The sequence below is a fragment of the Ahaetulla prasina genome, chromosome 3, assembly GCF_028640845.1.
Source record: "Ahaetulla prasina isolate Xishuangbanna chromosome 3, ASM2864084v1, whole genome shotgun sequence".
Lineage (NCBI taxonomy): Eukaryota > Metazoa > Chordata > Lepidosauria > Squamata > Colubridae > Ahaetulla > Ahaetulla prasina.
In genome coordinates, this window is record NC_080541.1 from 148,990,518 (window position 1) to 149,043,749 (window position 53,232).

Here is a 53,232-nt window from a genome sequence, read left to right on the forward strand (position 1 = left end):
AATTGGTTTGGGACTCGGATTGTTGGTGAACTATGAAACAGTTTTCTGACTGTGCCATCACGGCTCTTATGGCAGCAGGGGAAAAAAATCAATAGTTTTTTTTTTAACCTCTAGGACAGGGGTGTCCAAACTTGGCCCTTTGAAGAATGGTGGACTTCAACTCCCAGAATTCCCCAGCCAGCATGAGCTATAAACATGAGCAAGTTGCTTGCTGGGGAATTCTGGGAGTTGAAGTCCACCACTCTTCAAGGGGCCAAGTTTGGACATCCCTGCTCTAGGACTACATAAATATTTCAGATGCAACAGTAAAAATGGCCATTATCAGAGTCATCTGTGAGAATCAGGCAAAAAAATGAAGATGGCCATTATAGCCCTGAAACCAAAACCCAACTGGGATGTACACTCAAATGGTGAGGGACTTTGATTATTTAGTTGTGATTGCCTTTTTTTTTTTTACTCCCTTCAATATCACTGACATGGTTGTGGAGGAAGTGAATTCATAAAAATGCAGGTTGGTGTACTGGGGAAAGCGTCAAGCTGGAAACCAGGAGAAAATTCTCTCCCCATCTTAGGCATAAAGCTAGCTTGGTTGGGCCAGGCACTTTTTCTAGGAGCCTAAAAAGGAGCTAAAACAGTTACCAGGAATCAAAAACTGACTTGAAATCATAAAAGAAATTAATGAATATACAGTTTTTAGACATGAGTTGTGGTGGCACAGTGGTTAGAATGTAGTATTGCAGGCTAATTCTGTCGACTGCCAGGAGTTCGATCCTGACAGGTTGACTCAGCCTTCCATCCTTCCGAGGTCAGTAAAATGAGGACCCAGATTTTGGGGGGCAATATACTGACTCTGTAAACCACTTAAACAGAGGTGGTATTCAGCTGGTTCGCATCGGTTCAGACGTACTGGTTGTTAACTTTTTGCCCAGTTTGGAGAACCGGCTAATCCCACCTCTGGCTGGCCCCATCCGCCCTGCCCTGGCCCTCCCAGGAGTCCCCCCGCATACACCATTATGGCTTCCAGGTTGGTGCAGGAAGCTTTCCAGGCCTAAAACCGCTGCTCTAGGGTGAGTTGGGAATGGGATTTTGCATGATCATTACTGTGGGGTGAGTTGGGAATAGGCATTTTGCATTACGATTGCTCATAAGTAAGTAGGAACCAGTAAAAGAGGAATGGAAAAATCCCTATCTGTAGATCAGTCTTGGCAAGTTTAAGATGAGCCAACTTCATGCTGCCTGGGGAATACTGGGAATTGAAGTCCATGTACCTTAAAGTTGCCAAAGTTGAGAAGCATGGGTCTACACTAGAGTTTAGGATTTTCCATTCCTGTTTTATTTAGAGTTTGATGCAATTAAATAAATCAGTTGTGATGTCGTCAACAAATAGTGATTAAAGCAATATGAACCATTACTAGACTTTTTGTGAGAAACTGAAATTAAAAGTTGATCAGTGCTTTGATGATTAAATAAGGGATTAGGGAAATAATGTAGACCAATGTTAATCTTAGAGTAAGAGTTTGATATATTTTTTTACTTATTTTTTTTTTAATTTGCATTTATATCCCGCCCTTGTTAAGTGAATTTTGCCCCATTTTACGATCTCTCTTGCCACCGTTAAGTGAATCACTGCAGGTGTTAAATTAGTAACACGGTTCTTAAGTGAATCTGGCTTTCCCATTGACTTTTTAAAAAAAATTTATTTGCATTTATATCCTGCCCTTCTCCGAAGACTCAGGGTGGCTTACACTATGTCAAGCAATAGTCTTCATCCATTTGTATATTATATACAAAGTCAACTTATTGCCCCCAACAATCTGGGTCCTCATTATATCTGTACCAAAGAAAGTTGGAAGTCATTCTTTTTCAGTTTTCCTTCTTTTCCTCTTTCTTTCTTACACTTTCACTCTTTTTCTTTCCTGAGCCTTTTCTTTTTTTCAGATCTGTTTTTTATTTGTTTATCCCTTAGCTTTGTATTTTTTGATGTACGAAGGATCAAATACTCAGCCATTATAATTCTACATTCCTTATTTACAGAAATCATATCAAAATTTAGAATGAAATCCACTGGGAGCCATCTCATATAATGCAGGCTCTGAATCCCTCTAACCAAAAAGTGTTTATCGATAGAAGAGTAGCTCAGGTTGAACTGTGGGTTCCTTGGTGCTCTCTGAGCTTGATGGTTTTCTTGCAGATGTTTCATTACCAAACTAGGTAACATCATCAGTACCAGAAGGGAATGGAGTTTGCTCTTATTTTCATATACTAGTGGCTTATCCTGTCAGTGTTGATCAGTTGCTTCACCTAAAATGTTTTAATTGGTGCCGGGTCTCTACAGCCTCAGGCAGAGAAGGGCTATTCTGCACTCCTCCTTCAAAAGTTCTTTAAAATACAGAGTTTCCCAGCATTCCTTTAGGAACCTCCAACATGCAAACTGTGGTTACTCATCCTAAAATGAACCCTCTTTACCTGGAGCTTCAAAATCTTCTGTTTGCTGGGGAGATGTGTAACTAGTCTACATTTAGTGTACATCTGACTTTGAGGATATTTCTTCATAACCAAACAAAAGTGTATTTTCTGTGCAGATCACACCTCTGGATCTGGATGTCACAAAGCAAAGCCCACATTTTGTAATTATTATTATTATTATTATTATTATTTAAATTTATATACCGCCCTATCTCCCAAAGGACTCAGGGCGGTTCACAGGCATATAAAACATCGATACACAAAATTAAAATAATCTTTAAAAAACTTATTCCAATGCCCTATCATTAAAAATAGAAATATAAATATTAAAATCAATTTAAAACCCCTATAAAATTTAAAATCTAAGCCAGTCCTGCACAGATGAATAAATGTGTCTTGAGCTCGCGACGGAAGGTACGAAGGTCCGGAAGTTGACGGAGTCCTGGGGGGAGCTCGTTCCAGAGGGCGGGAGCCCCCACAGAGAAGGCCCTTCCCCTGGGCGTCGCCAGACGACACTGCCTAGCTGACGGCACCCTGAGGAGTCCCTCCCTGTGAGAGCGCACGGGTCGGTGAGAGGTATCTGGTCGCAGTAGGCGGTCCCAGATAACCCGGCCCTATGCCATGGAGCGCTTTAAAGGTGGTCACCAAAACCTTGAAGCGCACCCGAAGGCCACAGGTAGCCAGTGCAGCCTGCGCAGGATGGGTGTTATCACGGGAGCCACGAGGGCTCCATCTATCACCCGCGCAGCCGCATTCTGACTAACTGTAGCCTCCGGATGCCCTTCAAGGGAGCCCCATGTAGAGGCGTTGCAGTAATCCAGGCGAGACGTCACGAGGGCGTGAGTGACCGTGCATAGGGCCTCCCGGTCCAGAAAGGCGCAACTGGCGCACCAGGCGAACCTGGTAGAACGCTCTCCTGGAGACGGCCGTCAAATGATCTTCTAGAGACAGCCGCTCATCCAGGAGGACGCCTGTTGCGCACCCTCTCCATCGGGCCAATGACTCGCCACCGATGGTCAGCCGCGGATTTAGCTGACTGTACCGGGATGCCGGCATCCACAGCCACTCTGTCTTGGAGGGATTGAGCTTGAGCCTGTTTCTCCCCATCCAGGCCCGTACGGCCTCCAGACACCGGGACAGCACTTCGATAGCTTCGTTGGGGTGGGCCGGTGTAGAAAAGAACAGCTGGGTGTCATCCGATACAGCTGGTACTTCACACGAAACCACTGATGATCTCACCCAGCGGCTTCATGTAGATAAAGAACAGAAGGCGAGAGAATCGACCCCGCGGCACCCCACAAGTGAGGCGCCCGGGCCGACCTCTGCCCCTGTCAACACCGACTGCGACCGGTCGGAGAGATAGGAGGAGAACCACCGATAAACGGTGCCTCCCACTCCCAATCCTCCAATCAGCGCAGCAGGATACCATGGTCGATGGTATCGAAAGCCGCTGAGAGGTCTAATAGGACCAGGGCAGAGGAACAACCCCTATCCCTGGCCCTCCAGAGATCATCCACCAACGCGACCAAAGCCGTCTCCGTGCTGTAACCGGGTCGGAAACCGGACTGGAACGGGTCTAGATAGACAGTTTCATCCAGGTGCAAGGGAAACTGATATGCCACGAAGCGAAGGTTGGAGACCGGACGATAATTACCTAAAACAGCCGGGTCCAGGGAAGGCTTCTTGAGGAGGGGCCTCACCACCGCCTCTTTCAAGGCGGCCGGAAAGACTCCCTCCACCAAAGAAGCGCTCGTAATCGCCTGGAGCCAGCCTCGTGTCACCTCCTGCGTGGCCAGCACCAACCAGGAGGGGCACGGGTCCAGTAAACATGTGGTGGCATTCAGCCTCCCCAACAACCTGTCCATGTCCTCGGGAGCGACAGGGTCAAACTCATCCCATACAATGTCACCAAGACCGCCTCAGCCGTCTCACCCGTATCACCGCAATCTTGGTCCAAACCATCCCGAAGCTGAGCGATTTTATCGTATAGATAACCGTTAAACTCTCAGCACGTCCCTGCATCGGGTCATCCCGCTCCCCTGATGTAGGAGGGAGCGGGTCACCCAAACAGGGCGGCTGGGCGGTTATCTGCCGATGCAATGAGGGAGGAGGCGTAAGTACGCCTCGCTTCCCTCATTGCCACTAGGTAACCCCTAGTATAGGACTTCACTAGTGTCCGATCAGCTTCTGTACGGCTAGACCTCCAGGCACTCTCTCGGCGTCCTCTCTGGCGCTTCATCCTCTCAGCTCCTCGGAGAACCAAGGGGCTGGTTGGGACCCGCGCTGGGTCAGAGGTCGCAAAGGCACGACCGGTCTAAGGCCCCGCCGCGCCCGTTCCCAGGCCGCAACAAGTTCCTCAGCCGAGCCGTGTGCCAGACCCTCAGGAAATGGCCCAAGCTCCGTCCGGAACCCCTCCGGGTCCATCAGGCGCCTGGGACGGAACCAACGTGTCGGCTCCGTCTCCCTGCGGTGGTGAATGGCGGTCAGAAAGTCCAGGCGAAGGAGGGAGTGATCTGTCCCTGACAAAGGTTCAATGACTATTTCCTTTAAGTCCAGATCTCTCAACCACTGACCAGAGACAAAATCAAGTCCAGAGTGCCACCCCAACGTGAGTAGGGCCATCAACTACTTGGGTCAGGCCCAAGGCCGCCATGGAAGCCATGAACCCCCGAGCTACCGTCGATGACGAGCCGGACGATGGCAAGTTAAAGTCCCCCACGACTAAAAGTCTGGGGGTCTCAACTGCCACCCCAGCAAGCACCTCCAGGAGCTCGGGCAGGGCAGCTGTCACGTAGCAAGGAGCCAGGTACGACCAGCAAGCCCATCTGACATCTATGACCCCATCTCACAAAGAGGGATTCGCACCCGCAATCTGAGGTACAGTGGTCTCCTCGGCTCTAGACTCTCTCTAATCACAACCGCCACCCCACCACCCCTACCTGGCCCTCGGCTGATGAAATGCTCGGAAACCCGTGGGCACATCTGAACAAGGGCACGCCTTCTGGGCCCAACCAGGTCTCCATGCGCCCATAAGGTCCGCGCACCCCTGAATAAGATCGTGAATTAGGGGGGCCTTATTGGCCACGGACCGTGCATTGCATAACATCAGCCGAAGGCCAGGGCCCTGAGGATCCTGACCATCCGGGGAACGGGAGAAGTTTGAGGGCTCGGGGCGCGCGATCGCCTGTAAGCGATCCCAGTGCCCCATTTTGGCTGGCAGAGTGCGGCAGGAGGCTGAGTGCTGTCACACCCCCTGGCCATGACCACCCAGCCACACCCAGACAGCTGGTCATTAGGGCAGAGAATCGATTGTTAAATTATTTAAACCCCATCGCACAGGCTGTAAAGTACCGCGAAGTGGTATTTAAGCCTAAGTGCTATTGCTATAACTTTTTCCTAAGATTTTGCTTTGCTTTACTAAGATTTGTCCCTGTGACTACGCATCCACCTTACTGCAAAATGTTCTCTGTTGTTCCTTTGCTTTTGTCCACAAAAGAGGTCCTTTTTGCCTTTTTGCCTCACTATTCATGGTAATAAAGCTTTTCCAGTTCAAAAGTGGGGTCGCAATAGTTGGGTAGGTACAGATCCTGGATAAGTTTGGAAAATCTACCACTCTCCCACATTCTGGGACTCATAACTGGGGCAGCAAGCAGGAAATGCTAGGTGATCTGGACAGATTCAACAAAGGCAATAAAAAAGAAACAACTGCTGTGTAACAAACAAGGAGCATCTTAAGAAAAAACAGAGCTGGATGGAGCTACGAAGTAAGCTGAAGAAGAAGAAATGTTACACAGAGGAGCAATGGAAAAAAATGCTCTTTATATAGAAGTAGCAATATAATAGATGTAATTGTTCTTGATCATGAACTACCCTCCACTTGATCCCAGTGACAATCACAGTACAACTATTAGTGAGAAAGTGGTCTCAAAGCAGTTATAAGGCCGTTATTGTAATATCTGGAGCACTTTCAGACAATCCTGCATCTTCAAATTAGTATAACATATATAGGTTTTTGCTCAATTGCTCAACAAAATTACTCTTTTCCGTTAGATGGAACAAAGATCTTGCTGTTCAGGTCAACTTTTCTAGCAAACGAAAGGTTACATGGGAACAATTGCTTTTTATGGAAAATAAGGCAGGAAGACAAGCCTCTGGACACAGCTGTGCGTAAAATATTTTAATACCTGCAGCCATTGCATCTATCAAGAGTCTCCTTACTTTTTGCCTGAGAAGGAGATAAAAATAAAGAATTGGAAGGGAGTAACTAGGCTCACTTCTATTATACCATTAGGAAAAACAGCTATAGACTGATAAAAGGGCACATAACTGTGAAAAGAATATTGTATAAGCTGAATAACAAATCATGTCTCCAATACTCAGAAAACTATTCATGATAGAGATTTAGTTATGTATGTATCAGTGGCGGGTTGCTATCGGTTCTACCCAGATCGGCGAACCGGTAGCGGCGGCAGCAAGAGGTTCCGCCCACCCACACCAGATGCTTCTGCGAATGCGCAGAATCATCGCATGAGCATGCAAGTGCACGCATGAGCGAAAAGGTAGCGACGAGTTGTGCAACCCACTATTGGTATGTATGTATGTAGCCAACCCATGAGGGATTGGAAGCATGGACATATAAATTATCTATGAATTCTGCCTAACCTTTTACTGTTATTAGCAACAAATTAGCACTTGACCTGGAATTGTCACTGTAAGCGATTGGTCAGTTGTTTTATTATAATACCCTGTGAATTGGATGTGTAAATTGGCCCTGTTTAGAAGGTCAGGCAAATGAAACATAAATCTCTGTGTATAATAGCATGATCTTCTATTACCTCTTTGATTTACTCCCTTCAGTTGAAATATACAACTAGGATTTTTAAAACATTTGAGAAGTAGATAATTGAGCATCGCTTTAAGTCTGTAAGCAGCTTTTGCATGCCACACAATTTTTTAAAAATCATCTTAAACAGCATTTTATATTACTATAGGGCAGTTTCTATTATTTGGGCCTTACAATGTGAAAGATATATTTCTGAGAATTCTATTAGCCAGCTGAACTCATAAATTAGGTTGTCTCCCAGATTGACAGCTATTTTTATTGGGCGTTGCTTAATCGGTAGTTGAAAAAAATTATTTTGCCTTTAAATGATTAGTTTGCCGTGTCTTTAAAAAAAATATATTGTCAGCTTCCCAAAATCAAGAAAGATATCTTGTGATTTTTCCAAACATATTTTACTTTTCCTTACCTATAGACCAGGGGTGCCAAACTCGCAATGACATGTCATCACGTGACGTATCGCAACTTTTCTCCCCTTCGCTAAACTGGGGGTAGGCGTGGTCAGTGCGTGAGGCATCTGGCCTGTGGGCCACAAGTTCGACACCCTTGCTATAGACAGAATCTTGCCAAACTAAAGGAAACTATCACACCCATAAGCATATTGGGAATTGTTAAGGAGGAGCAAGCTTCACTCTCTTTTCTTCAAACAAGTCTGAACTGAATTGTCTCGTTTCTTTGGAATGCACTCCCTCCTTCTGCGAATCAGGATTAAATTCCATCATAATTATAAATCTAAAATCAAGAAGACAAAGAAAACAAGGATCCCACACTTTTCATTGTAGCAACTATAGCTTCTCAAGCAAGCTGGAGAATATACAGAGGGTTTCACTGTGACTTCATATATTCCTGACCTACAAATGATAACTACAAAAAAAAATATGTGGAGTCATTTATCACTTGAAAAGTCATTTTCCATTATTTACAATCGTTTAGACTGACTGATTTGGCATATTATGGAATCAGAGCTTTCTGGGGCTCAGGCAAAAACTTGATGCTCTCACTTGGCAAATGGTGAAATTAGAAACCTTGTTCACTGATTCACATGACAAGAATTACTCAATTTGAAAATTCAGATTAACAATGTCCACCAATAGTGAAATACTGTTGAAAAGAAATACAAATGTATAAGGTAAAGTGACCTATTTACAGAGCCTATTTAATGGAAATATGAAATATATCTAAACATCTCTTATAATGGTATATTGTAAAACTATTCTACCTAAATCTAATATCTACACATGGAAATCTTATGAGTTTATACATTGGAGTGTAATTTGGTGTATATTTAGTATTTTTAAATCCTTCACAGTAAGAACGTGCTTTTCTTTGTTCAACTCCATATTGCATATTTGTATGACTTCTCAGTATTTTAATCCTTAGTTAAAAGGATAGATCCTTTTGCAATACAAATGCTATTGTAATATCAGATTTTACTCCAGCAGAATTATTAAGTCTAAAAAAAAGCAGTCTTGTTTTTCTCACAAAAGGTTTAAATACATGATTTTTAAAAGTTTTGCATTGTACAAAACAAATGAGAGATGAGTTTGAACATTTTTTTTAATACACAGGCATTTTGCCCACTTAATGTTTGTTTGGGAAGTTTTAAGGAATAATTTGTTCATCGGAAAAGAAAAATAAACAAATCCAGGCAGGACAAAGTGGGGGGAAAAGTTAGAGAATGTTTAAATGGATATGGCAGGCAGCTTAATAAATAATTTTATGTCTGCTAAATTGGTACAGCATTCCAGTTAAGTACTTCATAGAGAATATCCAATGAATTAAATAAAGCAAAGATATTGTCAGAACCTAGATAGACCTGGCAAATTATTGGACTCTTGACTGAAACAAAACAAAATGATCTTTGTATTATTAATGGTGCTTAGAGAAATAATATATAATAATATGGGTTTTTTTTTCAAAGTCAATATTTATTTTTTTAAAATATTTATACTTGGCTTTACAATACTGAGTAATATCACTGAGGAAGGAATCAATAATGTAAAAAAATAATATAGTTCTTCTCAAGATTACAGATGACCGAGCTGTTTATTTTTATCTTTACCTCTTCAGAAAATACTAAATACTGTTAATACTATTAAAAACAATTTTAAAAATTCCTGGTCCTTGTAACTTGGGTAATATAAAACTTACCTTGATTTATTTATATTGTTGAGGAATTATAATGTTGCTTTTTTGGATAACTGTTTCCGATTGTAATTTTGAAAGTTGGTAAAGATTTTGATTCTCACAACTATCACCTGCCATGTAAGTTCATAAAAGTATATCAGGCTTAGATAATATTAAATTACTAATTGATCTTTTAGTTAACCATTCAAAAAACCCCGAAATCATAGCGTTCATCATCCAAATAATGTTTGTTACTGATTAAAGGAGTTTTAAGTTTCTTGGAGAGAGGGAGAGAAAATTAGTGAGACAGAGAAAGATACTGGTAGTCATCAGGCATATCTTTGACCTTTACATATTTTGACCTACATTTATTTACAGAATCCAAATGATCAATTCCGAATTAGAAAGCTATTATGTGACCCCTCTTATATCATTATTCTAAATAACTCTTTTTGTAATCATAATTCTATTACATTTCCAGCATTAAAAATGGCAAAGCATTTTGAAAATGCTCGGATGGGAGTACAATTCTGAACCTTTTTGACATGGTGAATTTATACTGTGAGACAATCTCAGTTTAAAAAGTGCAAATAAATAATTATTGTTAATACTATTTCTATTTAGATCATGTTATTGCCAATCAAGTTTTCAAACTATTTCGGCTACTGCAAGAAAACTTTGCATTGGCAGTGTAAAAATGCAGAATCACCACATACACAATTACAGCAACTTTTGATTTCACAATTTGGTCTAGAAGATGAATTAACTGCATCTACAACTCTTAAATTATGAGTTACTGTCATACTATTCGTGTTGAAATGTGTCCTGAATGTCTTCCAATTTGTAGTATTTTTTAAATTGGCAAAGTGAGTCTTTTCTTCCTTTCTTTCTACATGCTAAAGCAATAAAAATATAAAAAGTAAAGAGCTATATGACCCAATTTGGTTTGGAAAAATTGGTATCACTCAGGGATACATCTTCTAAAAAAGATACCCTAGATTTATTAACCAGCACATAATTTAATCTTGTATTTCCTGTTGAAAGGTCTGTGTTGCTCTAATATGATTTATCTGCAATAATAGTGACGGACTACAAAGTGACCTTTCACGTAAGTTTCTTTTGATAGCAACTTTACTTCCCTTTTCAATTTTTGGAGGAGTCTTGATGGTCCACTTAGGATTGCCTTCACTCTTGTGCATCTCTTTTCCACTACTTGTTCAGTGAGAATGTTTTACATGAGCTTCACATATATGCAGCTGCCATCACTCCAGATCTTTCTGTAATAAGTAGGAACGTGACCTGCCCATTCTTGAGTCAGGACAACACTAGGTCAGCCTAACATTTTGTTATCTCCACAGCCAATTCTTCTCTGCGTCTATTGCATCAGTTCTCAATCACTGCCAGGAGGGTGGTGCCCTGATTTGGGAGAAGGCCACTCTTTTCGTGTGGTCAGTTTTTTTCCTGTCCTTTTCATGATGTCGCTAGCCAGTGAGGAAGGCATCCATCCATCATGGTCCAGGACAATGTTTGGACTCAGCCAATGTTCTTTAGGTTGGTTTGTGTATACTTCCTCCATTTGGTCCTCTTCCAAATTAAAACTGTGCTAAATACACATACGGCAAGATTACAGTCCCAGGGAGGAAGGTGACAGTCTCCATCACGATTGCAAGTGGGTCCTGCAGAGCAGCAGAAATGAAACTGACAAGATGCTGGCAAGCATTTTGGCTTTAAGGGGAAGAAAATTAAAACTGACAAACAAGCAACAATGACTCATGATCAGAGGGGAAGGGATGGACAAAGGCTGCCAAACTTTCCCCAAACATGTATTGGATTAAGCCACAACAGGCTAGCTGATCTCACCTACCAGATGGAAGATGTTGGAATAAGAGTAAAATGCTACTTTTATGTGTCCTTCTCATGGGCTGGAGATGAGATAAAGGCTATCTCATGGAGAAAGTGAACATTATTCTCAGAGTGTGATTGTGCTTTCTTCAAGGGCAAATGGGGGCAGAGCCTGCATCTACTTTGCTTCCTTGTTCCAACGTTAGACCTATTATAAAAATGTATTTTAGCTACTGACATGTAATCAGTCAATGCTTTCAACAGAAAAAGTGACATGAGAGAAGAAATACAGCGATAAATGCTTTAAAGCTTCACATTTAAGAGAACCAATTTTATTCAGTTTTCCCTCCCTAATCTTAATTCTCTTGTTCCAGATTGGCTTAGTTTCATTAAAAGACAATTCTTCCACACTATTCAGTTATCAAATCAAATCTTTGTAACATTATTTTATCTGGTGGAACTACCATTCTATAACACTTTTGCTGCATTTGAACTGAATTTAGCTCTGTATTAGAAATGCAGAAAGGTAGGTTCCAAAGAAAATAATGGTTGCATTTGCTTAAGAATGGTCCATTGGTAATTTTCAAATAACAGCTATGAGAGTGATCGCATATTAACCATCCAAACTCCATTCTTACATTAGGCTCTTTTTCCCCTAAAATCTCAATTAAGGAAACTCTTAATGATGGATTTATTATTTCATGAAAATAACAAAGGACCTAATTGTATGACAGATATAAATTTTAAAAGCTCCAGTAAAGCGATATATTTATGAAGCACTCAAGATTGCCCAACTTGCAATCTTAATCAAAAAGCAAGTGGACAATTTTGATTTGACTCTGAAGTCATGTATGGTTGTCTGTCTGCATGGTAGAAATAATAAAATGGAGTGAAGATGACTACAGATGACTCAAATTAGATTCCACCACAACATGGCAATGGTTTCAAATTGTCAAGATTGATGGGCTAAAGAAGCAATCATCTGTTGGAATTGACAGGAACTATAATTTAACAGGTCTGGAAGATATCAAGTTAGGAAAGCTGTTCTCCATCTTTCAGAAGATAAGATACCAGTGGCAACATGTTACAACTTAATTACAACTTAAAATCTTTGAATTATCTTTCCATTCTATTTCAGTCAGATCCCATTATTTACTCTCATAATACAGAATTCTTGTTATAAAAATTGCAGTTATACTTAATTAGGATGGAGGAAAAGGGAGAATCTGATAGGATTGATAACATCCTGACCATCAGTAATGAATTCCAGATTGTGTTTCTATGTATTAAGGTAAGACGTAGCATAATTACCATCATGTTGAACCAATTCTAATACTGCTGAATAATAGGAAGAAAAACTGATTCAGACTAAATGGACATACCGTATATACTCGAGTATAAGCCGAGTTTTTCAGCACGTTTTTTGTGCTGAAAAACGTCCCCTCGGCTTATACTCGGGTCTATACGGCTTATACTCGAGGTTTTTTTTTAAGCCTCGGCTTATATTCGAGTATATCGGCTTATACTCGAGTTTTTTCTTTCTTTTTCACATTTTACCGGACGGCGCTGGGAAGCCCTGCGGTGCAGTGAGAGGCGGGCGGGGGCCAGCCTTCTCAGCTGAGGGAGGGAGGGTTTCCCCAACCGGTAGGTGCCTCATTTCCCACCCTCGGCTTATACTTGAGTCCCCAGTTTACCCCAGTTTTTGGGGTAAAATTGGGGACCTCGGCTTATACTCGGATCGGCTTATATTCGAGTATATACGGTAATTTGCTGTAATGTTTAAATAGTTGATTATATGCAGATATATGTAATAACATAGTGACTTCTTCATTCATTTGCCGATATGGGTAGCATTTGGAAAAGTTACCACTTCTGAACAAGCATGTTTTTTTAAGTATATTTAGTTAATATGACTTTGCACAAAAATAATTCTAAACTGAAGTCCAGTAGTCAATTTTCCTAAGCTTATTTCATGAATGTTACGCATCACTGTTAAAAATCATACATTTAAAATATTAATTTTTTTTAAAAAAAAACCTACTTAAAGGCACTTGCTATTTGAATTAAAAAAAAACATTGCTTGCAATATGCGATAGTTTTAGGAATAACAAAGGCTTTAAATACATCAAGAGGATTTTTTAAAAACAAGCATGGGCTCCTTTGACTACTTGTTTTGAAGGAACCCTTACAGAGATTCTGAGATTTCTCCGAAGAAAGTGGCCAAGATCCTGCAGCCGTTTTAAAGTATTTCTCTGATGAAAGTAGATCTTATGAGCAATTCATGTAAGGTATACTAATATATACTGTATGCACAATGAATCATAAGATACAAGCCTCTTCTGGCCCTCACCCTGCAAATGCAGGTAGTCCTCGACTTATGACCACAATTGAGCCCAAAATTTCTGTTGTTAAGTGACACACTTGTTAAGTGAGTTTTGCCCCATTTTACGACCTCTCTTGCCACCGTTAAGTGAATCACTGCAGGTGTTAAATTAGTAACACGGTTCTTAAGTGAATCTGGCTTTCCCATTGACTTTTTTTAAAAAATTTATTTGCATTTATATCCTGCCCTTCTCGGAAGACTCAGGGCGGCTTACATTATGTCAAGCAATAGTCTTCATCCATTTGTATATTATATACAGAGTCAACTTATTGCCCCCAACAATCTGGGTCTTCATTTTACCTACCTTATAAAGGATGGAAGGCTGAGTCAACCTTGGGCCTGGTGGGACTTGAACCTGCAGTAATTGCAAGCAGCTGCTGTTAATAACAGATTGCATTAGTCTGTTGAGCCACCAGAGGCTTGTCAGAAGGTCGCAAAAGGTGATCACATGACCCTGGGACACTGCAGATATCATAAATATGAGTCAGTTGCCAAGCATCTAAATTTTGATCCCTTGACCATGGAGATGCTGCAACGGTCATAAGTAGGGAAAACAGCCACTTTTTTCAGTGCCATGGTAACTTTGAATGGTCACTTAAATGAACTGTTGTAAGTCAAGGACTACCTTGACACATATCCCAGCATAAATGCCCAACGTTTACAATCTCTAATCAGTAATATATAATATTGTAAGCATGAAACAAATTAAAATTACAGATATGCATAGATATACGTGTGACCTTTCATCTTATTATTCTGGATAGGAATAGTGCATATAACTCTAACATCCTTTCAGCAGATGTTATATCTTGTGTAATTACAGAAATAGCACCCTCCACGTGTAGGTGATAAACCGTCACTTGTAATATGTCCTTGCAGTGAAAGTAGACCTTCACCAGATTATAAGGTTAGGCTGTATCAGTTCTCCTCTTCAGTGTAAGACAAGACTTCAGTTCTAGAGTAGATCTCTACAGAAAGTCACTAGTTGTACTGACAACTTAAAATAGTTTGTTTATTAGCCACATCAGCACTTTGGTTTATAGAATAGATTTAAGACTCTGAAAAGAACATTTCTCCTCTTCATGTCCTGGAAAATCTCAGCAATGTAGAGAATGGACCGCTTGTAAGACTCTTTTAGCTTGGGATGTTTTACTTCAACCCTTGACTTGTTTATGCTTTTAAGCAAAGAATGAAGATGAGAGGCAAATCAAGAGTGTGAGATGCAGTTGGCAGGGTCTGAACTTCGGTCTGCATTTCCTATCTTAGCATAAGGATTTGCCTTAACAATAATGTAGTTTTCCATTAAGTGGAAATTTATCGTTTAATAGCATCAAGACCTGGGATTCCCAGCTTCATACAAAAACACTAGGAAATACTGCATAGCCTAGCCTATTAGTTGTAGTTCTAAGAGAATTGCATTTATAAGAGTGTCTAGCAAACATTGTTTCTCAAGGTTCATGATAGTTAAGCCACTATAAAACAGAACAGCTTGTAATATAGACAGGTCCTCTGAATGGAGGAAAAAAACTCTTCAAGACTGTTGCCTGAAAGATTAAGAAAGTTTCTGCTTGTGGAGGTTGTTTGTTTTACAATGATGAGATCATGTCTGAACCGAGCAATGTAACCCTAAAGAACCCCAAAGAAGGCTTGAATAATTCAGTGGTTCCGATTCCAATATAAACGTGTGCAGAATTGAGCCGTGCCAAACAAACATACATGATCAACAAAGTTGGAATGTATCAGCAATTCGTATTATTATTTTTTAAAGACAATTGATGGAACTGACAATCAAGTGGTACCGATTAAGGGGGGTCAGATAAATTAGAAAATAAATCAGCAACATGTCTTCAGTACCAATTGAAGGGGGGCAACAATGGAAGGGCCTTGTGTCCTCCTGCTCTGGTGGGGATTATACTGAATATCATTCTAGTTCAGGGGTCTCCAACCTTGGTCCCTTTAAAACTTGTGGACTTCAACTCCCACAGTCCCTCAGCCAGCAAAGCTGGCTCAGAAACTCTGGGAGTTGAAGTCCACAAGTCTTAAAGGGACCAAGGTTGGAGACCCCTGCTCTAGTTAAAGAACGTGAGTGTTGACAGTCTGACTCGGGAGGCCTCCCCCTTTTAAGGAAAAGAGCACATGAGATTGCAACACATATGTGGAAGCTGTTTTTAACTAAATAAATAGTTTTATGAAGATTTCATTTTTTTGTCATAGACCGGATGCTTAGTTCGGTTAATCTACCAGGAAAGACAAACCTAGACACTCGGCAAACACTAAATGTACTGTTTTCAAGTCAGATTCCTTGTGAAGGTGCTTGTTAAATAGTGGGAGCAGGAACCTTGTCGTGGACTCCTTTGGATTCAGGAAAGAGGCTAGAATCAAGTCCACTCCATAATTAGTTTAGCTATAGAAGCGCTTAATATCCATTTGTTCAATAATCATTTGAAGTTACGACAGCTCTGAACAAAGCAATTTGTGACCGGTTCTCAAAGTTTCAACTGTTGCAGCTCCCTCAAGTGAACAAAATTTGGGCCCACCTCATTTTATAACCTTATCTGCTGCCACCAGCTGTTCTATCACCCAGCCCTGCCCACAATTATACATGCTGCACCATGCCCTACTCTTATATTGGCAGAGAGCTTCTTTTATGCCAGTTCAGCCAGGGCTTCTACACATGCCACAGGACCTTCATTCACGTCCTGCACATGGCTTCTATTTGTATAACAGCCAGGGCCTAAATCTGTGCCCCACTCTGGACCTCCATTCCTGCCCACCTGGGGTCTCTATTTGTGCCCTGCCCAGTGTCTAGCTGGGTTTTTTCATGTGTCAGGCTTCTTTTACAACTTTTGGACATGATGGAAAAGAAGATAAGGGTATATAAATCTCAGCCTATTATTCTTTCCCATTACAATAAACTAAAGACTAACTATGATGCTTGACTGCAGACACAAGCAATTAGTTGTGAACACCTTGCATACCTCTAATATTAATCCACCTAGCATTTTAATGATTTGATGACAGATGTTCAAGTGCAAATTGCATCTGTAATGACCAAATTCAGGGAAGACTTCTTCCACATGTAGACATCTTTCTGGATTATTCTCTACAGTGCAGAGCTATGTTTACATTTTCTTTGTAACATACTGAAAATAAATCCTTCTGAACTGAATTATTTCTCTCCAACCAAGCATGAGTAGTTTTGTAAGACTAGAAATTCCTTATTTCACAACTTGCATGACTTTGTTTACTATAATAATTGATTTGCATGCTACATTTTCATGGAAAACCAAGTCCAAAATATTTCACAACCACACATTTGTCACTTCATGGGAATCTAGGATGCTGTACTTTCTTAAGAATGAGAGAAGCAGAGGAAGTAATTAATAGAATTTTTAAGCCTCCCACTCAGTTAAATTCCTATAATTCTTTGTGGGAAACCAGGATAAAGAAAAAAAAAACCCTATTAAAACAACATAAATTTGATCTTTCCCTCTCTTTGTAATTATAATTTTGATGTAGATGCACTCTTAGATAATTATGAAGTATTTGTGCTGGAAAGATTCATGATAGAAAGTATTTTGTGCAAAATCGTATCTGGTTGCAATTTGCAAAGACTTACTAATGTAGATTTAGGAATCGGTGTTTAACATACAAGAGAGATGAAAGAAAGATTCATAGTGTCAGAACATAATCTCCAAACTCATGTTCTGATTATAACTAAGAATACTAAAGTTGGAGTCAAGAGACTCAAAAGAAATTTAAATAAAACTGAATCCTAGCTAAAGTGCGATTTTAATTCAGCCTTCTAAAGAACAAGTTCTATTGCCAGCAATAGCAGCATAGGTTTAATAAGCACAGAACAGATATCAGCGAAGAAGTATCTTTTATCAATGAACTGTTACTTTGCTGTTTTGCTACAAAGAAGTCCCAAGGACAGGGCAATCTGACTTGCAGAAGCCACATTTGCCTGAAACTAGGAAATAAACAAGATAAAGAATACTTTTTTCAGTTTTAAAGCATTTAGGTGATTTTTGAAAAGCAGAATGGAAAGAATCCCAGTTGCTACAGCAACCATAAATTATTCTACTTAAATATGTTACCTAAATTATTTATTTTTAAAGATGATTATCTTCGTTTGAGCTAGGGCATTTTTTAAGGCAGATGTCAGCAATTTGATCTCAACAAAGCAGAGTAAAAAGTAGAGACTTACAAGATAAGGCCAAAATTAAAAAAAATAAAATTGTAAACATGGAAGTGGGTGGGGTAGAAAAAGAAAGCTTATATAAATATAAACATTTACATGTAATACATATATTCCAAAATGATCCATATATAAAATGTCAAAATACATCAAAATAAGATAAAGACTTGAAGGCATATTAGTTATGTACAAGGCATTTGGCAGAAAGTTTGTACTGAGAATATTATTCAGCCTTCATCTGTTCTCTAACATCCAAAGGCAGAGTTTCAAATAAGGTATCTTCAACCACAAGTCCATTCTTTTTAAGAGCTCTGCAGTCACCAAGTTCATGGGGAAGAAACTCCAAGTGATTTCCTTTAATGTCCAAGTAGGATAGCAGCACTAGATTTCCAATTTTAGGTGAAAGAATAGACAAGTTGTTTTTCCCAATCTTCAGTGTCTTGATTTTTTTGCAAAAGTACAGCTCATCTGGCACACTCTCTACTTTGTTGCAAGAAATGGAAAAATACTGTAAACTTTGTAGAACCCCAATTTCAGGAGGGATGAATCGTATGTCATTGTTAGATAAATCTAAATACCTAATTTTGTTGCATAGGAAAAGATGGGATGGGAGAACCTCTATCTTGTTGTGACTAAAAGAAAGCCGTTCTAGACTGGTGAGCTTCTTTATGTGCTCAGGGATATAGGTTATACTGTTGTGCCATAACTTTAGGATTGTAAGTTTTCTAAGGTGTTGAAAGCTAACAATTTCCTCTATAGATTTCAGATTGTTTTCCTTCAAATCCAGCTCCTGGAGAGCGTTAAGGCTGAAAACAGCATGAGGAATGCGCTCCAGATCACAGTGCACCAACTCTAATTCTGTCAAGTTGACCATTTTTTTCAGGTTGTTGAGCATTACTAGTTTAGTGCCGTCATTATGAATGCACATTTTTTGAAGGTGACTTGAAACATCAACTACAGACTGTGGGACTTTGGACAGGTTGCTTTTAATATGCAGAACTTTAAGGTTCTTCAGCTCTCGAAAAGACTCCAAAGTTATATTTTTAGAAATGTCGTGGCATAAAGAACCAATTAAGCTCAATTCTTCTAAATTTCTGAGCCCGTACATCCAAGGTGGAAGTTCTCTGAAGTCATCGAACTTGACATTCAAGACTTTCAGGTTTTCTTTTAGAAATGCCAAGGCTGCACTATGGATCTTTGCAGAACATTGGTATAGGGAGAGTTCTTGGAGATTGTCGAGTTGCACAATGGTAGCTGGTATCATGACATTATTAATAATTTCAAGTTTCAGGGATTGAAGCTCTGTAATTTCGAAGACTGTATCAGGAAGTCCAGATAGCATAAACAGCTGCAGTTCCAAACGGTTATGGGCATTCGTTTGCAATCTTTGCCTGAGTTTATCGGCAGTCCACTCATTATTTAAATTCAGCTGCTTCAGTTTGTTTTCACTGACCTCTGAAAGAAATACAGCAAATCTTTTCGAGTAAAGAGGATCATACTGGTCTATCATGTGGAGCATAAAAGCAAAGTCATTCCTGACATCTGGGATATCATCAATTCCAGTCTCTTGCCGGACGTACTCAAACGAATATTCTTTCAGAGAGCGGTAAAACAGCCAGTACAAAGTGTAAAGGCATGTCAGTCCATAAATACTTACAAAGCATAAGTAGCAGAATGAGAGCTTAGAAAAAAGATGTGCCATTGTATGATTGCAAGAAAAGTGCTTATACCCTGTCATGTCTTGAATGTCAACATTGCAATCTACTGTAAACTGAACTTTTGAAACAAGCGCACTGTTATATGCAATAATAATAAGAAACTTGATCACTTTCAGCACTGTTTGGCGAACATACATAGCATAGAGTAGGTCACTTTCCTCAACATGGAGACGGAATTTCTTCACCTTTTCAAATAACGCTTTAGCTTGTTCTCCTTCTTTTTTATCCAAAGCTCCCGGAGTTCCTTTATCCACAATGAATTTTTCAGGTATGGATTTTAAGGACTGCGTCCTGACCAAATTGCCTTCTGTGCTAGGCTGGACCGTGTTTGACCGGCTGGTGTTGTTCTTCCTGTTGTCTTTCCCCTCAGAGTCTTCTCCAGAAACCTCTGACAAAGCCCTTGTAGTCCAAGGAGAGTCAAAACATTTCCCCAGAATAGAAATGAAATGTTCAATTTTTGAGCTGGACCCTGGGAACTTGAACCAAAAGTTGCTACATAGCATGAAGATCAATGTGTGTATAAGGACAAGGTATGGAAAGTACTTTGCATACCAATGCAAGGCACGCTCGTAGCACATTTGATTTATAAAGCTGTACTGCTGGAGGTCTAAGTCAGTCTTTAAGCCCTTCATTTCAACAGTGGCAGGAGGTGTTGATGGCTTGGGTGGAAGGAACTGAGCTGCACTGGAGTCCATATTTGACATATTAAGGTGAGATATATTCGGAGAAGGCTGGACTCTTTTGGGAAGGCATATGATCTTATCCTGCATCACCTGAAATGCACACAAACAAAAATTGTACTTTGAAAATACATTTTGAGGAAAGTTTCTCTTTTAGCGAAGGAAGAAAAGGTCAGACACCTACAGACTTTGAAACATCTCTACCTATAAAATTTCTAGATTTGGAATATGAATCATGCTACTTCCATAATCACCAGAAGTTCTCCAGACCAGGGGTCTCCAATCTTGCCAACTTTAAGACTTGTGGATTTCAACTCCCAGAGTTCTGGGAGTTGAAGTCCACAAATCTTAAAGTTGTCAAGGTGGAGACCCCTGCTCAAGACCTCCGTTGTGTGCAAAAATGATAACTAACTGTAGTGCTATTATATTCTTCTGGCCACCAGCATTTCAACCTGACCATCTGTTTCAAAGGCTATTTATCCTTTTCACTTGGTGTTGATTGTTGAATTAAATAATCATAACAAAGAAAACCACAGTATTATAGATTTTATTGCGTGTATATAATTGTTAGCCTGTTCCATTCACAGCAGGTAATAGATGTTTTCCCTCTCTTGCAATATATATTGCTATCCAAAGTCTGCAAGTCTCTATTTCACCAGACTGTGGGAAAGGAGACAAAAATATGGTGGTTTAAATATTTAAACATATAGAAATATAGATGCACCTTTTAGTAAATTTGGCAGATAATCACAGCCTGAGGTTTCAGACTGGAAGCCTGATTTCAGATTTCAAGCCATAGGCAAAAAGTTAATACTTTTCTCTAAACCAGGTTTTTCTGCCATGAATAATGTTTTGGAACATATTTCCAACTGTATTTCATAAAACTAGAATCAGTTTGGGAGGGATGACTAATACCAAAGATCAGGGCTTTTCAAATATTTTATATTCCACTATATTCATGCAGAATAAAAAAATTCCAAACCATGAGCCTCTGTATTTGGGTGGCATGAGTCGCTCAAAGGCCCCCTTCATAAAATCTAGCATTTTAAAAGGCACCCATGTTTACTTCCAACGGAAAAATTGGCCACAGATGATTAAATCTTTACAATGAACAGCAGCTTTGCTCCTTTCTCTTCTGGAGCTGTATCACTTCCCATCTGGGCATTCCAGCAGCCCGGGAGAAAAAAACGGCATGCAAACTATGTCTTGTAGTTGCTTAGCAACAAGGAAGCATATCTCTTTACCATCAAAATGGCCAGATGGGTGTTCCAGATTGTTGTTATGGGCATCTCTTCAACCGCCAACAGGGGCATGCATTTGTATATTCATGAAACCCTACATTTATTCGAAGGAGAGCATGAAGCTAACCCTGGCAGCTTAAGGGCCAGGCCTCCTTAACTTCAACAACAGGAATTTTTGGAATCACCAGACCAACATATTAAAAGCAGCTGTAATTACATTTTGCTCTATTGCTCTATACCCTCCCAAGCCTCATAATAGATAGGACAAATGAGGTAATCTTGCACAGGGAAAGGACAATGAGCTATTCTCCATCAACCTTTAGGAAATATACAAATCAAAAGGTCCATGCAGTGGACAGTGGACAGTGCAGCTTAAATATTACCAATTCCAGTGTTAACAAAAGTTTTGTTTTAGACCAGTTCTACCTCTGCAATCCAAAACACATATTTACCAAAAGAAGGATGGTTGTGAATTCAAGCTGACTTCCCACCTCAAAAATAAAGATGAAAAATCCATCTGCTTCCAATATTATATTCTCAATTTAAGATGGCCCTCATATTTTAAGGGGAAAATATTAGGGTGGGGAAATTTTTAGTTTTCTTTTTAGGTAAACAGAGAACTACAATGCCCAATTACAGAATATTTGAATACATACAAGTGTTTTCAAATTCTTTGTTGTGTCTCCATATAGAGCAACCACAATACTCTGCAGAAAATAATTCTTTATATTAAACAGTTAATCCCATGATTATTAATAAGGACACTGCAAATGATGCATTGGTCTGAATTTCTGATATGATCTGAATAATCACAAATTTGTGCAAGCAGAGCAGCTCTGTTTGCAGAAGAGGAAATGAGCAGTATAAATTCTAAAATTTGCTTTCTTACTTGCTATTTTCCTGAGTTTTACTCATTAGCACACTATACCTCAGTGGTCCTCAATCAACCTTTCTAGCTCCACCAACTGGTGGCATGGAAGGAGAGGGGATGGTTTCGCATATGAATGACACTTCACTAATACAGCTTCAAACGCACACTTGCCCACTGTTTGCATGGCCCGGTTCCTAATGGTGGGCTCTCACATGGCCCGGGTTTGGAGACCCCTGCTCTAGCTTTTTTACTTCAAGAGATTGACAAGCCATAATGGGTGGATTCACCCAAATTACAAAGTCAAAACAAAGCAAACACCATTAAGTATCATCAAGTACCATATTACACTATGCGATATGGTGCAATGCTGTTGATGATGTATTTTCTCCGATATCTGTTAATATTGTACCTCCAATTTGTATCTTGCCATGATAGCCATGTTTAAAGATTGCAGGAGGTAAAACAGTGCATTCTCAAATAAAGGAGCATGACAGAATGCTGTCAGGCACAAGCAACCAGGGCCACTCCTGAACAATCTCAAACAGAAACTTTACTTTGTCAAGTCCCCTATGTTACAAAAATCTTGCCAGACTAATTGCATTCCCTCGGTCAGATAAGGCTTCAGGGATTTTGTGCTGCTTTCTGCAACACAAGGCCTCCAAGCTTGCCCTTCTCTTAGCACGTCCTTCCAGTCTAGATACAGATTCCACAAGGACAGAAGAAGACATCTGGATCTCTCATTTAGGTCCAAGTTATTGGCCCCGGGACCTTACATTCAAAGTTTTTATTTAATAGTATTTCTACTCTGGCTATAATATTATGCCAAACCGGATTATCAAATTCCACCTATTCTCTATATGTTTGCGGTTTCCACTATCTCCTGCTCCCATGAATAATTTTTTTCGCATCTCGGAAACAATTTACATGGACTCTTCTGATCATGGTAATACATACACTGATTGGAAAAAGCCAGAAGTAGGAAGTTTAGTTAGCACTAGGCCTCTGGCCAAGAATACAGGCCTTTAGAGTCAAGAATTTAAGTCTTGCATATAACTGCTACTGACTGCCAATTCAAGAAAGACAGAATACAGTATGTGTGGAAGGAAAGAGAGAATAAGAACAACTTAATGCCATATATAGCATTTGAATGCTATTTGTATCACAGAAATTAAAAAATTGTTATGTTCCAGATTTTCAACTTTGTTTTTAATCCACCGAATTGAATTCCTGTAAGAGAGAAAGTGGAAACATTCTGAAATATATGGAGAATTATCTTTCAATATAAGGCAAAGTCCACAACAGTCAGTGCAAAAAAAGGCAAATTTATTATCTAGATCAGAGGCCCCCAACCTTTGGGCACCAAGAATCTGTGGAGAGAGTTTTTTCCATGGACCGGAGGGACCACTCCCTGCATCCCGTAGATGGGGCTTCATTTTTTTGTGTAGTGTGGTTTCTGCCATGCCGCAGACCGGTGCCAGTCCACGAACTGGGGATTGGGAACCCCTGATCTAGATGACTTTGTCTTTGCAGAACGTTACCTTCAAAACAGAGGTGAAATCCAGCAGGTTCTGACAGGTTCTGGAGAACCGGTAGCGGAAATTTTGAGTAGTTCGGAGAACTGGCAAATACCACCTCTGGCTGGCCCCAGTGTGGGGTGAGAATGGAGATTTTGCAGCATCCTTCCCTTGGAGTGGGGAGGGAATGGGGATTTTGCAGCATCCTTCCCTTGGAGTGGGGTGGGAATGGAGGTTTTGCAGTATCCTTCCCCTGCCATGCCCACCAAGCCAAACCATGCCCATCAAGCCATGCCCACAGAATCGGTAGTTTAAAAAAATTGGATTTCATTACTTCTTCAAAAGACTATATTTTGCCTCTCATACTCAGATATAGATACACTCAAAAGTATCATAAAATGGAGAAAAGTATTTTAAAACTGGAAGGATATTTGGCAACAATGCACTCAGAACTGTTAAGATTGTCTGCTACTATAAAAACGGGTTTAAAACAGGAGACAGAAGGGAATACAACCAAGAATCAGGCTGCTTTGGATATTAATTTTAAAATGACAGGCCACAAGAAAGATATTGGTAAAGATGTTAAACAGGACTTAATGTACAAATGAAAGTGGCTGATGTTTTAATAGTTAAAAAAGACACACAAATCATAGATCAGAAGAGTAATTTGCATGTGTGGATTTCAGCTCAGAAAAGTGACTTGGACAACTTTTTATTGTGGACCTACAAAAGAGATGTGTTATATTTATAAAGGAGTTTGTGAGAAAAGATAAAGAGAGAATGAAAAGAAATCAGCTACTTAAAAGGAATCAAGATTTTTAAAAGGAGGACCATAAAGTTGACTTTTTCAATCAAGGAAAATATATATATATATATATATATATATATATACACACACATACATATACATATACATATACATACATACATATATATATACATATATATATACATATACATATACATAACCTCAGAAAACCTCAGAAAACAAATATACATATACATATACATATACATATATATATATATATATATATATACCGTATATATATATGGTGTGTGTGTATGTGAAGATTTTTTGTTGTTATATTTTTAGAGACAGTGATAAGCTATAGTGTTAAAATTGAAGGACAGTGTTAAACTTGCGAATTAGTTTCTGAGAGGAAATACAGGAAAAATTATAAATTAATTTGTGGAAAAGTATTTGAAGGGATTAAAGATCAAGATTTTCAATATGTTGTTGTTTCTGGTGCCTTAACGGATTTTTTCTTAAGTCTGAATGACAAGGCTTTAAGGATCTGTTTATAGAAATTAGATATGATATGGAAAGAGACTTTTGTTGTTGCATTTTTAGAGAAAATTATAAATTACTGGGTTAATTAAAGAAAAGGAGCTCCTTTAAGAAAGGAAACAAGTTGGTTTACTTGTTTAAGATTGTGTGTTTACTTGTTTAAGATTTGTGTATCTATTAGTCACTGAATGGATTTTTGCTCATTGATTAATGAGTATTATTTGCTGATAGATAAAAGATGAGATGGGATGAAGAGATTTTTGGCTGAAATGTTAGAGAAATTAAAATGCTAAACGCTTGTGCAATTATCTTCATATCTCCTCCAATCTAAAGTGATTTATAAGAATAATAGTGGGATGTGTTTTTTCTTTGTAAACTCCTACATAACTATATTATTTTGTAAATCTTTAATACAAACTTTTCCTTCTTTCCTTCAAATTATTTTTTTCTCATTCTTTAAATTTAAAAGAAAAGGTTATGTTCCCCTCCCCTTCCCAAATTAGCACATACCAAGAGCATGAAACTTATTAGTTTTGATCTAAATGTTTACACCATTTAGAGGCCTTGTGTTAGCACAAGAGATCCAACTCCACCTTCTTATGAATTCCATTGGCCCTTATCTAGCGCCAGTTAGTGCTGACTGTTAGTTGACTAGATTCTTGTGCATAGGCTTCAATAAATTGGTTATGTTGCAATCTACACAATGGTCCTGGTTCTTTGTGCCTGATTTGGATAGGATCAAGTTTATATAGATCTATAATTTAAAATGGATGTTAACTTGGAAGTGTAGCTGTCAAGTGTAGAGTAGGACAACCAGACCTTATATCAATATGATAGCTAAATAAAAAGGTATTTGTCAAAGCAAAGAATCAGAACCATTCCTAAAGTTGCAGCATATTTATACAAACCTATGCACAAGAATCTAGTCAAGATGGTCAGCACTAAATTGATCCTAGGTAAGAATTAAAAGATTCTAAACTAATAACATGTTTAACTCCACGCACCAGCTCTGCTTGCTCTTCTCCTACATCATATTACTTAAATGGCCAGATGTGATTCTGGAGCCCACTACTCCAAAAGCTGAGTAATACTACTGCAAATTGGTCTGCTATGTTACTTGAGCAGATGAACAAATAATTCTAGTATCCATGATCTTAAATCTTTTTTTTTAAACCAGCTTTTAGAATCTGAGACACATCACAGTCCTGCTTCCATGGTATTATTCATTTTTAACTTGGGAATCTGTTTATTTACCTGTAATGTGCAACCAAACACACCAACCATCAACATGGCAACAGAAAGATAGTCTGTAAATACATCCCACCATGGCTTCAAAACACGGAAGGCTGGCTGCTGTTCAGAGAATTGGCGGAATTCAGTGACAGGAATCATTGTTCTGAAAAAAAACAAAAGGGGAATGTGTAAAATGATTACTTTTTTAAATATGAAAAATATATTACTGTTTTATTCAGTGCAACCCTAACATACATACATACATACATACATACATACATACATACATACATACAGTCAGTCAGTCAGTCAGTCAGTCAGTCAGTCAGTCAGTCAGTCAGTCAGTCAGTCAGTCAGCTTTCTGGCTGGGAAATTCTGAGAGTTGAAGTCCTCCAGGCTTAAAATCACCAAGGTTGGAGACCCTTGGTCTAGACACCATTTTCTAAAACTTGGCATCTTCCAGAAGTGTGATTTTCAATTCTCCTAATTTTTAGCAATGGTGATATTGGGGGATTCTGTGCCTGGAACACTATACATAAAGAGAGATGCCAGGCTACAAAACAACAATCTAGAAGTGGTGATGAAATTTGAAGAACTATGGAAGTATTAATGTTTAACAAATTTCCTACTGATCACATCTCCTAGGGAATGATTGATTGCTCAAAGCCTCTTAAGGAAGAAATTCATCAGACATTGCTTCAAACCTGGATGTTCTTTCAATGACAAGCTAAACAAATCAGTAACCAGAACATTTGTATTCCAATCTGTCTGACTAGGCTTCTACCATCAACCTCTTTTACTCCTTACTTAACTTTTACAAATTCAGAATTCTGTTTTCACTCCACTGATCTGCCTGAAGTACCTCATTTAAGTGCCAGCCCAACTGAGAAGAGTTCTATTAGTTATTTTGGTTGCAAGCCAAAAGTAGAAGTCATAAATGCTACATAGATAAGGATCAACAACAGGGCAGCAAATTTGTTTGCTAGTTGTTTCCTGCCAATTCAAAAATGAGTGAATAGCAATTTAACTCAGCAATAGGAAAGCCCCAGACTCTTCTTGCCCAACAGCTATAAGGGAAGAAGACAAATCAAGAACATACAGGATAGCCAATTAAGTTAGAAAGGAAGGAAGGGAGTTTCTTGGAAATATGACTGATGACTTAGCAGGAGCAAAGGGAAGGGAGCCAAGAGAATAAAAGCTTGGGACCCATTCTCTCTCTTTAACCATCAAACCACAATCTGAATAAACTACAACTGTCTGTGATCAGACAGAGTACTAAGTCTTAAATTACGTTTTTCAAACTTTGCATTCAAAATGCCAAGCCAATCAGATAAACCACATTGTAGGTTAGACCCCATGGGTGGACATTCAAGAGAAAGGCATTCATATACTCAGAAAGAATTATTCATTTCTTAGTCTCCAATCCCACTCCCCAAAAGTAAATCTTAGACTCCACCCAAGAAATGCACAAATTATAGTGGTTTATGCTCATCAAGAAACAAACAAGCCTACCATTTCTTCTAGCTCCGCTTTCCTATATTGCATCCTGAGCTGTTACTTTAAAATCTACCAGCCTAAAAACTTTGGTACAGATAAAATTAGATTATATATAAACCGATGTTTTGCCCACTTGTAAATCTTATCATGTCTTCTGACAGAATAAGCTATATAGAAAAGCAGCAGGGTCTTTTATAGTAGAAATGTTGCTTCTGTCCCAATTAATCTGAATCTTCATACAGTAATTTTTTCCCAAGATGACATTACAGTCAACTCTCCAACTGAGTGAACAGAAGCACAAACATGGTTAATGTTTGGTAATTAAAGGCCTGGAGATAGGCTTAAGTCAGGACATAGTACTCAAATGGGGATGAGTAATGAGGAACTCATACACACACACATCTATTTTGATTCTAAAATAGTTTTATCTTTGAATTCTGTTTTTGCCCCAATTGGTCTTTGTCACATAAATAAAGGAAAGCTATGAGGTTGGTAGTACAGATAGCATTCTTTGCATAATGAAAGTATATGCTGAATTTCAAAAGATTGAGAGGGCCTACGCACTAGGATATATTGTAAATTAATTCATTTACCTACTGCACATTGGCAACTCAGGAATCACTCTGGATGAGGGTTTGAGATTGAAATAGGTTGAGATGTAGTTAAAAAGTTGATCAGGATGAACACAGAATAAGAGAAAGCAGTTATATAAAAAAAAAAAAATTCTAGCAATGGCACTAAATTCAAGTTAAAGCCAATGCATCCTCAGTTTGCTTCAAGCTAACCTGCATTATTAATAATTCCTATATATGTATTTTCTTTTTCTGACCACAGTATTGCTATAGAATTCTTTCAGATGAGTCCAACCATCAGGCTCAGTAGTAAATCTCAGGTCTCCAGACATTTAATCCTTAATTCGGCTTTCAGCTAGACTTGGCAGAAGACTCCCAGACACAATTTAGCTAGACTAGTCTCTTACTGAAGACAAAAACACAACTACAACCAGTATATATACCACAGTGCAAAGAAGTCAGAGGCCTAGCTATCTATTCACCAGATTTAAACTCTATGATTCTTTTTCCCACCTTTGTAAAGTGACAGGGTGTTTGATGGCTTGAGAACATGCATGAAATATTAGAACCAATCTGAAGCCCATAAACCACTGGTTTCTGTCTCTGCAGCCTCAGCTCTTACATATAGTCATTATACTACATTATACCATTTTGGCTAGAACTGGCTGAAAAATGGATTTAAATTTCTGTGGGGTTGCCCACAGTACCACTGCTATACATGTGAGATACACTGGGATCTTGGTTGATCAAAAATTTACTAAACTATAGTTTGCTACGCTTGCCTTTACTCTGAAACTCCCATTCTCATTGCATCTGATCTTGCGTGACTGTTGAAATTGGCACAATCCCCCTTTTCTCTTTCTCCTGAGATAAACAATTTTCCATCATCTCAAAGTCCTGAAATACTGCATCAAGATTTGGAAAGAACTTAGAAGCAGGTTATTTTGCAGTCACACCCAATAATCCATGCAGCTATTGTACAAATACAGGTAATCCTTGACTTACAACAGTTCATTTACTGACTGTTCAAAGTTATAATGGCACTGAATTTTTTAATACTTTTTCACACTTATGATCATCACGTGATCAAAATTCAGGTGTCTGTCAACTGACTTATATTTTCGAAGACTGCAGTGACCCAGGTCACGTGATCACCTTCTGACAAGTCAATGGGGAAGCCAGATTCACTTAATAACTGTATTACTAACTTAAAAACTGCAGCAATTCACTTAAAGACTGCAAGAAAGGTTGTAAAAGGGGCAACACTCACTTAACAAATATCTCACTTAGCAACATAAATTTTGGGCTCAACTGTAGTCATAAGTTGAGGACTACCTGTTGAAGACCTGGGAAGTACTGTGGAAATTTTGTGCGATGGATCCCATTATGCCATTTTTTCAGGAAAATGTAAAGTTTGTACCACACACACAAAAAATCATAGCATGGGGACATAATGCGAACTGCTAGCTACTTCATGAGCACTCTGTCAAATTTATGTACCCAGAGCGTAGTACACCATTTGTACATCAAGATTTATACAGGCAAGCTTCCCTAAAGGATCTGCAAAGCCATCACTTCTGGCTTAATGCCTGAATTGATTTCAGAAAATCATTTGGGGATAGTTGCTAATTCGATGAAGTGGAAATTTTTGAATCCACACCAAAATTATGATTCCACATAATATCAGTGGGCATAATTAAAGCCATAAATGGAGCACTTTGTTCTTTGGGATTTTGACTCTAGGCAGCAGGTTGAGATTACATGACAAAATGTTCCTTCCTAACAAAGAAACAGAATGTGAAGGAAAAGCCAAGAGATTTTTATTATCTACTTTTTCTGCCTATTGTGTGTGAATCATGATAGGTCTGCATAGAAGCAATCTGAAATAGTGTGGTCTGGTAATAGAAACACCACATTACTCATTGTTTTGAAGGACTGGTTGATTATTCTGTACATTTGAAAGCTAAATGGAGTCAATTACTTTAAAGAGAAATGTAACAACATCGTTAAACTTCAACAGAGCTGAAGAAGCTTCTTGGATGAGAAGTGAAACATCTTAAAAAAAAACCCCAGAAAGTCCAGTTGCCTTTTGAAAAAGCACTTTTGAGACAACTATGACCTGGATGACTGAGAAACTCCTTAGACACTTAGAGATACACTTTGGGATGTACATTGTTAAAGTATTTATTCTATTTAGTTTAAACTACATATAAAAGATAGGTAGGGCATACTTCAGCAAGAATAAATGCACCTGGAATTTCTGGACTTCCCATTTATATAAAAAATGTATCAGAAAGTATTTGTGGTGGTTTGCTGCCCAAACACATTTTTATTGCCTATCCCAACTCTGCCTTCCCTAACCAAGTAATCTCTAATCATTTCAGTATTACAATTAGTCTTACTTTTGAACAGATACATTAATAATCACATTGTTGGCTAACACAAAGGTCATTTCCACACTAGGGATTTAGAGCATCTCCCACAATTGTTCAACTATTGTGCCAAAACAACAGCAGTGAAGCCAGGCTTTATATCATTTCAATAATGTTTGGGTGGTGCTATGAAAACATTATAAATCACTAGTATGAAAATTAGCTACATTTCTTAGAAACGTATAGAATCAGTTACTAAAAGGCACATAGCTAGATTACAGCTTGAAGCAAACATCTATGTTGCTTCTTGTGATGTAAGTTTTATTTTCCACTCAGATCACCTTTGCTCCTCTCCAGATTTATTTTTAAGACAAGGAAGAACCATTTAATGTAATAAGCAAGAAAAGCGATGTTCTGTAGAAAAATGTTCATTAAATACAAATACAAATATTTCTTTGTCTCAGCACATGATTTATTTTTCAGAAGTTGCATGTCAAATCAAATGCTTGCATTTCTTTCAAGATGCCCTACAAATGCTATATAATGCTAAGGTGTTAGGAAATAATGAACCAGCCAACATAATTATTGTTACATCACAGTACTCCCCTAGTTTTTATTAATACAAAACAAGCTCACTTTACTGTAATGTGCATATTGATTTATAATTCAGTGTCATCTGAAAAAGTCACTAGAAAAACAGCACTCAGGATGCCTTCCTGTATTAGTCTTAAAAATCATTTATCTTAATTATGGAATCCAGAGTCTTGTTTTAAAATTTATGGATTTGATAAAACATGCAGGACACTAAAGAATTATGATGTTTCAAGTGAATTTAAAATGGTAACACCAATAGCTAATGAGATGACATATAAATCAAGGATGAGCATTGTAAACTTGTAAATTGTATTATTTACTAACTCTAAATAATTACTAGTTATTTATTTGTTAACTATTTTGGCTGGAAAAAGTAAAACCATTATTTCTTGTTCGCAATTACTGTTTACTTACTTCTTGTTTTCAATTGCAATTTCCTCTTGTTGTTAACTATCAATCTAACACAATTTAATTTCTGGATCATCTTGATTTAGCAAAATGGTCATTCTTTTTTTCTCTCTTTAGAAATTCTGGCTCATTCTAAAGTAGAGCCAAATAATATTATCTACTATTATGATTGAAGGAGCTCTGTGGGATGATGAATATAAGAAACAGTGTTAGATTTTGCAAGTACTTTCTGTTCAGAGCAGGAAGACAAACGCTGGCAAGGCCATCTTGTTTTACAGATTTGTGTGTTTTTGGCCAACTTGTCATATATTTGATGTGCAACCCATTTTTGTTGATCATAACTGGAACATTCCAGAGTTTAAAAACATCAACATTAAATGATAAAACTATAAATGCTTAAAATACAAGAAATTGTTGTTGGAAAAACTAGAAAGCTTTAAAAAAAATTGTTTAAAGATCAGCTTAATACCTCAAATTATTCACTTTCAAGCCAACAGGCCAAATTTCCCCTCTCAGAACACCAAAAAGAAACATTTCTAATCTCAGTAGCATCTGAATATCGCAAAGGCTCATGGCACATCACATTTGGCCCACAGAGCAGAGCATTCCCCAAGGATTCTAGAATATTCCAGTGACATCACATGTTATTTTCACATTAAATGTTTGAACAATTTTTCAAACAGACCACACCATCAGGGCAATTCACTAATCTGGGTATTTCCTTTTAAACATGAAGTATTACCTTATACAATACAAACATCAGAGAAACCTTGCACCATAAAAAATTAGTATGAAAGCCAGAAAAATTTAAGTACTTGACCATATTTGTTTCATTCTCTGCATTAGCCAATGGCATATTCAGGATGCCAGAAGTTATAAAGAATCATTTTAAATGATCAAGACTCATGGAGAAACATATTAAAAAGAAAACAGAACTAGATTAGAATTAAGGAATCAGACAGGGCATCATCCTTTCTCAAAATAATCTACCTCTCAAAGCTATTATGAAGATTACTAGGAGGCAATGGGTGTAACATACCATGCATATATTTACTGCCCCTCTGCAATTTCATATAGGTAATTCTAAGTAGTCCAAAGAGATTTAAAAAATATTTTAATACAAATGAAAATAAACATAGTAGGGAAATAGAAGAGAAAGACAGAGAAAAGTATAAGAGAAAGGGGGGAAAACTATTGATTTCCAACTTTTTTTAGCTCAGTAGAATACAAAGTAAAATTATAGTCTCTACTTTTTACTTTTGCATATTTAGTAAATATTAGCCATTTCCATGGCAACAAAATAATCTAAACAGCAAATCCCAAAATCAAGATTTCATTTTTTTCTGTCTCGAGTACACATATTGCCTAGCTACCTATCACATTGTCACTGCCACAAGATAAAAACTAGGTCCAAAGTGTGACACTTCCCCTAAGTAATTTGTCAGGACACAGGTAACTTTGCGTCAGTTGCATGCTAGCCATGAACTCCTCTGTGGAGGAGACACTACTCTGTGTCCTGCATCCAGGGTCACTAAATAAAATTTCTATCGACCAAGAATAATATACAGATTTCTCCAAATGAAGTCCTTAAAATTATATCATAATGCCTGCACATGATAACAAATACCCGAATTAGTTGCAAGCAATGAACTGAATTGGAAATTAAACAGATTATACATCTAGCTGATTTGTCCAGACACTATCCTCTAAAGTTGCATTTTAACTGGCATATTTCAAAATCAAAAGGTCTTATCAAGACCTTTCCTTGTAAGAAATGTTAGTTTAAGATCACAGGAAGCTAAGGAAGGGTGTGATTAATTTTCTGAAATATGGGTTTTTATATAAAGGATACATTCTACCTTATGTCTGCCCTTTTACAAATTGCCTGTAGGATTTTTCAGCAGCCCTTCACAGATGGATTCATAAAATATTTCTTCAGGCATCCAATGCATCTTAGGCATTTATTTTTTAAAAAAGAAATTTGGACTCCAGAGTGTGATCCTATTTGTGCTCAGAAGTAAGTCCAACTGAGTTAGAATGAACTCATGCATAGAAAATGCATAAAGTTGTAGCAAGAGTGAGCATCGTGTTTGTTATTATTTCAACTTTACAATAACAAATTTAGGAAGTAACTGAGCTGAAAGATGGTAATAGGCTAAAGTTGTTTGGTAAATTCCATAGTTAAGTAGGAATTGAACCTTGGTCTCCTCATTTAATATCTTAACTTCTGCACCCAATTTGCTGCTCTTCAAATAAGTTTAGTTTACAACATTTGCAATTACTTACAAGCACTGAAAATTCTAGGATTGTAGTTGCAACAACACTGCACATACCAGGCTGGGACAAGAAACAATGTATGGAAATTAAATCAAGGAGAGAAGCAACCTGGAATTAAGGAGAAACTACTTAACAGTGACAACCATTAACCAGTGGAACAGCTTGGCTTCAGGAGTTGTGAGTGCTTCATCCCTGGATGTTTTTAAGAAAAGACCGGACAGTCACTTGTCTGAAATGGTAGGGTCTCCTGCTTGAGCAGGGGGTTGGACTAGAAGACCTCCAAGGTCTCTTCTGACTAGAAGACCTCCATGGTCCCTTCTATTCTGATTGATTGTGGGGACGCTTCTAAATAGAAAAACTCAAATCATAGGGCTTTTAATTTAGCATTTCTAAGGCACCTTTCTCCAAATGTATTAAGAGGACAACTTTCCCAGTAAGCATGATATATTTTAGGGTAGGCTGTCCAAAAAAGCCATCCAACATAGCAACCATGCATAGAACTGCTATTTTTTTCTACAAACACATCATCCTTCAATAAAAGCAATTGCTACAATTTTCTCATTCATCTCTTGCCTCCAACTGACACGAGTGTCTGTCCTGTTTCATTTGTGGACCAGCATTGGAAATCATTTCTGATTCCTCATGTTTTAACTCTGCAGTACTCTACCTTTTAAGAGTTAAGATAGAGAAACTGAATGAAAGGGGAGATCAAACATATGTTGGTTAGATTTTGACATATCTTGTTCTTTAAAACTTGTTACCGTGGTTGTAAACAATAGTTTATGGCTTACCATGTTATTTGAATCCAGACAATTGTAGCTTGTTAGCCAAACCATGGTAAATATAATCCACAGTTTAGTGTGATGCACAAAGCCCATGTAATTACTATTTGAAATACAAAGCTCTAAAATATTATGAAGTATGGAGAAACAAACAATATTGTTATGAATTTAGTGCTAAGTACCTTCAACCAACTATTTTTCTACAATTCAGTATGTAACATCTCATAACGTTGTAGATAATTAAAACACATACGGGGAATATTTCAAACCGTGCCCAAAGTTATGTTTTATTCTCTATTGTAAACAATACAATAGGTTTATAGGCTGTTTTTGTTTTAATATTTTAAAACATTAAAACAGAGTGAAAACAAATACAGGGATCAGAATTTTTTAAAAATACAAAACAAATTATGAAGACTGCTATAATTTAAAGTAGTTTTCTAGCAAGTTGATAGAAAAAGTTAATGGACATAAACATCATCTTGTTCTGGACACTCTGCCAAGACCAACTGTGTCATAAGGGCCACAGCTGTCAGAAAAAGATTAATCCACATCTGCTACGCAGAATAACGTATTGTGAGTATCAGTGCTATTGGTTAGCAAAATACCCTTATTGATTGCACTCCTAAAATGCATTTCGCTGAATATGGATCTTAATACAATAGCTTACATTTGATATGGTGGGATTTACTTCCTAGCCCATATAGATAGGAGCGTATTTTTTAAAAAATTGCTTTAAAAGAAACAGAAAATGAAAGAAGAAAGATAGCTATAATGCAAATATTAAAACTACACGTAAAAGGTGCTTAAAAATGAAAAAAGAAGCAAATAATATATATTTACAGCAATTGACAGTTAATAATTATATACTTACCCAATGTAAATATTATCCAAGTACATAGATGTTAATTTCCAATACATTTATAAAGCTATCTTTCTTTTTTTAGCCTACCGTACTTTGTATAAATGAATTCCAAATTTCATTATGCTTGTCCATACAAAATCTGTATCTATAGCCAAATCGCTCATAGATTGCAATCATAATCAGATCTTCAATTCATTCAGTGATTGGAGTTGTAAATAGGCAGGGGTGAAATTCAGCAGGTTCTGGAGAACCGGTAGCAGAAATTTTGAGTAGTTCGGAGAACTGGCAAATACCACCTCTGGCTGGCCCCAGAGTGGAGTGGGAATGGAGATTTTGCAATATCCTTCCCCTGGAGTGGGGAGGGAATGGAGGTTTTGCAATATCCTTCCCCTGGAGTGGGGTGTGAATGGAGATTTTGCAGTATCCTTCCCTTGCTACGCCCACCAAGCCACACCCACACCACACCCACAGAACTGGTAGTAAAAAAATTTGAATTCCACCACTGTAAATAGGGTTGCATTGTTACAAGGTTATAAGGTTTTTTTCATCATGAAAGAGTGCATCACTTCAAGAATTTGAAGCTCTAACCCAGAGAAGGTTCCCTCTGTCCTGAGAGAATGCCTCACTGAACTGGGGATGGAAGCCATGTTTGATAGTTACTCATTGGTTTTCTCTGTTAAATGCCTTTTGTAACTTCTGCTTTCAACTTAAACAACTTAAACAAGCATCTCATATAACATAATTCAACGAACAGGAATAGAATGTGGCATACAGTCAAGACTGCTCTAACTAGATAGAGGATGAAAACAATACCAATTTAAGCTATTCTTTTCCAAGAAGATTGTCAAAATTAATTGCTTATGCTGAATGTAAACATAGTCTTAAAATATTTGTGGAAAAACAGAATTGAAATAAGAAGGTACAATGCTAGATACTGTCTCTGATAAAATATTTAACTGTGTAAAATATTCCAAGTAACATTGACTCATAATGTATAAATAAAATGTATGCATATGTATGCACATATGCCAAACCTAATTTACTTAAATATTATTGAGTTCAGCCCTAATTTATTAATTCTTTACATATTTCAAAACATCATGTTACTGAAGATACTTGGCTAAGGGATAGAAATGGAACCTCACTCTGCAAATCTCTCATGTGTATTTTACTCAGAAGCAACTCACACTGTTCTTTGTATTCCCAGATATATGTACAGATAGTCCTCAACTTACAACCACATTTGTACCCAAAATTTCTGTTGCTAAATGAGGGATTTGTTGAGTTTTGCCCCATGGGTCTTATGACCTTTGTTGCCACAGTTGTTAAGTGAATCACTGCACTTGTTAAATTGATAAACAGTTGTTAAATGAATCTGGCTTTCCCATTGACTTTGATTCTCAGAAGATTGCAAAAGGTGATCACATGACCCTGGGGATGCTGCAACGGTCGTTAAGTGTGAAAAATGGTCTTAAGTCACTTTTTCAGTGCTGTTGTAACTTTGAATGGTCACTAAACAAACTGTTGTAAGTCGAGCACTACCTCAACTTACAAGAGAATTATATTTCTACTCCTCTGGCTTTTTTGTGGAAAGTATTCCAAGTAAAAAAAATTTGATCAAGAATAAGAACCCCACAACACAGAGAGAAGATTGTAATCTCCAAATCCTAATATTGGAACAGAACTGCTTCCCGTAACAATTTATCTTTATCATGTACTATTTTGTCTAAAATTAAGCTGCTGAAATTCTTGACTTAAAAGGATTCACTTTTATCATTATATGCAGACTTAACACACTAACAAACTCACAAAAGAAGTGGCAATCAATGCCCTTCCAGAATATTATATTACCAGAAGTCATAACCAAAAGCTAAAGATAAGCTACGGAAAGAAGCCTTTTGATGTATCATCGTGCAGATTTCCAGTGAGAGGAAATTTGATTCCCTGTCTGTTCAGCAAAAACCCAAAATAGTAACTCATACTTGTAGTTCAAGTGGAATACTTTGAACTACAGGTAGTCCTTGACTTGCGACTGGTTGCTTAGGTCCAATGGACCCCCAAAAGGTACTCACAACCTTTATTTGAAGTTCTGATGGCCATCCCCCCATGCAGTCACATGACTGCATTTTGGGCAGTCAGGAACCAGCCTGCATTTATAAACATTTGCAGCATCCCGTGGTCACATGACCATGATTTATGATGATGATGATGATTTTTTTGGCCAGGAACTAGTTTTACTTCTGATTTCCAGCAAGAAACATCCATTGCAGTCAATGGGTTCACTTAACAACCGTGGTGTTTGCTTTACAACTGCCACAAAAAAATGTCATAAAATCGGGTCAGTCAGAGTGCCTTGTCTTACGACTGTCATGACATATGATGAAACTTCTGGACTCCATTGCAATTTTAAGTCAATAACTATCTGCATTTAGGCTGATTCAAATGGTCCAAAGTATCTCCATGCACAGTTCCAACCTAGCTGGCAGAATATACTTCTGTAATGAATGGCAGAGGTTATGTATGACTTTCTTACTCATTCAACTATATGTGTATCCTGGGAAGTAAAAATGTGCCAGGATCTCACACATATCCTTTATTCTTACCCCCTCTTACTTGAGCAATGCAAGTTAGCCAAAACAATTATGGGTTGCTTCCAAATCAGAAATGGAAATATTTTTGAAGTGGATCTTAATTTCTGTCCTGAACCAAACAACTGCATATATATGTCTGCATACATATATCACCGAGTTCTCAGTCTCTTAGAATAGGGGTTCCCAACCCCTGGGCCGTGGACCGGTACCAGTCCATGGCTTGTTAGGAACTGGTCCACGAAAGCAGTCAAGCTTTATCAGCACATGTGCAGAATCTAGGTTGCATGTGAAATCATTTTCCTCCTCCTCCCCGCATCCCCGGTCTGTGAAGAAGACAATTTTTCTTCCAAAATCAGTCTCTGGTGCCAGAAAGGTTGGGGGCCACTGTCTTAAGCAGCCTCAATGGGGGGAAAATGTACACATTTGCCTCTACATTTATGAGATGGGGGTGAAACTAACTATCATCTTTATAGCTTTGGATATCACTGTTGGTAAAACCTCATTACTTTTCACAGTTCCTTTAAAACAATTATCCTGGTAATAAACATATAGAAAGCCACAGTTACGGACTCTAATTGGAACTGTTGTATGATTGTAAAGGGAAAGTCTTGTGACTTTCAACTACAATGTCACACTCAACTACAATGTCAGTTCTGCAGTGGTTATTAAAGCGAATCACCCACGGACATTAAGTGCAATGTCATGTGACTGCAACTTGTGACTTCTTGCTTTTTTGGAAGCCAGTTGTGCAGGCCTCAAATGCCGATCACGTGCGTATAGGATGCTGTGACCAATGTAAAATGGGTCTTTACAAACTTCTCTTTGCTGAATGCAAAATTCAGGTAATGAGACATTCCCTCCAAATTTGGATCTCACTAAAATTCAACAAATATTTATTAACGGAGCTATCAGCTATCAGCAAAAGCTACACTACACACTTTCACACCAGTTTCCCCCCCCCCACCCAGGCATAAATAGGAGAAATTCATAGATGTCAGGCTTTTATCCAAGCCATGGTAATACATTTTTCCTCTAAGAATTAAAAATGCCACCTTGAAATTTTCACAGAAAGGCAAATGATGAAACAAGGAGAAAATAATAAGGACTAGAGTCTACAAAGTTTAAGGATCTGCTTCTTTTTATAGGTGTGTTTAAACCCTAGATTTCTTCCTTGCAACTTTGTTGAAAGATACATAGCTACTCTTGGGAATGGGTGGGGGGAGGCTTTGAACATCACCAAATTATTTATAAAGCAGGCATCTCTGTTCCAAGTCATCCTATTTCCTGCTTTGCCAGCTTCCTCCTTGACAATAAGATATTCTTTTTGTGTTTCTGTGAAGGAAGATCAAAAGGGGTAACAATGAAAACACAGGAGGAAACTGTCTATCTGGACCCGGTTACAGCACTGAGACGGCTTTGGTCGCGTTGGTGGATGATCTCTGGAGGGCCAGGGATAGGGGTTATTCCTCTGCCCTGGTCCTATTAGACCTCTCAGCGGCTTTTGATACCATCGACCATGGTATCCTGCTGCGCCGGTTGGAGGGATTGGGAGTGGGAGGCACCGTTTATCGGTGGTTCTCCTCCTATCTCTCCGACCAGTCGTAGACGGTGTTGACGGGGGGGCAGAGGTCGACCCCGCGGCGCCTCACTTGTGGGGTGCCGCAGGGGTCGATTCTCTCGCCCCTTCTGTTCAACATCTATATGAAGCCGCTGGGTGAGATCATCAGTGGCTTCGGTGTGAGGTACCAGCTGTACGCTGATGACACCCAGCTGTACTTTTCCACACCGGGCCACCCCAATGAAGCTATCAAAGTGCTGTCCCGGTGTTTGGAAGCCGTACGGGTCTGGATGGGGAGAAACAGGCTCAAGCTCAATCCCTCCAAGACGGAGTGGCTGTGGATGCCGGCATCCCGGTACAGTCAGCTGAGTCCACGGCTGACTGTCGGGAGCGAGTCATTGGCCCCGATGGAGAGGGTGCGCAATTTGGGCGTTCTCCTGGATGCACGGCTGTCTTTTGAAGACCATTTGACGGCCGTCTCCAGGAGAGCTTTCCACCAGGTTCGCCTGGTGCGCCAGTTGCGCCCCTTTCTAGACCGGGATGCCTTGTGCACAGTCACTCACGCCCTTGTGACGTCTCGTCTGGACTACTGCAATGCTCTCTACATGGGGCTCCCCTTGAAGGGCATCCGGAGGCTACAGTTAGTCCAGAATGCAGCTGCGCGGGTGATAGAGGGAGCCCCTCGTGGCTCCCGAGTGACACCTATCCTGCGCAGGCTGCACTGGCTACCTGTGGCCTTCCGGGTGCGCTTCAAGGTGTTGGTGAACGTCTTTAAAGCGCTCCATGGCATAGGGCTGGGTTACTTACGGGACCGCCTGCTGCTACCGAATACCTCTCACCGACCCGTGCGCTCTCACAGAGAGGGACTCCTCAGGGTGCCGTCGGCGCGACAGTGTCGTCTGGCGACACCCAGGGGAAGGGCCTTCTCTGTGGGAGCTCCGCCCTCTGGAACGAACTCCCCAGGACTTCGTCAACTTCCGGACCTCCGAACCTTTCGCCGCGAGCTTAAAACTTACTTATTTATCTGCGCTGGACTGGGTTAGTTTTTTAAGTTATGGGTTTTTAATGGGTTTTATCTCCAAATTTTAATTGTGGCCAATTTAATAAGTTTTTTAAATTGTATTTTAATTGTATTTATAGTGTATTGTGTGTTTTTACTTGGCTGTGAACCGCCCTGAGTCCTTCGGGAGAAGGGCGGTATACAAATTTAAATAATAAATAAATAAAAATAAATAAATGTTGTAAAACAGATACAAAACCTTGCCACAAAACCTTGCCAAACCCCACAGAGATGAGCGAGATTAAGAATTCAAGAATGCACAGAATTTTGCACAGCTGGTCAATTTACAACCAATCGCTTAGTGGGTGGAAATGTCTGTGCATCTTATAGAGTGGATGTTGCCGAAATCCTGCCCACCCACTGGCCCTCATCCTTTGGCCGTTTTTGGCATCCGTGCATCCCATTTTCAGCTTGTTCCAGTGGCCTGGGATTGCCGCCGCTGATGTTTGCTGCTGGTGGCAGCAACTGGCGGTGATCCCTGCCACCTGGAGTGCACAGAGCCTGAAAACAGGGCGCACGGGGGCCAAAAATGGGACACATGGGGGCTGAAAATGGGAGGCACAGAGGCGGCAGCAATCCCTGCACCCTGGAATAGCTGATTGGCAGTATTCTGGGAGGCTGATCCAACCGCCAATCAGCTGCTCTTGATAAATCAGGCTGCAAAAACATGCTGAAGCTGTCCAGGCAGTTTGTGGTTTGCTGCAAGGACGCTAGCCAGATGAAAACCGATGGATGCTGGGAGAAAGAGGCAATTTTTTTTCCTTGTTTTTCTCCCCAAAAGCTAGGTGCATCATATAGTCCGGAGCATCTTATAGTGCAAATAATACAGTAATTGCAGTAGACACTTTTTGAATCTTTTCAGCAACATCTTCCCAGATTTCTCTTCACCCTGGGTGAGTTGCATTTTATGAGAGAAGTTGTCAACTGACAACTGGGTGGCTATGCCTTCCCTTCCTTTCTCAGCTTCCCCACAATCTCTCCTACACCTATACAAAAGAACCCTATTTCAAAACAGCGTACTATGCAACTGATTCAGCTGCTGGCATTTCTGCCTGAAGTTGAAAAAGATCTATCTGAAACCAAGGGCTTCAAGGGCAATTAACACTAACTGAAATGTGAGCCAGTTTGGTCTAGTGGTTAAGGCACCAGGCTGGAAACCAAGAGACTGAATTCTTGGTTTCCTGCCTTAGGCATGAAAGCCGGCTGGGTGATTTTGGGCCAATCATTCTCTCTTAGCCCAACCCACCTCATGTGATAGTTGTGGGGAAATCAGAAGGGGGAAAGAGTGCTCACTGCCTTGAGTTATTTATTAAAATAATAATAAAGGCAGGATAAAAATAAATAAAATAAAATAAATAAAAGTTAGTTTTCATATAAGACAATTACTTTGCTCCACCTTGGGTAGAAAAATAATTGTACACGAGCTACAATAATCTGAGCAGAAAAGCAGGAAGAAACATCAGTGTGTTCCAACTGATTAAAAACAACAGGAAAAAAAAGGAAATGATTCACAAACCACAGGTGCTTAAAAAAGCTATGCTTCCAATTCTAAATAGGCCCACAAACTAGTTTTTAAAACCAAATATAGCTTCATCTTCCAGCTCTGGATGTGTCAATACCAATGAATGTGTTACTTCTGTTTATTGTAAAAGACTGATAGTAAATAAGATGAATGACCGATGTTCGTCTATAAGGAGACTACTGCAAGTTTCCCGGGAGCTGAAGCATGGGCAGCCTAATCAATGTCACTGAATGTCAGCTTCTTTCCATAAGCCTCCTTACGTTGCATGAGACACTCTGATGCATTTGTTATCAGGGTGAAAAGAGGAATCAGCCCAGAATCTCTATGTAGCCACAAGCAAACTAAAGTTACCCTGTAACTTTGTTGCTGGCAATCCTTATGATTTATATTGATATATTGACCATCATTTGTGTTGTAAATGTTGTACCTTGATGAAGGTATCTTTTCTTTTATGTACACTGAGACCATATGCACCAAAGACAAATTCCTTGTGTGTCCAATCACACTTGGCCAATAAAAAATTCTATTCTATTCTATTCTATTCTATTCTATTCTATTCTATTCTATTCTATTCTATTCTATTCTATTCTATTCTATTCTGTGCCGGTAACTCTTATCTAACTCTAACCAGGTGCCAACTGTTAAATAAGATTTTGGTCCAAAGGCTTTTAGCAATAAATCAGCTTCACTGGACCTTCACTTGTGAACCTGGTCTTTCCAATCTAACACTGACTTTAATTGCAAACGGATGCTGCCACTATGGAGGTATGAAATCAAAACAAGCCCTTGATGCACAATAAAATAGCAGTAAGAAAACTGAATGGAGTTCTATGATATATACTGTGATGAGACCAAACATCTCTCTTGGTGCCTACTAAGTCTCTGCTCCTCCTATGCTGAGAAAAAAATGAGAATTAAAAAAAACAACAGAATAGTTTTTAATAATTTTTCACAGGGCTCAGAAGCAACATAGGAAATCATTATGATAGGTAGATACAGTCCACTGCTATATTTAGAAGCTTGCCCAGATGGGTTGAAAAAATAAAAGAATGGAAAAGGAAAAAGGGAAGAGGGCAGGGGAGGGGAGGGGAGGGGAGGGGAGGGGAGGAGAGGAGAGGAGAGGAGAGGAGAGGAGAGGAGAGAAAAAAGATTAAAAGGGAGCTGCGGGATTGTTGGAAAGACAGATAGGATGGTTAGAGTGTGTTCTGTGCTAACAAATACAAAAGAAGTTTTTATGGTGGCAATATAGGAAGATAAGAGGAAACGCCAGTATAGGAAGATGAGATATAGCCACCCAACATCAAAAGCCAGAGTTTCCATGCAGGCAAATCTAACACCAAGGCATCAGGCTTGAGTGGAGTCTTGTACTAGTTCATAAAACAGTTACAGAATCAAAAGGAGCAGACAATCAGGAAGTCAAGTCCAAGGCTGGAAAATTATTTACCTACAGAGGTCAAAAAAGCCCTCTTATAGCATGTGTCCATTTCCCTGTATCTTGCCTCTTTCTTCATTAAGCCAATGAGATTTCTTGGCTCACTGAACAACTACACCCTCTCCTCATTTAGTGTCCACAATCTGTTCTAACAATATGGTCATTAAGCAAAATGGTCACTATATGAAGACATGTCTGAGAAGGAGAGATACTGCAAAGATCACTGGTTGCTGCTGTCTCATTCATACAGAGCAAAGCTAGCTGGGGAATTCTGGGAGTTGAAGTCCTCCAGGCTTAACGTTGCCAAGGTTGGAGACCCCTGGTTTAGACAAGCTATCTCTTCCTGAGCTGCTTTTCTCCCACAGCTTTCCTAAAAAGTGTTAATTGCACGCTAACCAACAGGTCCCTGACCTTAATTAGTTGAGTAGAACCCTCTCCTGGCTGGTGCTGCGGCCTGAATCAGTTTTATACTGAAGACTTTTGTTGTCAGGCCCACAAAATCTGGCCCTAAATGAATGCATTGGTCATAATGGATTTTTCCCCCTTATTACCATATTTGTGAATAGTTGCTGCTAAATTAGGAGTGGCTGCACTGACCTGACCTTTCTACATGTGTGAGAATCTTTCTGGGTTCAGGGTCTACTGCAGGTGACTCGGTAGACTGCTGTGCTTCTGCAAGAGGTGGGGCTGGTTACTTGACTGTTTCAGAATTGTAGGCTCATCCTTCAAAAGACTCTTCTTCCTGAACTTCATCGGGGAGTCTACTGGCTCGTGAGCTGCAAGGTGAAAATCCAGCAGTCCCTCTTCCTCCAATTTCAAATCTTACAATCAGGCAGGTCCATACAGAATAAGGGGGAAAAAACCTGATAATTGTGATGGGCTGTGTTCATCCAGGGAGTTATTTGGTGGTCATACCAGCTCCTTGGATGAATATCATCACAGCTACCAGTTTTTTCTCTGTAACAATTTGAAAAAAAAAAAATCGAAATGTCCTCACTATTAGGCTTTTCTATTGTGTCCCAGTGAGTTATAAAAATTGCAACCTGCCAATAAGCCTATCAAAAACGTATGTCCTAAATTGAAAATTCAAAATCTTCTGTTTTACAACATGAAGTAAGCTTGCCTTCCAAAAGGAATAAAACATTAGCGGGTATATGGGAGCTTTTACCCGTATGCTCCTTAATGGTATGCTCCTCAGTTTCCTTAATGGAATTACAAACCATAAAGAAAAGCTGGTAGCCAACACCCATCTCATATCAACAGGAATAAAAACAAAACTCCATTACATAGCTCAAGAAAACTATTTTTAAGTGAAAGGAAAACAATCAGACTTGGTTACTTCAAGGCTTTTCAATCACTTAATCACATCCATCTATTCATTAGGGAACATTTCTCACAAATTAGGAAACCGCATAAATAAAGTGATGACTTATCTCTTAGATACAGTTATCTTAGTCTGCAAACAAGAGTTAAAAGACTGCAATGGACTGTTGGAATGAAATGTTCCAAAAGCACAATCCTTTGCATGCCTATTCAAAATAGATAATTAATGAGTCTTATTACCAGATAGCTGTAAGATTATAATTTTAAATGAAGAAGGCAGGACAGTTGCACAGTAAATTTTCCACCACTCCTGAAGTCCCACTTTATCATAATTTCCACTACATCCTTGGGAGAAGCAAGAAGCATAATATAAGGCCTTTGTGATGATACTGGACTTCAGTTCCCATACACCCCAAACAATAGCTGAGGATGAGGAAAAATAGAATCCAAAGGTTTTTCCATTGGCTAGTTAATATTTCCCTATTTCTGTCTTGCTAGAGTCGCTGGAAATGTGAGAGCTATTTAACATTGCCCTAACAATTCCATTTCCCCCCTTTTCCCATCCCCAGAAATGACAATAACTATTTAATATGAGTTGGTGGCACTATTCTATTTTCAACGTTAACAGCACTATATCTGTGTGTGTGTATGTATATATATGGTGGAATATATCAAGAGGAATGCCTTACAGCCTAACTCATCGCTCTCTTAGATCCTGTGTTACCCATCCGACATTGGAGTACCTCTCCCATCATCCCCAGCCCTCACGGCCACCCAGAGGTGTATAGTAAGGAAGCGAGATTAGGAAGGCGTCATGCTGAGCCGAGTACAAACCATCCCGCCCGAAACCAAAGCTACGCACTGCAACTTTTCCACTCCTTCCTATCCCCTTCTACCTACAGAGCGGTTGCCTGCCCGGAAACTGCTACTTTTTCGGCTTCGGCTTCTGCCTCCGTCGTTTCTGCTTGAAAAGACGCGTCCTCGGCAGCGGCGGGAAACGTCCCGCGCCGCCCCCAGCCTCAGCAAAAGAGGTGGCCGCCACCCTCGTCCTTCTCCCCCCCCACCCCTCCGCCGCCGTTTCCTTCCCTCGCTGAAAGCGGAGTCTAGGGGAAAAAAAGTTAACTACGACGAGGGACGGGTCGTTGTTGAAAGTTTTCCTCCAGGGAGCCACCGAGTCCGCCCAAACGGAGCAACAACGCGCAAGCGGAGAGGATGCATTTCTCCTGGGAGAACTAACGGGCCGCTCGTTCGTGGCGCGTCAGGCGGGGGGAGACGAGAGGCAGGGCTCGAGGCGATGAAGGGGGACGGCATCCCGACTCCCAAGGACAGCCAAGGCTGTGGGGGGCGAGGTTGGGCAAAGGCCAAAGAGGAGCCAGGTTTCCTCCGGCCAGCTGACCGGTTCCCCCCCCCGCCGCCGCCGCCTTGAGAGAGAGAGGAAACGCAAGCAGCCCAAAAGCCAAAAATAGACAAATAAATGTCCTTTACTCGTTGAAGAAAAGGGGGAAAAAATAACTCAGGATGGGATGCATAAAGAAGCCCGAACCCCCCGGCGTTGAGATGTTTTCCCAGCGCGAGACACTGATTAATAACTCCCCCCTCCGCCCCAATTTATTTTCAAGGGGAGCCTCCTCTCCCGCCGCCCCCTAAGGTCTCGCATGGAGAAGCCATCCGGAGTTGCCGCGTTCCGGCTCCTGGGCCGCCAAAGTGGCTGTGGACACGGGGCGCTCCATCTCCCACCCACCCACCCGCCCACCACGATCAATGGACTCACCTAGCTGAAAAGAGCGCCGCGCGCGCGCTCTGGAGTGGGGAGTGGGGGAGAATTCACGGGCAGCGGCGGTGATCGAAGCCGAGGCGGGCTTCGGCTCCCTCCATAGCAGCCCAATGCGGCGTCCGGCTGATGCTCAGCGGAGAGCTCTGTGCGGAGAGCGGTGACTCGAGGCCGCGGTCCCCGCTCCCTCGTTTCTCTCCGCCTCCTCTGCCGGCCGCCGCCTCCGGGCCACTCCCTGCTTCGACGCTGAGGCGCACGTGGCTACTGGAGGCTGCTACTGCGCAGGGAGGGCGGCGGGAGGTTTCCGCCCTTTGCCCCGGCCCGACATGAACCGGTGGAGGGCAGATGGGTCGCCCCTTTTTCGTTGCGACAAGGGGAGGCTGTAGTTTGCGGGAATGCCCGCTCACTGCGCGGTTCTGGCCGCGCTTGTCTTCACTAGGAAGAACTTATGCCCAAATATGCATAGGCAAGGTTGCAGCCGAGTTGTGCGAACCTATATTGGGGGTCTATTCAGAAATGAACTTCAACGACTTTGTTGTTACTTAATCATCCAACATCATTCCAGGATAAAGGCCTCTTCCGCATGTTTCCAACCAATACTGTCCTGAGCTTTCCTTTTCCAATTGAGCCAGCAATGATCCATCTTGTTTAAGTCTCTTGTGTGGATGCTTTTTAATCAAGCAGGCTGCCACAAAAAAAAAAAAAAAAAGGATTCAAACTATTCTCCAAAACACCCGAGGGCAGGACAAGAAGCAATGGATGGAAACTAATCAAGGAGAGAAGCAACTTAGAACTAAGGAGAAATTTCCTGACAGTCAGAACAATTAAATCAGTGGAACAGCTTGCCTCCAGAAGTTGCAAATGCTCCAACACTGGAAGTTTTAAAGAAGAGATTAGATAACCATTTGTCTAAAATGGTGTAGGGTTTCTTGCCTAAGCAGGGAGTTGGACTAGAAGACCTCCAAGGTCCCTTCCAACTCTGTAATTCTCTTCTATTCTATTGGAATGGAGAGACTTCCCCAGTTTTGAAGTGGGATCCATTCTATGGCTGCCTTGGTCCACCTGCCTTCTGTTCTTCTTGCTATGTGACCAGCCCGTTTCCATTTCAATTCACTGATACTTATTGCTAAATAAGTACAAGATACAAAAATACAGCCTGCCTTTATGGATTGCTTATTTCCTAGAATTCACCTCCCTTATATTTTTGCAGTCATAAAAGTGGCTCTAGTTCAGAAGGTTTATCTCTACAGGGCTAATTGATTATGTATGTATGAGTGTGTGTATGTATGTATGGTATGTAAGTATGTATATAGAATAGATGTATATAGATGTTCCTCAACTATAGCTCCTATTTTTTCTTATTGATCATGTTGGTTGAGTCTGCTCAGGGTTTTAGTAACATCAGGCCACAGATTCTCCAGTCTTGAAGCTTGAAGCTGATTTTAGCCTTTGTCAATAAGTGATGAAAAGCTGTTATTTCTGATGGATTACAGTAAGATACCAGCATGCAGCAACTAGGAAAGGACCTGCTATGGGGAATACGTTTCTCTTTCCTCCTGATGTCTCTGAAGGAAATGGATAATTGGGATCCAGTTGTTATAGCTCTGCAGGAATGTTGGGAAACACTCTGCTGTCAACCATGGAGGCTGAAATCATTCTATGAACTAAGCCAGAATGTAACAAATGCCAGACACTGGAAAGCATTCTCTGTATTTATATATATGTGAATGAAAAATGGCTGATTTTATGTATTGTGCTAATACGGCTTATTGTAGTTTAATGTATTGCATACGCCCAACTGCTGTGATTTATAAATTATGGTATAGCATCATTTTTGAACTTGACCATTGTTTAAACCAACAAAGCATGGTTAAAATAAATCATGCTTTAATGTAGTGTAATATATATGGTACTATGTGTTTAATAAAACAGTGCTTACTCTGGTGATTTTTTTTTTACTTTGCAGAGATAAGTATGCTTACTCTGACAATCTTATTCTAAAACTTGCTGTTAATTTGGGATGGGGCTGCATCATTTTTAATTTTAGAGAAAACATTTCCCAGTGTTATTTTTCTTGAAACTACTGTTTGTGGTTATGGAGAGGGAAGCGTAGAATCCAGGTTAACATATTCCAAATTAGGAATCGGCTGTTTCATTAAAACATGTTTCAACATGTGCTGTGATTAAAATGTTTAAACATGTGCTATGAGTAAGATTGCATGTAGCTTTCTTCTGACATTTGTAGTGTAAGAGAAAATAACTTTATGCCATAAATGATGTATGGACTGAGACAGTGATGGCTAACCTTTTTGCTGTTGTATGCCAAAAGTGAGAGCACGGGGGGGGTTGCGGGCGCAGGTGCCCACACCCAAAATTCAATGCACCCTGCCCCTGCATGCGACCTCCCCACGCTCCCCTGCTTTTGGAACACGATGGCATGGTGGACCAAGTAGGCCCATTTTTTGCCCTCTTCAGACTCCAGAGACATTTTTGGAGCCTGGGGAGGGTGAAAACGGGCTCCCCCCCAAGAGGCCCTCCGGAGGCCAGAAACAGCCCATTTTCCGACTTCCAGTGGGCCCAGAAGGCCTGAAAATCAGGTGGCCGGCATGCGAGCTGGAGCTGAGCTAAGGCAATGCCTGCATGCCCACAGATATGGCTCCACATGGCACCGGTGGCATGCGTGCCATAGGTTCGTCATATTTTGATCACTTCCAGTTGAGTAATTTTATGCTGGGATTTCTAAAGGGAAATTCCTCTGTAAAAATGGCAGCTTTTACATTAGTTGCAGTATCTTTCTCCACTTTTAAACATGTCTTGGTAGTATCTTTTTTCTTTTGTACCCCCATAATATTGTCTTCATCTTAACCTTATGACGAAGACAAGCTTAAGCCATTATTTACTGTGTGTCCTTATGACAGCCCCATCCAAGGGCAGGCTGAAAGTGTAGAAATCTGTTAAGCTTGTTATTATCCTTTGGGGAAATAAGATAACTGCAATGACTTCAAACAGGCAGGAGAGGCAAGATAGTGATTTACTATTGGGATAGGGTTACCAGGTATCTGAATAGGCAACTGAGGACATGGACAATTAGAAAGAAGAACAAATGATGGGCTTACTATCTGTTTAACTTTCTTGGCGTCTGCAACAAAAACTACGATGAAAAACTGCAAAAAATATACTTGGGCCTGCATATATGTGAAAATTACTTTTTTTTCAGCATCAGAAAGACTGATCGTTCAATTGCAATATTTTTCCAACAAACCTTTATTTTCTTTTTTTTGATAAATAATTTTTATTTCCATTTTCCAACATCATATTTATGTACAAACTATTATCCATCATTAATCATTAATTTTTATTTATTACTGATTCAGGCCTGCTCGATTGCCACTTCCTTTCTTCACAACCACCCTCTCTACCCTCTACTACTTTCCCATCCATCCTCATCTCCTTCACTTTACTACTTCCTCTCCTCCTTCTCCACTCCTCCCTTCTTCCACCCTATCTAACCTTCTTATTCCCCTCCTCCTTCTCTACTCATTCCTACCTACTTTCTTCCCTCCTTCTACTCCTCTCTCCTTTTCTTCCTGAAATGGCAGTCGAGCATCCCCAATATCATTTAAACAAACCTTTATTTTCAAGAGCATATGCTGGTGACAATGTAGAGTTAACAATAATGCATTCTCCAAATTTTACCATCAAAACATAGAATGAATCATGTGATCTACAAAGATTGGATTGAAGATTGGAATAAAACTGACTGATGGAATCAGGAAGTAAAATAAATAATGCAAATCTAGGCCGGCTGAATGTTGACAGATGATGGGAAAAATAAGGCATATAATTTACAAGTTTGCGATAAATAAAAGTTTGAATAACTACTGTTGTGAAAACAGTCCAAAAAATCCCCCCCAAGCTGGAAAATATTTGATTTTATGACTGCTGAATGGAGGACATGAGGGCAAAAAAACGGGATAGGCCCTCATTTTGCCAGATGTCTGGTAAGCCTACAGTGAGGATAACCACTGCTTTATTGTGATATAACTTTCTGGCAAGTTGAAAACGAGGGAGAGGATTCTAATATTTTCATTTCAGTGTTCCTTGGGGTGGGAAAAAATTCGGTGCATTCGTAGTCTGTCATTTCAGTTTATGTAATTAATCAAAATATTTTTTGTACTATGATAAATGGGGAGATTCCATGCTAAACAAGAGAACTAATGTAAATGTTCACAATCTTAAACAGAAGTTAGGCTTGAAAGTAATTTGTTTAGAGAATAAAGCCCATATTTCAAAATCACATGTAAATATTGCTTTAGGACAAATCTTCCTTTAAAATTCCATATCTTTCTCCATGTTACAGTGATTTCTTGTATGTTTGAACCAGGTCTTCACAACTCCCATCAGCTCAAGGTTACAACATTCCCTATAGCATTGTAAGAGCTCTAATCTCCAACTGGACACATTTTGGAACTAATTTTCTCCCTTAAATTTTTTCAACAACAACAGCAAAACCTATACCTCATCTGAAGGACTGGGGCAGTGGTGGAATTCAATTTTTTTTTACTACTGGTTCTGTGGGCATGGTTTGGTGGGTGTGGGGTGGCTTGGTGGGCATGGCTTGGGCATGGCAGGGAAAGAATACTGCAACATCTCCATTCCCACCCCACTCCAGGGAAAGGATACTGCAAACTCCCCATTCCGTCCCCACTCCTGGGGGAAAGATATTGCAAAATCTCCATTCCCACCCCACTCTGGGGCCAGCCAGAGGTGGTATTTGCCAGTCCTCCAAACTACTCAAAATTTCTGCTATTGGTTCTCCAGAACCTGTCAGAACCTGCTGAATAGCACCCCTGGACTGCAGGTATTCAAAAGGGATGCTGGCATGAGCCCTGTGGGCCATATTTTTGCAGCTGTGTTGTAAAATGATGACCATAGTCATTGTATTATATGGATCCATGACCAAAAGCATTATTTTGTTTTTTCATTGTTAGATTCGGGCAATAACGAGGCAGGAGACCAGGATAGTGACAACAGCTCTTTACTATATGGTGAACCCAGCAGCGCTGGCTGGGAAAACCCTCTCTTTATATACAGTTTAGCCAGAGGCTTCATTCAATCAGCAACGTGCTTTTTCCCGCTCAGTTTTCCCTCCAAAACTCTTAAAGATACATTACACTCCTTCCCTAATATTTACATAGAATTACATCTTATTTTTCTACGTAATCACGCAAGTAGACTGGGCGTCTCCTGACTCTTTCGGACCTGCGCAATTCATTTTCTGGGAGTGAGTCGAGCTGACCGGAGGGACTGTTTGTTCCTCTCAGCTCCTCCTCTAGGCCATCCGGCCCTGGATTATTTGCAGAGTCGTCCCTGCTGTCTTCAGGAGGAACCAGTTGGCGTCGCTGGACCTCCTGGAACTCAGATAAGTCCCGCGTTTGCCCCGGGTTTGAGTCAGCTGTGGATTCAAACATTGGATAGTCAGGGCCTGTTTCGTCTGATTCTGATTTACCGGTTATGCGTTTCCTTATTTGGTCTATGTGGCGCTTCCATACCCGGCCATCCTCTATCTCTACTAGATATGATTTTGGTTCTGTTATCTCTAGGATTTTTCCTGCTAACCAGGTCGGGCCCTCGCTGTAGTTGTGTGCCCACACTAGGTCGCCTACTGCCATTCCTCTTGTTTTACCGTGTGCCCCTTTGTAACCGTCTGGTGTAGTTTGGGTTTAAACGGTCTAGTGGGCACCTAAGCTTCCGACCCATTAATAGCTCTGCCGGCTGCGCCAGTTGTTACACAGGGGTTCTGTGTTGGACTGCTAGGAATGTATCGATTTTGTTTGCCAATCGCCTGGCCTGATTCTGGACAATGCTTCCTTTGCGCTCCGAACGAAACGTTCTGCAAGGCCGTTCGTCGCAGGGTGGAAAGGCGCCGAGAGGACATGCCGGATGCCCTCCTCTGCCAAGTACCCCTCAAACTGGGTTGCCGTGAATTGCGGGCCGTTATCGGAGACTAAAGTGTCGGGCAACCCGTGGGTTACAAATAGGTGCCGTAGGACTGAAATCACGGCCTCGGCTGTCATGGATCTCATGAGAATGATTTCCAGCCATTTGGAGTAGGCATCGACTACTACCAGAAAGGTTTGGCCGTGGAAGGGGCCCGCAAAATCGATATGGATCCTAGACCAAGGGCCCTGGGGTCTCTCC

The 53,232-nt window shown here is 40.0% G+C and overlaps 1 protein-coding gene across 2 annotated transcripts; it reads right to left on the reverse strand.

Moving 5' to 3' along the window:
* Positions 1–17,524: 17,524 nt before the first annotated feature.
* Positions 17,525–47,273, reverse strand: LRRC8C (leucine rich repeat containing 8 VRAC subunit C). Of its 2 annotated transcripts, XM_058174977.1 has the most exons (3): positions 47,032–47,273; positions 26,429–26,570; positions 17,525–20,350 (listed from the first exon to the last, which is right to left on the reverse strand). In XM_058174977.1, the coding sequence occupies exons 2-3, from the start codon at positions 26,564–26,566 to the stop codon at positions 18,083–18,085; spliced, it is 2,406 nt and encodes an 801-aa protein (XP_058030960.1). In that variant the 5' UTR covers positions 26,567–26,570; positions 47,032–47,273; the 3' UTR covers positions 17,525–18,082. The 2 variants fall into 2 exon arrangements, with proteins under 2 accessions (XP_058030960.1, XP_058030959.1); XM_058174976.1 differs by lacking the exons at positions 26,429–26,570; positions 47,032–47,273 and adding an exon at positions 23,908–24,477.
* Between the last annotated feature and the right edge of the window lie 5,959 nt (positions 47,274–53,232).

Bases quoted from the DNA above. Each gene is read 5' to 3' on its own strand.
- LRRC8C (XM_058174976.1), bottom strand. From the start codon at position 24,168: ATGGGCATGGTTTGGCTTGGTGGGCATGGCAGGGGAAGGATACTGCAA. The intron at 20,351-23,907 runs GTAACGTTCTGC...TGTGCATTTCAG, and splicing joins ATTTCACCTCTGTTTTGAAG to GTGATGCAGGATAAGATCAT.